Source organism: Eubalaena glacialis, chromosome 2, assembly GCF_028564815.1.
Source record: "Eubalaena glacialis isolate mEubGla1 chromosome 2, mEubGla1.1.hap2.+ XY, whole genome shotgun sequence".
Classification (NCBI taxonomy): Eukaryota; Metazoa; Chordata; class Mammalia; order Artiodactyla; family Balaenidae; genus Eubalaena; species Eubalaena glacialis.
In genome coordinates, this window is record NC_083717.1 from 148,794,684 (window position 1) to 148,866,772 (window position 72,089).

General features: G+C 42.9%; 1 protein-coding gene across 2 annotated transcripts; it reads right to left on the reverse strand.

Annotated features, from left to right (window-relative positions):
* Positions 1 to 28,269: 28,269 nt before the first annotated feature.
* BMP4 (bone morphogenetic protein 4) lies at positions 28,270 to 35,354 on the reverse strand. Of its 2 annotated transcripts, none has more exons than XM_061182577.1 (4): positions 35,293 to 35,354; positions 31,820 to 31,944; positions 30,381 to 30,704; positions 28,270 to 29,393 (listed from the first exon to the last, which is right to left on the reverse strand). In XM_061182577.1, exons 1-4 carry the CDS (start codon positions 35,352 to 35,354, stop codon positions 28,537 to 28,539), a joined length of 1,368 nt encoding a protein of 455 aa, XP_061038560.1. In that variant the 3' UTR covers positions 28,270 to 28,536. The 2 variants fall into 2 exon arrangements, with proteins under 2 accessions (XP_061038560.1, XP_061038559.1); XM_061182576.1 differs by lacking the exon at positions 35,293 to 35,354 and adding an exon at positions 35,083 to 35,277 and having other exon boundaries at positions 30,381 to 30,757.
* Between the last annotated feature and the right edge of the window lie 36,735 nt (positions 35,355 to 72,089).

Below are 72,089 nucleotides of genomic sequence, written 5' to 3' on the forward strand. Positions count from 1 at the left end.
CTTGAATTTACATTGCAAAAAACCAAAATGAAGTTTGTTAACTTCTCCCCAGCAGATGAGTTTCTCCCAGGTCAAGGTGAGAACCAAACAAGAACTAAGCCAGGCCCCCTAGTTAGTGGAAACATCATTTTAAATGATGCAGTGTTTTGTTTTGTTTTTGTTTTTTGGCTGCGTTTGGACGTCGTAGCTGCGCACGGGCTTTCTCTAGTTGCGGCAAGCAGGGGCTACTCTTCGTTGCTGTGCGCGGGCTTCTCATTGCGGTGGCTTCTCTTGCTGCGGAGCACGGGCTCGTGGCATGTGGGCTTCAGTAGTTGTGGCTCACGGGCTTAGTTGCTCCGCGGCATGTGGGAATCTTCCCAGACCAGGGCTCGAACCCATGTCGCCTGCATTGGCAGGCAGATTCTCAACCACTGCGCCACCAGGGAAGCCCCCCCAAATGATTTTAATACAACCAATTTAAGCCTCACAGCAACACCATGAGATAGATACCATTAAAATCCCTACTTTATAGATGTGAACATCAAGGCGCAGAAGTTAAGTAACTCACCCAAGATCCTAAAGCTGGAAAGTGGCACAACAGGGATTCAAATCCAAGTAATCTGGCCCCAGAGTGTTCGCTCCCAGCCGTTATACTACGCTGCCTCTTGCTATGTATGTATAAAAATGATATGGCAAGGTTAATCCAAATAACATTCTCTTTTATAATCCTCACACTTGACAGTTTACATTCATAAGCAATATTTGCACAGATATTTGTTGCCAGATATAGAATCATTTCAAATATCTTGGCCTCAAGGAGTTGGAGGAAGGATTGACCCCCAGACCTCTGTATGACATCTAGAGTCCAAATGGGAGAGAAAAAACACAGTGAGGGAAGGAGGTGGGGGGGCCAGTGAGAGGCTGAAAGACAGGCAGAGGGAGACGCCGGGACATACAGTAACAGCTTAGAGACACAGAGAATTGTGAGAAGTGGATCAGCCAGAGGCCAGAGATAACAACAGCTAGAACAGTTAAGGAGATGTCCACAAGGAAACCTGATACAAACCTAGGAGAAAGTCTAGCACACACGCAAGCGCAATGGAGCAGGGAGAAATGAATGTGCTACTCTGCGCTCTAGATAAAAGAAAGAACCACGAAGGAACTCTAAGCATGAGAGGGAGCCAGGAAGGGAACTAGATTTGAGGACAAATAGCACACTAGTTATTAGAGGGCTATCTAAATAATGTTCCTCCTGTTTGGAAGTAAAGCTCCTGGAGATACATATGCCCAAGTGCATCCATTCACATGAATGCCCTGGCACATCCCCCCAGGTAGCAGCCAGCTCTGTACCTAAGGCATCAACGGAGCAGCAGTTTGCATGCTTCCTAAAGGGTAGAACTCCCCAGGACCAGACCAAGGTCCGAAGGCCTTGGGTGGTAGCAGCAAAAGCAGCAAAAATGAATCTATTGTATTTATTAACAACAGGAATATATTTCTTAGGGTAAGTATGCACTGAATCTATAGGTCAAGATGGGGACAATTGACATCTTCATAGCACTGTTTTTCAATTCATGAACATGATGTATCTCTCTACATTTATTTAGATCACCTTTCATAGTGTTTTGGGGGCTTTCAACATACATATCCTCCACATATTTTGTTGGATTTGTACTTAAATATTTCATGTTTCTGGTGCTATTTTAAATGATACTCATTTTTAAAAACTTATTTCCAATTGTTTATTGTATTTCTATATAGTAGCAATAAACTTTTGTATATTGACCTTGTTCAATCTTGCCAAACTCACTTAGGAATTCTAGTAGAATTTGCTTTTGTGGATTCCTTTGGATTGTCAGCATAGACAGTCAGTTCATCTGCCAAACAGAGTTGTTTCCAATTTTGTCTATTATGAAAATACTCCAACGAATGTCCTTATACATATTTTTTTTGCTCACTTAACCAATCATACACTCAACAGATACATGCATTTTAAATCTTGATGCAATATCTCCAACGCTAATGTATCCCCCAAAGTTCTATCTGCTCTCGGGGCCAGAACCTGGGCAGGTAGCTCGCTATTTTATGAGGAACACCTCTCCTCAATTGCAAGGTGGAATCTGGATATCTGCCTACTCAGAGATAAAACTTTTAAAATCTAGATAGGATCAGCCTGAATCTGTCATCCTGGTTTTTTGGAGAATTCCATGTTCCTCCTTCCCACCCTCACCCGAAGATTTTTACAACTCCCAGAGTGTTGCAGGAAGTGGAGTGTTGAGAGAGAGGACTGGTCAGAGAGGCTCAAGGGTTACATTCTCGAGGTAGCCTCTGACTTCTAGCTCCTGCTTCCAATTATTAATTCAGTCTATGAATCATTTAGATGGCATATGTATGCTGTCTCTCCTATGGAACACATCAACCCAGTCAGCTCAGACCCTTTCTTGACTTTCCAACAAAAGAATAACTTAAAAAATATTCACACAACCCTGTGTATGTATAGGCAGATTTGACTGAAGTTTTGATGAAACGAAGAAGATATGAATTGCAGACATGCAAACAACATACAGTTAAAAATGAGCTCTCCCTGCTCCTAAAAGCCTTCTTGGCCACGACCATGTTTATGGCCAGACCACTCGCACCATAGCACACCAGATTTTGCCCACCTTGCTGGCCCTTTGTCCTTTTCCATTGTCCCACATCTCTCTCTATCATCATCCCATCCCCATCAAATTACTCTCATCAAAATGACCAAAGTGATAGGATAGGGCTGGTTTCATAGTCTTTTTTTTAAGTACTAAAGATTCTTATTCTGATTAGGAAGGTGGGCTTTAACTAGACCTTTCTTCAAAACTGGATTTGAGATACTAATTAGAGTACTATAAACCCTTAGTTAAAAGAAATACACTACCTGTGATTCCTTGGTAACAATGTAATGGTTCTTCCAAAAGACATAAGCTCTATCCCTGTAGGTATTTCTGTTTAATCCCACTTTCACAGGGTTTTCCAAATAGTAGTACATGTTTGAGAAACTGCGCTGCCGTCATAAGGAGCTAACAGCAAAAAGAGTTAAAATTTTTTAAATCTTGCCATCCTTTTTTTGTATCCTCCTGTAGGTTAAAAAGTGGGTGCTTTTATGTTCTGGTCCTTTTTCTCTCTTCTCTTTTTTGATTAGTATAAGGTAAGGTAAGACCTGAAAAAATGCTTCTTGCAATGATAAGGAAGAAGCAGAATTGACTGACTGGGCAGGGGGTGGGGGGAGGACAGAAGGGGGATGGGGAGGAAAGAGGAGAGAAAGGGAGAGAGAATTACAGTAAAAGCCTTAAAGACAGCCTTGTTATCAGACTTAATATTCACAGAGAGATGATTCTTTTTTTTTAATAGTAACACATTTAAAGGGTCATCTTCTTCAAAATGATACAGGCCAGATTTCAGTAGGCTGTTCAAACCATGAATTATAGTGATTAAGCCTGTAACTACTATCAACAATAACAATCAAATTGTTACGGCAACAAATGATTCCCCAGCTGAAAGTAAAAGCTCAGGGCTATAAAATTATTTTCCCTTAAACACTAATCATTCTTTTCCTAAAGTCTTAGTCTCATTTTCCTTGAAACTAAGTTCTTTCCTAAGCTTTGTTTAAAAGCATTTCCACTAATTCCAGTTCCCAGAACCAAAAATGCTTGATTTAATATCGAGTCTTAGTAAAGTTGGAGACAATACAGGAATTGCTTACACCTTTTCACTTTTTTTTCTCCAATATGTTGGATAAGTCAGGTTATCCTGCAAATCGGTGTCTCCATTATAACAAAGGAGAATATCAAGGAAGTTCGTAGTCCCAGAGTTGGATTAAGTTGCATGTCTTATTATAAATTCCTTTCCAATCATCCAGAAACAAAATTGTTGGCCTAACACACGTGCAAAATCTGCTTATTCGGCTCATTCACAATTAAATACAAAAAAAAACCCCAAAACATTGTGATACTTTTTTCATGCAACAGTTTAGATAAATAAGACTGTATGGCAATACCCAGTATAGGCGATGGTGTCAGGGTATGAGCACTCTGACACAGCGTTCACGAGAATACAAAGTGCTGCAGCTTTTTAGAGAACAATTTCAGGATCCATGAGATTTAAAATACACACCCCTAGGGACTTCCCTGGTGGTGCAGTGGTTAAGAAAGACTCCATGCAGCCAATGCAGGGGGCCGGGGTTCGATCCCTGGTCAGGGAACTAGATCCCACATGCATGCTGCAACTAAGACCTGGTGCAACCAAATAAATAAATATATTTAAAATAAAATACACACCCCTAGTCATCCTACTTTCAGAAGCTGACCTACATACATAATAGAAATACATAAACACTTGTGAAAATGTTTTTTTTCCAGTAGTTTTTGTAATGTATCCAATACTAGAAGAATGAATAAATGAACTATGCTAAACATATGCAATGGAATATCATGCAAATATTAAAAGAATGAGGGAGATCTATATGATAAACTGCCTCAGAACTGCCTTAATGTTGTCCGTGATTCTCGGTTAAATTAAAATTCTCAGTATAAAGTTATTCTATTCTTTGTAAAACTAACCAAATAAAACTTGCCTGTAGTCACTCAGTATTAATTGACAGAATTTATATTGCAATTCAGAGACATCTGCCTCTAAAGGTCTTGTCCTTCCAGGGGCCCTACTACCTTCCACTTGTAGCAGTATCACTGCCGCATTTTGTGACAAGTTCACAGAAAGGCTCTGCTTTTAAAAATCCACTCATTTGAAAAGCCAAATCTGCACAATAGATTAATTCAGAAGCAATCGTCTCTAGCACAATAGTTTAGTTCACTTTCAAATGGACTCAAAACAAGGATCCTTTAAAAGGCAAGATTTCCTGGCTCTGTAAAAATAGGACTCCATTTACACAAACTTGAGGGGAATATATCTGTTATGTAAATTGAGGAATGCAGGCAACCTAAGACCTCTGACAGTCCTTTTTCAAAGAGCTCTTGGAACAACCTGTCTAGCCTGTCACGCTCAGTTTGCAGGTACAAAGGAATGACACCATCATCTCTGTCCTCTAGAAGTTGACAATTCATCACATTGAACTAGGTAGGGCAAGTGCACTCACAATTAACATTTAACACTAAATGCTTAAATGTCCTCACCGGAAGCCACACCGGCCAGCAGTTAACTGCTCACTCACCCGCTGGAGCAGAAGCGCTTCCTGGTATATCATGTTTTTGCTTATTCCATCAGGCCTCTTTTGTTCTCTCTAAAAATCATCCCTAAAAAATAAGTTTCCATGAACTGAGTTTTGGGTGGGGGTACCTATGACAGCAATATGAATCACAAAACACGTTAGTTTCAGCTTTAAAGCCATTGAAGGTCAAATGTCAAAGCTCCATTCAATCAACCCTCAAGGCTGTTGCAGAGAGAAGCAGAGGTCCTACTCGGGAGCCAGTGTGTGGCCACTGAATTTGCAGGAGCGACTGCCCAGGTTGCGGCTGGGCACAAAACCTACCCCTCCTCTGTGGCCTTGGGCAAGGCTTTTAACAGCTAGCTTCAGCTTCTTCCCACCTTTAAAACAGATAATCGTCATCTTCCTTTGAGATGTGTATAAATTAATTCGTTGAGGTTTGGAAAGAGTTGTGAAAGCAAAATGACACTCATAAATGCTAACTTTTAGCTGATTTTCTGAATTTCATGGTTTTATTTTGGCATCAAATATACATGACATACACTGAGAAGCAGGAAATATCACCACCTTGTATATGATTATTCTTGCTTAAGTTACAGAAGGACGAACCTCAGGGATTAAAAACAATTCCAAAAGACTTGTAAGTCTTCATGCATTGTTAAGGAAAAAGATCATTATTTGCTAGGCATCTTAATATCCTATAACATAGCCTGTTATTTTTATTAGTCATGCTTCACAAACGTCCACGGAGGTGATAATAGTAGTTTTGTCACCATCTTACCTTAGGAAATAGGCAAAGATTGCACCCATGCCTTGCACAGGCAACTTCCTAAAATTAGAACTCATGGTTTTTAAGTTATCTCTCCTACGAATCTCTCCTGTGAATCACATCTTCTGTACAAAAGAAATTGTCCAAAACATGCATCATAAGCATCTAAAAGAAAAAGCATCTAAAAGAAAAAGGTATATAGTTTTTAGAGATTCTGTCAGAAACAGTCTTCTTGATAGGGATGCCTATAAAGAAAAGACGAAGTTCTGTAAGCTCCAAAGTTCTCCCTCGACGCTTGAAAGTCAGGCTATGTATATATTGGAAATTATGTCTTTAAAAAATGTTTTAACATAGGAGACTTTATGAATCCATGTCACTATTTAATTTGCTGAGAGGTGATTTGTTATCTCCATCCAGAGCTAAGCAAAGACCAGAGCCCTGAATGCCATACTGGGGAGTATGGACCTTATTCTAACGGCCAAGGGAGACCCAGGGTGCTAGGAAAGGAAAGGGTTATGTGAAATACTCAGGCTTACATTTTGGAAAAATCACTCTGGCTTCATGGAAGGATGGTCTGGAAAAGGCAATACTATGTGCAGAGAAATGAATTAGGGGAGCAGAGAGATTGTGAGATTGTGGTGGCTTAAATTCAAACAGAGGCAGTGAAGCTGGAGATATGAAAAAAAAAATCCAAGAGATGTTAAGTAGATAAAATCAGAGGGTGTAAAGAGGCCAGAGGTAGGGAACTGAGAACCCACAAGTAGAGATTGACCTTGGGTGGAAGGGGGAGCATCTTCTCCATCATGATAGGGGAGAAGAACAAATGTGTGTTGGAAAAATGAAGAAGGAACATGCCCCAAACCATCAGGGAATGTCAGTGAAAGGTGAGAGGAAAGTGCTCAGGAGATGGAAGTCAGAAGAAGACAGCCATGGATCCAGATGACCGCAGAGGACCAGGCTTTCAGTGAGTGTGGAAGGAGGAGTGGGGCTTGAGCGGGGACCTGGGCAAGCAGCCTGCACGGGGAGCCCCCAGCAGGAGGAGTCCTGGGGAGCAGGCGGGTCTGAGTTAAAGCAGGAGACAGGAGGATGCTCTGTGAACCAGGGAAGGTATTTGCCATAGAACAAAGCTGTGCTCTGCTAATTCCTCAGTTTCTATCAAAGTTATTCTGAAGTCTAATTCTGATCTCAGATGTGTACTTTCATTTGTTCCTTCCAAGAAAGTGTCATCTATAAATTAAAAGGGCAATGTTTTCTACTCCTACTCACCAAAGGAAATATTAAAATACCTGGCCACGGGGAGCACTCAGGCTGCTATTAAACCAAGGCTGGCAACCTCCACTCCCAGACCCGTGTACTCTGGGATGCTCGGTCCCTGTGCACTGATGACAAGGCATGACGAATAGCCTCCAAAGTCTTCTAATGTCAAACAAAAGAAGACAAATTTCAGAGGTTAGAGCACGTGCATGTGTGTACATACACACACACAGACACACACAGAGAATGGTTTTATTTAGGGCAGAAATGAAACAAAAACACATTTTAAAAGACTAATACTAAGTAAATGTCCTTGCGACAGCATGAACTGCTTTGCATTTCAGTATAAATTAAGATACACAATACATCAATTTCCAGGAAATTTTGTAAAGTGGCATACAGAAAATGAAAATTTAAAGTCCTAATGTTGTTCCTAAACATCACACGTGTCCAAGGATCTGCCGAAGTTCACTAATAAAGGTTGGGAGACAACAGAATGCCAAGGACTCTTTAGAGGAATGTATAGCACTCCATTCCGAAAAAAAAAATAAATTATATGTTTTTTCCATGCCACAAAAGCCACAAAAGGTCATCAATTTAACCAAAATATTCAACTAGAGATTCTGCCAGGCCGCTGGGTCCATTTTGCCAACAAGCCGGGCAGGTGGCTCCTGCAGAAACCCTTCCATCTGAGGACTCTCCCTTAATATTTATCTCCTTTCACTTAATCTCACTAATCCTGATTTCTGTGAGCCAAAACCTGCACAGTCAGAAGATGTTATTTATGGAAAATTTTTTAAAGCTTAGAATGTTAAAGTTTAATATCCAACGTGAAATAGTAATGGTATAAATGTTCTTTACAACTTAAAAAAAAAAAAATTACCTCTCTCCCTTACTTCTAGTGTCCATGTTTGTGTGCTTCTGGAAGACTTTCTATCCCAGGACACATAGTTTATATACATAGGCCAGATACAGAAGCTCAGCCATTGTGCAGGAGAAACTGTGTAGTGCCTTGCGGCCTTGTTTGTTTTTTCTGGCAAGCTGCCCCTGGAGTACCGCTCTAGAGGGAAAATGCATACCTATTACGTACAAAGCAAAGTAACAACCCCTAGAATTTTTCTTTCTCCTTCAATCATTTTTTAATCTTGAAAAGGAAACTCAAGAAAAAGATGACAACGGTGTCCCTCCTCAAAATCAGCTCATTGGCATGAATAAGCCTTTTCTGAGATATGAAAGAAAAATCTAGAGCTTCTCCATTAAAAAAAAAAAAGAAAAAAAAGAAACATTCCATGCAGCCATGTGATTGTAAAAAGGAGGTTTTACTCATGTCTTTTTCTGTGTAGATTTACGAGGGTTTCTGCTGACATGAAGTATGTTCTTTACTGAATTCCTCAAGTGAAGCAAAACCACACATATCTGGTTCTAAAGCAACATTACTGAGTCACTAGTTTACACAGTAGATGTGAAATTGTCATTTGCAAGCTTCCCGCATACCTGTGAAGTGGATTGAACCATAACAACATTCTGGGGAAAGAGAAGATTTTTTAATGCAAAAAAATACATATTTTTTAACCACCAGTCTAAAAATCAGGTTACACCACCTCAAAAACTACTCACAAGTAGGAATATTCCGGCAGAGTGGACACTGGATTAAAAAAAAAAAAGCAGGGAATCTTGGTGACTGCATTTGTCTAATGAATGAACTCTTATAGCTTTTGCAGGATAGACACTTGATGCAATCACGAGTTCCCCCTTAAATTCTAACTAATGGCTACTCTGAAATTACTGACCAATTTTTAATTTTGTTGGCTTTCCTTCTAGCATTCAGATCTGGGGCTCCTCTTGGCCCGGTCTCTTTCTGTTGCCATTGGGTGGAACCAGTCATCAAACTCCTAGCAAGGCTACTTCTGTAATCTTAGCCTCGAGTCCATCTTTCCTTTCCCTCCTACTGTGACACCTGAATTCTGGCTCTCGTTATCTATCTCTCTCAAGTCCACTGCAATCTTCCTAACTGACACTGGGTGCCCAAAGCTCCCACTGGGTATAAAACCAGCTCTGTACTCTCAGAACATTGTTCTTGGATCATGCCTAAAAATTGAGTCTAAACTCCTTGGGTCCTCCATTTGCCCCTCTCTCCTATCAACTTCTCAACCTTCTCCCCTACTACCTGCCCAGCACATACTTTATCTTCAAGTCATTTGCATCACTTGTTGTTCTTTAAGTTTACTCTATCTTTTTCTACCTTTATGTCTTTGTTTCTGTTTTCCCCTCTGACCACCATGCTATTCCCTCTCCCTGAAAACCTCACCATCTGTAAACGGCCAAGATAAGTATCACTTTCTGTGTGAAATTTTCCATGAAAAGCCCAGGATAATCTCTCTCTCTCTTTCTCTTTCTCTCTCTCTCTCTCGCTCGCTCCCAACACCCACTGTACTTTGTTCATGCCTCTACTATGACACTTCTAAAATACTTTCTCGTATTCATTTTTTACACTTGTGTCTTATGCATCTTATTCATGCATTCAATGCATGTACATTGAGATGTAACCAAATTTAAGGCACCCTGTTAAAAGTTGAGAATAACTGCAGAAAATGAGATGCATGTAGTCCCTGCTTTCATGGAGCCTCAGTCTAGCAGAGAGACGGTTTTGGATAAATAGCTGCACAACATGTTACAGAATGAATAACGATGGTGATTAGTACTATTAATTGAGAGTTTCAGGCTACATAATAGGGGCCCTTAACCTGGTGGGGAGCACCAGCTCCTCAGCAAAAGTGATGTTTAGGCTGAGATAGGAGTTTGCAGGAGCTACCCAAACACACAACAGGCCAAGGAAATTACTTGCACAAAGTCCCTAAACCAGAAGGTACCTGATGAAGTCCAGTGAGATGGGACCATAGGAAAAAAAGTGGAAAGAACAAAGTTACTTAGAATGAGGTGCAGTAGAAAAAAGACCGGATGATGAGTTTCACCTAAGCCATTTAATAATTTTAGCCATTTAACTATTTCAAGTGCACTAAGAGCTTATTGAGGACTACAAGTGAAGGTATGATGTAATTAGGTCTGCATTTTTTAAAAAATCACTTTGGAGACAGTGTAAATCATGGAAAAGAGGGGACGTGAGCAGACAGAGAGAGAACAGTAAGAAAGATATTTGAGCCATTTAAGAACCAGCACTTGGACCAAGACACTGTCACTGAAATAGAGAAAAGTGAATATTAGTATCGGGTTGAATCATTTGAAATTGCCTCTTTGTGTAGTAAATGTTTGCTTATCAGTGATCGCTTATTTAGGAGGTAGGCTTGGCATGCCTTGGTGCTTCCTTGGGTCTGGGGGATGAGAGGAAGGAATCAAGGAGAAGGTCCAGTTTTCTGGATTGTACAAAAGACAATGTCACTTACTGAAATGGAAAAGACAGGAGGAGGAGCATATTTGGAGAAACAAATTATGATTTCCATTAAGGACAAGTTTTATGAGAAGCCTCTGAGCCACCCAAGAATGAATGAACTTGTATATACAGTGATCTGGACTCAGAGGCAAGCTCTAGGATCGAGATTTTGATTTGAAAGCCATCAGCATATGGACGCCACAGGAGAAGATGAAATCACCTGGAGAGAGGGAGAAAGAGATACACACAAAGAAACAGAGCCACGGTTCTTAACAAGGGGTGTTATTAGGAATCCCCTGTGGAATTTTCTTTTCTCAAAATACACACACCAGAGGCCCAGCAAATCAGAATATCTGGGGTCTGAATATGTAGAGCTAAAAAAAAACCCCCAAAACCCCAGAACTCCCCAGATGTTTCCCTGATGTACATTCAGGATTAAAATAACCAGAAAAGCGATATGAGAAAAGAGATTCAAAGCTATAGAGGTCTAAGAAAAGCCAACATTTAGATCTGAAAGGATATGGGAGAACTGGCAAAGGAGACTGAAAATAGAGCAGTCAGAAAGTAAAAGAAAACCAGGAGTAGAAAGTGGAAATGAGGAAGTGGTCACACGTGGAAGGGCTCTTAGAGGTGAGATTAAGGCTGGGAGGACTGAAAAGTGACTCCTGAGTTCACGACACAGTGTGACCTCGGCACAAGCGGATTCCATGAAGTGGTGGGTAGAGAATGCAGACAGGAGAGGGCTGAAGGGGGAGTCGGAAGTGGGGAAAGGGCGCTAAGAAGGTGGACAGGGAGAAGAAATTTAGGGCCGGAGTTAGAGGGTGATATGGGGTCAAGCGGGGCATGTGGTTTCCTCTTGACTGTAGACTCTTCATCGGGAACGGGAATTAATTCACTCTGAGACCCCTCTGCTCCGCACACCGTTCTCACGCAGCAAGAAGCATCTGAATTAAAAAGATGCACTTGGTAAAGTGCATCTTTTGCAACTTAGAGGTCTCCTCAGTTAAATTGACTTGACTCAATTACTTTCACTTATTCCAAAGACTGAGTGCGCCCCTATTGTGTGCCAGACAGCTTATGCATCACTGAGGGCACAGAGAAGATGTGGTCCATGTTTACACGCATGTTTATAAGTGGACCTCTGCCCAGTGGGGCCGTATGGCCATAGTGGAGTGGATTCCTGGGGGGGAGGGGATTCCTCAGGGTCTACACTGTAGACACAGTTGAGGGGTCATTTGATTTTACTCGGGCAAGTACCCAAGTCTTGTGAGTGTAACTGTATAGACTATGTTTTCGTGCTACCTACACATTCCTATGAGAACGTCTATGGGAAATCTGGACTCCATTCCTCCTTCTGAAGTTATGCAGGCAGGGTAAGACATCTAAAGCCAGGAATCTACCTCGGGGAACCCAAGGTCGCAGCTCTCAACGCCTTAATGAGTTTTTCAGTCTGCACTGACAGTAGTAATATCCCTTACCACTTTAAAGAGCTAGTTAAAGGCCTTCTTTGCAGCTGGAGAACTTTCTGGCCTCTCTTTTCCTTGGGAAGTCTGCAGGGGTAAAGGCCAGGGCTCCCTGAGAAGTTCTGAACCAGGGGATTAGGCTGTAGTGGGGACCCAGTTGTCTTTTCTCGTAATTCAGAGAGATCTGGAAAGAGGAAGAGCTAGGATCACAAGATCCTCTCCCCAGAAAGGGGGCACACAGCACCTGGTTGGGGTTACCTGGCCACTAGGGGGCTTTAGTTACACACTGGAAGACAGACAGAGTCAGGTGGACAGCCCTTCACCTGTTCTTGAGAATACATTCCTATTTTCTCCACCTAATCAAATCCCCACCAGTTCTTAGAGGTCTCATCATGTTGCTAAAAGATGCCAGTCAAACCCCAGTGTCAAAATGAACGCAGAGCTTTAAAACAGTACTGTAATCAATGATTTATGATTAGCAGCTTCTCCAAGGAACTATGAAAGTAAAATCACAGACAATCCATGAATAAATTTGGAAGATGTGGAGGGACAGCCAGGAGCTGAATCCATTCACTACATTTCAAGAAAGAAAACACAGGGGTACAAGAGACTTAGGAAGTTTGAATGATGATAAAGAGGAATTGAATGGAAGATGCTTTGGTCATCTCTGGGGAATTCGCTACTCCAGGGCATAGTTTGATTTCAGAGACATTTGGAACTAAGACCCTTACTTTATAAATGAGATCCAGGCAAATCTAAGTGCTTATTTTAAAAACATCCTTTCCTAGTTGTTCAAAAGAGAACAAACTTAGGCACTGTCATAAAATGTGCCTGGAAACTATTAATGTATCAATGGTCTTAAATGGAAACATTTCCTGTAAATACACAAGATCCAACACATGCTAGCTAAAAGTAACTTTTTTTTTCCAGGGGATTTCATACTTTTTAACCAAGTAGCTACCATACCTTTGGAAAAATTAAACCCTACATTTACAAATACGCCTTTACATTCCAAACATTTAAAAGCTTTATCTAAAATCTTTAGATACTGCTGGGACTTCCCGGGTGGTGCAGTGGTTAAGAATCCGCCTGCCAATGCAGGGGACACGGGTTGGAGCCCTCGTCCGGGAAGATCCCACATGCCGCGGAGCAACTAAGCCCGTGCGCTACAACTACTGAGCCGCCGTGCCACAACCACTGAAGCCCACAAGCCTAGAGCCCGTGCTCCACAACAAGAGAAGCCACTGCAATGAGAAGCTCACGCACCGCAATGAAGAGTAGCCCCCACTCGCCGCAACTAGAGAAAGCCGGCACGCAGCAACAAAGACCCAACACAGCCAAAAATAAATAATAAATAAATAATTTTTAAAAATAAAAAATAAAATCTTTACATACTGCTAAATAAAAATTACTATATGGACTTCATTTGTCACTGCAAGTTTTAAAGATCCACTCATTTAAGAATATTTTAAGTGAAATAGTTCACCGTCTTCCCATTTGTTAAAACTCTCTGAATTGGGAGTTTTTCTTCCCCCTGTGAAAAGTCTATGAAAAGCCATATACACAAAAACAATAAATGGAACAAAACAGCAGGTTCTTCAGTTGTACAAGATATAGCCCTGATTCAAATCATATTTCTAGTCCAAATACTTTTATGTAATTGAAATTGCAGAACGACTCCACACCTGTGTATAAAAAGGTCTTTGCCAAATCCAGCCCAACTTGGGCTGGTATAATTCCATTTCTTTGGTGTTATATTTAGGTTTCTACCTTAAATGATTTTAAAGTTGGTGCCTACTTTGTTTTTTGGGTTTTTTTTTTACTAATTTGGGCAGCTTAATAAAATTTAAGACCATGCATGTAAAATGTTTAAATGACTTCAAAATACTGCAGAACAGAACAAGACTTTCAATAGGGATTACAGATGAGGTAGGTTTACTTACTGTATTAGTTTTCTAGGGCTGTCATTAAAAAGTACCCCTGACTGGGTGGCTTAAACAGCAGAGATTAATTTTCTAGCAATTCTAGAGACTAGAAGTCAGATCAAGGCATCAGCAGGGTTGGTTACTTCTGAGGCCTCTCCCTGTGTCTTCACATGGCCTTTCCTCTGTACCTGTCCAAATTTCCTGTTCTTATAAGGACATCATTCATATTGGATCAGCTTATCCTAATGACCTTATTTTAGTTTAATTGCTTCTCTAAAGACCCTATCTCCAAATATAGTCGTATTCTCAGGTATTGGGGGTTAGGACTTCAACATATGGATGGGGCGAGATGGGGGGTGGGGAGGAGGAAGGGGAGCACTTGGGGGGGTGTGGAGAAACAATTCAGCCCCTAATGAATATGTGCATACTCCTAATTTAATTGGCCACTATTGGAATACCTCATACTTACTAAAAGAAGTTCAATATACACTGTAAACCCTTTTAATAATATTCTCCATAACATGAATTATGCCTATAAATAACACTAAGGTATTTAAGCAAGCCAACAGTTTAGAGTCAGGTAGTGAAATGGAACCCTTTTTGTAAACACCTTTTCCTTGGGAAGCGTAATTTTGTCCAGATTCTTTAAATTTACTTTTTTCTAATTATAAAAATGATACAAAGTAAATGTTTCTTTGCAAAAGACTAAAGAAAAACTCCCTTGAATCATTAAAAAATCAGTAAAAATCACCCCAAGTCTTACTTCCCAGAGGTTGTCCTTATACTATGCATATGAACATTGTCATAGCGTCTCTCCATGTACACATACACAAAAACACACACAATATTGATGGAATTGTCCTATATAGTTGTTTTCAAAACTGCTTTTATTAAATTATAAAAGAGTATGCTTTGCAATATCTTTCCATGACAGTGGATATAGCTGTGACCCATTCTTTTTAACGGCAACATAGAGTTCCATTACATGTATGCACGGTAATGATTTTGATCCATTGTGTACTGATGGATGTTTAGGTCTCCCATCATTCTCCAATTATTTCCAGTGCTATGATGATTTATATATATATATTTTGGTGCACTTGAGAAATTCCTAGAAGTGAAATTTAAAATTTTGATAATGCAGGATCAAGCTGCATCCAGAAATTGTACCAATATACACCCCATTTATGATGTATAAGTAAGTGCCCATTTTTCCACATTCTTGCAAATACAGAATATCACCAACCTGTACATCTTTACCAGACTGAGAAGTCCATTTGTGAATAACTCATTTGTTTTATTTGCATTTCTTTGATTACTACTGAAACTCTTTGCCTTTTTTACATTGTACACAAAATATTTTTATTTTCATTGCTTTGGCTTAAAAAATGTTACTCCTAAACCATTACAGAAAAATAGGCAATACCAATATGATGAAGTATTCAAGGCATCTGGACATATCTTGCCTACTTACCCTTCCTTTACAGTGAAACTCACCAACGTCATTCATACCATAAACAGTAGTAACCTACCAGCTGATAGTAGAATCCAATTGGCTGATTCATTTCTATCTCCCTGCTATTGCAACCAGGGTATCAAGAAAGGTTGCCAGTTGGCAGTGTAACTGAATGTTAAAGGATCACATGAAGTAGGTCTTGGTTATCGTCAATTCCCAAGCACGTGTAATTTTAAATTAGCAGAGAATGGAGAATACACAGTTTTGAGATAACAGGAAAGACTTTTTAAGAAATAAGTTCTGTGGGAAGAACTAAATGAAGAGGGGGAGAAAAAGAGGAATGGATAAAATAATAATTGTTAGGATTAAAATAATGTAGTTTACTGACTGTGGGCTGGAGGTCTTGGAAAATTATGGAACGGTTAAGAGAATGTTTCTCTTCTTCCTTATGAATTTAGCCAGGGATTGCAAGCTTGAATACCTCTAAGGACCAAACAGGTATTGTAAAATCGGAGAAGAGGCAATGTTTGTCCCACCTTAAAGACATTCAGATTTAGAACTTTTTAAACACAATACTGGTCAAATGATCATGACCATAGACCTAATTCCACCTATGAATTGCCACAGTGACACCTGCTTTATACTCTAGTACAATAATATTGAGAATTGATGTTCGTCCTGGTCCCAAGACATCATCTGAGCTCACATAAAATTCTCCTTACCTCTATTAATGCTTATCTCACCATTGTTTCATTGTTATGGGCTGATTTGTGTCCCCCCAAATTCCTATGTTGAAGCCCTAACCCCCATTACCTCAGAGTGTGACTGTATTTGGAGATAGGTCCTGACTGAGTTTAAATGAGACCATTATGGTGGACCCTAATCCAGTCTGACTGGTGTCCCTATGAAAGGAGGAAATGTGGACACAGAGACACAGGGATGCACGTGCACACAGAGGAAAGACCATGTACAGACACGGGGAGAAGGTGTCCACCTACAAACGAAGGAGAGAGGCCTTGGAGACGAAATCTGCCAACACCTTGATCTTGGACTTCTAGATTCCAGTACTGTGAGAAAATAAATTTGTGTCATTTAAGCCACGCAGTCTGTGGTAATTTGTTATGGCAGCCCTAGCAAACTAATACAGTAATTACATATATACATGTCAGTGTCGCCAAAGAGGCTGGAAGTTCCTCCAGAGCAAAAGCTGAACCTTATCCGGTAGGCCCACTGCGAAGTCCAGGGGTGACACATGGTGGGAATTACTCAACAATTACGTATTGAGTGAATGAGGGAGTGAATTTTCTACAAATCGTACAGACTTTCCAACTTGGAAGCCATGTAAGTTTTTGTGTGTTCTCCTTTGTTGTTAAGAGAGAGAGAGTGAAGCAACTTATTAGTGAACAGGCAGAAACAAAAATCCCAGGGCCCTTCAGGAAGATTCCCTCTCAAGTCGACAGCAACCAGCGGCCAAATGAACGGTGCAAGGGGCCAAATCGGGTCCTTTTCTCTGTTCCGAGAGATCAGCGGCTAGACGAAATGCAGCAGTAACCTTCAGGCCTCCTCACTGTCAGCCCTGACCCGCCCCATACCTGGAGCAGTGTTTTCTCCCACATGCGGTAGGGACCACGTCCCCTCCCTCCCACCATTGTAGTCAACACAAGGTCAAAATCCTCTTGGGGCCCAGGGGAGCCACTGGCCTGGAGTTTAAGCGCCCACCATTCCCCATGGTGAAACTGTTTGAGGACACAGGCCTAAAACTGATGCTGTGGGCCCTGGCCATTGATCTGTAGTTATGCACTTACCTAGACTCCAGGCCGTATTTTCCCAATTTGTTGAGAACTATATCATGCGGGAAAGAATTAAAAGGTTTACTAAGGTCAACACAAACATAATTTATTGCTTCCCCTCAGTCAACCAAGCTCATCTATTTAGGTCTGTGACTAGTTAGCTAAGCTGGTTATAGCACTGTCTGCTCAGGGGCAAGGTCAAAGTATCAGTTTACAAAATCGGTGATTTTCCCTCTGTGGCACAGTCACAGATGACTGCCCTAACAATTCAGTAGTATTTTGGTCCCTTAAGGAACCTGGAGACAAAATCTGTATAGAAAAGCAATGCAAGTCGAGGACACTGATGGAAAACTGCCTCAAAGTCCACGTGGGACACAACAGGTCAGGAACTCCTGAAAGGACACAATTATCAACCTTCAAGGTCTAGTTCAAATTTCGCTGGCTCTATGAAAGCTTATATTGAAGAAAATGTGTGATAACCTTGAGGGCTTCCACGTATTAAAGTTCAATTGGCAGGCTGATTAATTCTTTTTTTCAAAATGCATTTATTATTTTATTTAGGCATCTTGTCAGTCACCTCTTAATTCTTCAGGATGTTTGTTCCACACTTTGTGGTCAAATCCCATTTCAGTTTTTCTTGGTTTGATATTTTCCTTCCTCAGGCTGTTCTGATTTCACCCCTAAAACACCCGCACTGTCTTCATAGGCCTTCCTGGTAACCCGGCCTAATTCCCCATTTGGAGGCATTCCAGGGATACTGCTCAAAATGAAAGAGAGCTTTCATTTTGAAAACTATGAATATTGTGGATTAATGTTCTATTCCATCTGAAATAATGTAATAAAATAAGTTTCTAAATAAAGTATTCTTTGCCTCTTTCCAGATCAATCACTTTATAAATGGACCACAAATTCTTTGTAATGTCTTCATATTTCCCTAGATTAACAAACTAGGTAGAGTTTTCTATTGAAAATGCAATTTAAAGAAGAGACTATTGGCACACATGAGAAAGAAGTATAAAGAGCTATCAAGTTATTCAGATCAAATGTAAACAAAATTAAAAGTCAGCACTAAAATGTTTATTTGTGGTCTGCAATACCTGAGTAAGTTTCCTTATTTTGTAGGTCTGCTACTGAATGTGTTTAGCCTAGTGAAACACTTATAAATAAACTGCTGAGTTAAGCATCTGCTGAGATAAGCACCTGTTACAAGAAAATTACAGTGTAATATTAAGGATATTCTAAGCATCTCCTTTAATTACAAGGAAAGATTATTCTCAAATATTAAAAAAAACCCAATTATTCTAAATTAAATAGCATGATGCCACCTCGATGCCTAATAATATTTATTAAAAACTGGAAATGCTGCTCAGTACTAAGAATTGTGTTAAACCTATGTTCTATACAGTGCCGAGAACATAGGCTGATAAGCTATAAAAGTACGTATCAGTTAGTAATTGATTCTCATGTTATATTTACAATTATAGGTAATCTACTGAATAAAAAAAGTTTCTATACACTACGCCATGTAGGTGAGGCAATGATATTACAAATGTTGTATGTAATTTATTTTAACTTTGCAACTTTAACCATATTTATTTTCTGCCTTCCGTGCTGAAATAATCTTCTTAAAAGAAAGCACACAAAGGATTAACTAGCTACCTTAAAATGATGAACAAATTTCAACTGATAACATTTAAAACATATTTTTATATCATGCTTTAATTTTTTAAGCCAAGATGAAAATTGTGTGAATAATTCAAATATACATTTCTAGCCACTATGTCTCTCTATTCTTTGGTTAAAAAAGAATTATTCCTGGATCAGAAACCACTATATTTTAGAGACTATATCTGCTTATTCTGCATACCATAAAGAAGTGGTATAATGACATATATGAACTGGACAATTCTATTTATTGATGAGAAGGCTGGTGATGTTTTACATATAACAGGCCCAGTCAAATCCCAACTATTCGTCAGTATGCTGGCCAAATATTCACCATATTCCATGACTTATAAGATGAGAAAAGAACTTGCCCAAAACTTACAAAAGAATTTAAATGAATGTTACTTTAAAATCATATTGCTTTCATTGCTGTGAGGAGATGGGACATATACATAGAGACAGAGAACTTCATATAACATCCAATGAAGAACATAGACTGAATCCCATGATCAAGGATGCAGGAAGCAGGGAGACTTTTCATAGTAGCTCATCAGAGGAGGCCTTACTGAGAAGGAGACATAGAGCCGAGAACTGAACAAGAAGAAGGCCAGCCTTGGGGAGCTCTGTCTGGCAGCAGAACTTCTTAGAGGGGACAGCAGACAGCAGAACCCCTGAGGCAGGAATGAACACTTGTTGTGGTTAAACAACAGACAGGAGGCCTGTGGGGCTGGAGTCTAGTTATCAAGGAAAAAAGAGGCCTGAAGTGCCCTCAGAGAGACAGGCAGGGGCCAAATCACGCAAAAGACCACATAGGGTTGAAGATCTGGGACAGAAGGGCGTACTTCGGTCAAATAAATTGACGCATCCCTGGGCTGACCGAAGTTGAGCAGGTTTCTCCCTGCGGGACTTGTCAAAGCCTTTGAAATGTGAATGTTCTTTGTAAATTTCCAAGAAGGTAATACAGTTCCCAGAGCTTCCCAAATACATTTGGTCACGACATTCTTTTCTCATAAAGGAGCTCTTGAGACTATTGTTTCAAGGAAAATGCTTTGGCCAATGCAGTGGCCAAAAGCAGGGGTTGATAATCTGATTTTAGGCCAAATCCAGCAGGCGCTTCTGTACAGTCCCTGAACTAATAATAGCTGACGCATTTTAAAAATAATCTTTAAAAATCAAAAGAATATTTCACAACGTGTGAAAATCATGAAATTCAAATTGCTGTGCCCATAAATAAAGTTTTATTGGGACACATCCCACGTGCTTTTGTTCACTATTCTCCAGGGCTGTGTTTGTGTAACCCAGGCAGAGCTGAGCAGTTGTGCCAGAGACTATGGTCCACAGAGACTAAAATACTTACTATCTGGCCCTTTATGGGAAAAGTCTGCCATTTCTTGTCTAAAGCATCTTTTCAGTTACTTTACTATAAATCTTCATATGAACGTTGGATTATAGCCATAATTTACATATTTTATAGTAAATACTTATTAAGTACTTGTCCTATTCCATACTGTATTTTTTGCCTTTGATATTTATTTTATTACATTTTGTTCTAAATTTTTAAATTGCTGCTTAACAAACTCAGTTTCTTTACGTTTAATATCCTCAATTTCTTTAGTCTGAGTGTGTGTTTTTCAATAGATTGGATAACAAGCACTTCAATTTTCTTATACTTAAAAATAAGTTATGGTTAACTCTTTCATATGCTTAGACATTTCTGAAGTTGGATGTGAAGTTTGGTGTATACATCTATATCATATCACTTTCATGTGATATACATTTAACCACGTAGCATTTCTTAGTGATTCCTGTACCTACTCCTATATTGCTTCTAGTTTCTCAGATGTTAAGCTCTAACAATACTTTAAATATTTCTGAGTTACGTGCTTATTCCACTGACCTCTTTTTCCACTGATAACCTAATTACAAAGGCTTCTTATAACTGTCATAACATTTTTATATCTTCTAAGGCCAGTCAACTATATTACCTTAAAATTGGGGGAAGTATTCTTCCCCATTCATTGATCCATCTGAATATCTTTTAAGTGCCATATAATGTTTAAGGAGATTTTAGTTAGTGTTGCATTAAAACACAGGGATGCAATCAATTCTTTATAAATTCATGCTTATCTTAGTAAACACTTTTCTGTTTAAAATTCTGGGTGTTTATTTTTAACCATGTGCACACAACCTAAATACAGTTTCATTGTGAACTATTCTGGGGAAAACAGAAATGCCTTCCTGACTCTCCCCTACCCTGCCACACTCCCCTCCCCAGAGTCACGCTTCTCTCAGAGAAGCCTAGATACATTGTCAATGGATGGAACACTGCAAAAGAGACCACAGATCATTTGGTCCTGTTTGTCATGTTCTTCCTCCAACAATTCCCTGAGTTTTCTCTTCTTAGTCCCCATGACTTGTCACACAACATCATTGATCTTAGGGAGATATGGCTAGATTTAGTTTCTCCCACAAATGCTCAAAATTTAAGTTTCAACTCAAAATCATAGTTTGGCTTCTAGCAGCAAATCCTTCAAATTTTTGTAATGGCCCCTTTTATTGACAGAGCTTATTAAAGGTCTGGTTTCTTCCCTCAGATCTCTGTGACTAATCTCCCAGTTTGGAAATAATAGACACATTAATAGAAGCACAGTAGATCTCATGCTAACTAGAACCTCGGAGTGTTCAATCTTCAAGAATTCTTAAAAAGTCCTTTAGGGTGATGGGTCTCTAAGGCGGGGCATATTTGGTTAAAATAAATTATGAGCTAGTTCTGGAGAATTGCTAAGTGACAATTAAATAAACAATAACCTACACATGGTGTAGGCCCTCAGAGATGATTTTAATGCATAGTTTAGTTTGGATAGAACAAGCAGGATTGCCAAGCGACAAACATATCAAGATAAATTTGTATAATTCCCGTGCAGAGTGTCTTCAATATATTAAAAATTTCCTCTCTGAGTATTGGGGGGTTTTTATTAAAAATAAAATGCAATGTCTGTAAAGAAGAGGAGGAGAGATGTTGGTGGAGTTTGTCTTCCTGGAGTTTTCACCTGAAAGTCCACACTAAACTGACCCAAACAAACAATGTTAGCAGATCTGTCCTCTCAGCAGCTATATGCTAAATCCTGCATCCCTTCAATCCGGAAAAGCTGGTCAATCTCAAGATAGATAACGAACAAAATAGCCTGAAGTTTTGGAGTTTAGGGGAGGGGAAAGGTTGATCAAACCCACTTATCGCACTCCTGAGTTTTGAAAGACAGTGGGAAAAGTGGCTCTCCTTGTTAGGGGTGCCCACCCCCTCCTTTCCAGCTGAAGGGAATGCTTTGCTATGCAAATAATGAGTCTGATCTCAGAGGAAGTGAAGGACCCAGGATAGTAAAGAAACTCACCTTTTGGAGGTAAATTAACTCTTTTAAGGTACCATTGAACAAATTACCTCTCCATGCTCTGAAAGTTCTTAGTGCCCTAAAACCCCCAAATCACCTGAGATTGGTTTGCTCTGTTGAGGGTGAGGCCTCATAAAGAGTGAGTCCCACGGGGAAAACATCTTTTGTCTGTCCTAGTTAAGGTACATAAAAGAAGCATGTGGAAATCACTCAGCAACTGGACATTTGTGTTTGACCCCAACCAACTGGAATCCGAAGGCTGCAAGTGTCAAGGTCGGTTCCAAGCCTAGTAACCCAACTGAATAGGTTTCAATTTGAGACTTACTCTGTTTAGATAATTCTGCTTCCCTTTCCCATCACCTTCAGTCCCCAAGAAAGCTGGTGTGAGAAGTCAGGGCAAGAAAATGAGGGACACACATTGAGTCCAGTAGGAAATTGTTCAACCAGTGCTTTCAGAGACCTTTAGTATGTCTCTTCTTCTCTGGGTCTTGAAAGAACATATGCTCAAGATGACTAAATCAGGTGGATACAAGTCCTGCAGTATAAAATTTTCTGAGCCGCAGATGTCAGGTAACCCACTTTTCAGGATACTTAAAACATACAAGGAACATTCTGTTTAGTACTTTAGCACAGCATTTAAGTTGAGCCTTAAGAAGTCGGTAAGAACCTTAATGAAATTTGGAAGTGATGCCCATAGCTCTGCTATTATAACTAGGCTGCGTAAAATTACCCAAGGATGACTAAGTTTTATACCCAGCCTGCTTTCACAAAGGTGATCCGTATTAGCATATATGTAGACCATACATTTGAGACATTAAACGTTAAGGTTATAATATTTATCTGAAATTAAGAAAAATGGAATACAAAATAAAAGCTTTATGAAAATTTGTAAGTATATGAGCAAAGAATGAAAAAGAACATAGAAAAACATGAATAGTTTTAAGATGATGAGGTTATAAGTAAATTTGCTGTCTCATAAAAAATTTTTAAACTTCATTTTAATAAAAACTAGAAACAATAGAGGAGGAAAGAGATAGTTGCATCTAAGCGACTGGAATGAGATAGTACAATTGCACATTAAATACTTGAGTCTGAACTTTCTGGAGGTGAAGTTAAGCCTGGGTTAGATAGCTCTCACTGACCAATTAAAGAAGGTTGATAAGTTCTCAAAAGATACACCTTTTTCTACTTTGTAATCCTAGGTGAATTCAAGGGACAATGGGTATAGCCTTAACCATACCTGTTGTTACCCTCAAAAAAGAGCACTTCATTGTTTTTCGCAATAATCTATAGAAGACTAAAGTAAATTGAATTCAATTAGAAATTCTTTCCTTCTCGCTCTCTCTCTCTCTCTCTCATAATGTCCATGTCTTTGGGCTCTTCCCCTGGGTCCTACCTCAATAACAAACTGCTTTGAAAACAAAATGACAAGGATTAAAAAATTAGCATGAGGCTTGAAATGAACATAGTTATACATTATCTCAACTAAATCATGGAGAACTCTGCACAGGATTCAGTCAGTTGCTGACACCAGAGGGACAGAGAAACAATTTCAGGAGTAAATGATAGAGTTCAATGTTTTAATCTCAGTCAGTGTGCTTTGGATCCTTTAGAAAATCATCTGCTGGCCAGGCCTTCAGTTACTAAAACTAAAACTATTGCTAAAGCAATGACAATGAAACTACGCAAACTAGAATCTACTTGCACCTTGGCTTGGGGGTTCAAGGATTTAGGCTGGGGGGCCTTGTTTTTAAACACTTGTTAGAAATCAAGTTATAAAAAGTCGAGAGATCAATGAGATCTTTTCTTCAGGAATGTGTTGAAACCTATGGAAAGCTGGACTTAAGAAATTCTCATTAGCAACGTAACTCAGCAAATGATTGTTCCATCTTGTCTTTTCCTGAAATTTTACGTTTTTGAAATAAGCATTTCTATAGTAATGAACCCTATAGTATTATATTTTCCGAAGTTTGTTTTGAACTACGTAACAGCATTTATATTCAGGGTTTTTAGAGACTATTTTGAAAAGAAAGAAAAGGCAGAAACAATTGGAACTTGCTTCAGTTAATTCCTTAAGTACGGTGACTTATGAATGGTAATTTCTAATGACTTCCTCAGTGAGAAAATATTCTAATTCCTTTTTCTAGGATTGACTAAATGTTAAACACCTTGAATTTTTTATCCTTCAAAATTTCCTGTGGTTTTTAAAAAATATTAGAGCAATCAAAAATTTTTCCTAAAAACAGCCACTTTTCTTCATGAGTGACCACTGCAGTTTTGACCCGTTTATTTATTCTGCCACTAAGTGCTGAAAGCATAGGGAAATGGGACCCTTGCAATACCACCCAGGCCCCATTGCTAACCACTCAACCTACTTCCAGTTAAGTTTTCAAAATTGTGCTAGTCTGTCTCAAATGGTTCACCCAAGTAATTCTGCATCATTTCTAATTTGACAGTCCACCAATTATCCTAAATTCCTCTAGGTAATGCTAACAACCTTCTGATTCTCAGGTAATGTAAGGTCACCAGGGTTGTTTTTGCATTATTCTTTTCATTTTAAAAAGAGAGTGTGTATATGTTACACAATTTGCTCTGTGTTGAAGCAAAGGTGTCATTAAGGACAAACAGTTTGGAGACATGGGCCTGAAGCTTTATTCTCCTAGATTCCCCTTGTAACAGTGACACCATGCTGAGCTCCGGCCTTTGAGTGGCGGGTGACAGTAGCGGCACTGCGACTCCCCTGGTCCAGAGGCCCAGAGGAGGTCAGCTGAGGTGCCGTCAGGTATTAGGGCTTGGCATCTCATTTCTGAAAGAAATCAGCCAACTCCACTCATGCACCCCCTAGGCCTCCTCTATTCCCCTCCCTCCCCCAACAGTTGGGGCAGGCAGGGTGGCAGTTCAGGCGGAGCCCCACTGGGCTCTGTGTCCTAAGGAGGCTCAGAGGGCAGCTGGTGAGCCCTGTCTGCACGTCCGTCCGCCCTCAGCTCTGCTCCCGTCCCGCCCACACCCCGTTCCGTCCCTCCAAGATGCGAGCCCACGGTGAGCTCCCCAATTCCTGCTCTCCACCCCCAAGGAAAACCCCTCAAGATCTCGACCCCTCTTACACGCGTCCACCCAGGTGAGCTTTCTCCCCGGACTCCACGGCCCTGCGCGGCCGCTTGACCCCGTTTCACAGGAACCCTGCGGACCTGCCTTAGGACACGCGTGCGATACTCGGATCCGGCTTCGCCTGAGCACCGGGTCCCCCTGCGATCTGGCGATCTGGCGGGGGAGCCCAGGTGCACCTCCTGGTCCCCGACAGGGAGGACGCCCCCTGGCGCCCCCGCGGCAACCGGGCCGAGAGCTCCGGGAGCAGGCGGGGGCGGAGCCTGTCCGCGAACCTTGACGTCCGGCCAAGGCCGGGTGATCGTCGGGGGCTGCCAGCTCCGCTGCTGCCCTGAGCCCTCTCAGTGTGGCGCTGCCCGGCGGCAAGGGGGTGGTGGAATGAAGCACGGTCAAGACAGAAAACAAAGTCAGCAGGTCACCTGGCAGGTTCAGAGTGAATTATGCAACGAAAGTCGGGGAATGTGTGATGCGTTCCGGGGCCACAAACCGCCCCCCCGCCCCGTAGCTTTTTTTCCTTAAGCTCCTAGGAAGCCGGTTCCAGTTTAAGGGTTGGGCAGGGATTGACTGAGCAGCTCCTCTGATGTGGTTACGACTTTGTTGAATTCCTCAAGAGTGATTCTCCCTCCCCATCTTTCTTTAAGTAATGGGAACATTACTCTGGGCAAAAAAAAAAAAAAAAAAACCACACTGGGATGGGGGCAGACTTGATCCAAAAGCAACGACAAGAATCACCCTACAACTTGCATAAGGTACTTAGTCGAGCATTAGTCCAAAATCTAAAATACTGAAACCTAAATTAGATCATCACATACATTCAATTCCTTATCTTCCCGAACCTCAAGACTATGCCTTCAAACAGAATTCAAAGAGTTAAATCTGGCCATAGCTCGTTGTTTTTCATGCTAACATTTGTGGCATTAGGACTATTTTGTTAACTAGGTATATGCAATTCACAGAATTTCACGGTAAATTCCCCAGACCAAATATTTGGCTGAACAAATAAACAACATTATCCATTCCTGAAAATAAGCCAGTAGAAGGAGGGGGGGAGGTTCGGGGGAGGGTGGTTGCTAGAAAGTGACCTGAGCCAGGCAGCCACTGGGCTCAGGATTTGCCCTCGGATGATTTGTCCAAGTGCTAGAGATCTGCGGGTTCCTCTTCAATGACACGGACATTTCAGAAAGTTGCTGGAAATCGGGCAAAACAAAACGAGGCTGCCTGAGGGGAACCCTTAATGGGCTTCCCCTAAATGATTTATTCGACCTCCTTACCATTAATCAAAGGGGCAGCGACCTGGGGGGCTAGGGGAGGGGGGAAGTAACCCTCTTTGCAGGGAGTTTTGGAGGAACTGTGGAGTCTTGCTGCCTTTGCCTGGGGCTCTGATCTCCTCTCTCCACCTGTGCTCTCCAGGGAGCTGGGGCTTTGGCAACTGCTCCACTTCTATTTTTATTGGTTTCCACTAAGCTGCTCCTTTCAGAGGATTGTAGGACTTCAGCAATTAAAAACAAAAATGAGTCCTGCTTCACCCACCCCACCCCCAAGAGCACATGGAAGTGTGTGTACATGAATGGGGGGCACACTCAGCACCACAATGGCCACCACCACTGCCACTCACCCCTACATCCTCATGAAAAGAATGCACTCCTAAGAGCTCATCCCACAGACTACACGAAGACACTGCTTTTGCCCCAAACCCATCCAAGCCCATGCAGAAGAAAAGCACACACAAGAAATGAGCCCACGCAAGCTAAACTTCCAAGGCGTCATTTACTTGCTGGTGGCAAAAAAAGCAAAGGTCTCTCCTCTGGTCCTCTGAGGCCCTATATCCGTGTCCTTCCAGAAATCCATTTCTCTGCCTCACTGGCAGCCCTGAACTGAGGGAGACTGCTCAAGCACATTAGCATTTTCTGTTTTTAGTTTGGTCAAAAACTGAGCTTTGTCCTTGGAGAAACCCTGGCTCAGAACATCACATCCACCAGGTGTATCACTTTCTGCCCCGCTCCAGGGAAGGGGGGGAGGAGTGGCACAGAGATGCAAGGAGAGTTGGTATTTGACTCGAGAGACTCTATACAGTGGGATGCTTTCACAGTGCCCACTTGGAAATTCTGACCCTTCAGTATCTGACCCCATTCCCACCCCCCAACCCAGCTCAATCTCTTGGAATTTTGAATTCAATGAAAGCCTTCATCTGGGGAATAGGAGACAAGGGGGGAAAAGTCCAGAAACACTGGAGAATTTCTACCATGTGGTGTATCAAAATAGTGGTCACCAAACTTTTTGAAAGTAAGGCAGATTATTTATTTTATTGGATAAAACCCACTTCTCAAAAAAAAAAATTAAAAACCTCAAAAAACTCCTGTTTAAAACACACACACACACGTTAATATGTGAGTGTGCAAATTAGTTTTGGTTTGAAAATACAACATTGGTGCCTGTAATAACTGGAGATACCCTGGGTATCATAAAAGCAGAGGTGGGAAGCATTTCCCTAGAGTTGAGACTCTTACCCATCACACTTTGCTGGGACACACCTCTAACAGGTGAGCAAAAACATAGGATGTACAAAGAGCCCAAAACTGAGTCTTTAATCTGGCCTACTCCTTTCATCCCACTGTTTCTCCAAGGCATGTGTCATCCAGATGGGAGAGGATGCCGCGTCCTTGTCCTTGTTAACATTAAATAGAAATGGAAAACAATTCATCCTGGCAATTACCATCCTCCACCATCAGTTTACTTCCTGTCTTTCCAACTTAACCACCTCCAGTTACCACACTCTGACTTCCACAGCGCCCCCAGCCCCACCTTAACACAAGAAAATCTCATCCAAAAGAGATGGGGCGAAGGGAGAGAAAGGATTTAAGAGAAAAAGAACATAGTTTACCTTTAAAATAATGACTCATTTTATTTTTTTCTTTTAATACGTAGTTATAAATATATTTTGTCAAAATATATGATCAATATGGTCAAAACATTTGCACATAAAGTCATAAATAAGGTCAAGGTGAATGTTTAGATTTTTTTTTCCTTTTTTTTTGTTTTTTTTTTTTTTTAAGATAAAAGTCCAGCTATAAGGAAGCAGTCTGTGTAGTGTGTGGGTGAGTAGTGGCTGGGACGTGTGTGTGTGTGTGTGTGTGTGTGTGTGTGTGTGTCCCCAAGGAAGGCCTGATCTCAGCGGCACCCACATCCCTCTACTACCATCTCCTGATAATTTTTCAGTACCACCTTGTCATACTCATCCAAGTACAGCATGGAGATGGCGCTCAGTTCGGTGGGAACGCAACAGGCTTTGGGGATACTGGAATTGACAGAGTTGACCAGGGTCTGCACAATGGCATGGTTGGTTGAGTTGAGGTGGTCGGCCAGTGGAAAGGGGCAGTCCCCGTGGCAGTAGAAGGCCTGGTAGCCTGGTGGGGCCACAATCCAGTCATTCCAGCCCACATCGCTGAAGTCCACATAGAGCGAGTGGCGCCGGCAGTTCTTATTCTTCTTCCGGGCCCTCTGTGGGTGATGCTTGGGGCTACGCTTGGCCCTCCGGCGTCGGGTCAAGGCATGTCCCCGGCCATCATGGCCAAAGGTGACCAGGAGGGGCCGGAGCTGGGCCCAATCCCCACTCCCTTGAGGTAACGATCGGCTAATCCTGACATGCTGGCCCTGGCGGGTCCGTGTCTGATGGAGGTGGGTCACCTCAATGGCCAGCCCATAATTGGGCTGCTTCTCCCGGGTCCAGCGAAGGACTGCAGGGCTCACATCAAAAGTTTCCCACCGTGTCACATTGTGGTGGACCAGTCTCGTGTCCAGTAGTCGTGTGATGAGGTGCCCGGGCACCACTTCTGCCGGGGGCTTCATAACCTCATAAATGTTTATACGATGAAAGCCCTGCTCCCAGTCAGGGCCCTGGTCCACCTGCTCCCGGAAGAGTCGAAGCTCTGCGGACGAGATCACCTCGTTCTCTGGGATGCTGCTGAGGTTAAAGAGGAAACGAAAAGCAGAGTTTTCGCTGGTCCCTGGGATGTTCTCCAGATGTTCTAGGCACAGTCAGGGAGGAAAAGAAAAAGGGAAAAGAAGAAGAAAAAAAAAAAGCACATGAGCTATTTCAGAGGCTGAAAAATCAAGAAATAGCTAAGAGTTGGGTGATGAGTGATGAACTCTGCTTATATAGTGGAAGCCTATTTGGGGGAAATAAGCATACCGGTTAATCTGAAGGAGCAGATAAATGGCGCAGCTAGCAAACCAGCGAAGCCTAGCTAGCATTCAGCAAGCACCAAAGACAGAATCTCCCAATCTCCTTTATACGTCTAATAATTTCCATGTGTTAACTCCTTACTCCACCACCATCAGACTTCCCTTTTAAAGCCCTCTTGGCTTTGTGTACACAGTTTGCTTTACAAGTGGTTGTAAAGAAAAAGAGGGGCCAACAGAGCAGAGGCAGGAGGGAACATGCACACAACCACCTTCTGCCTCTTCCACTTTCGAGTATGTTACCAAACATTTCCCCAGCGATCTTGGAAACACAGAGCATGCCTTGTTGATCATGTTACAGAGAGGAAAATAAATTCCAACACAGTAATGATGCTGGTGGATTAATAACTCAGATTTACTTTGGAAAAGAAACATCCGCTAGGAAACATTCAGATCGGATTACAAGGCCCCTATTGAATAAACCTGACAAACACACAGCTGTAATATTAAATTCAGTAGGTGCTTTGAAAAAAAGAAGAAAAAAAAAAGGCAGAAACCCTGGCATAAAAGGCTTTGATATAGCAAAAACGCACGGCTGGGGCTAGCCCACGTCTGAGTGGTGTCATTCCCCTTCTCCCCAACCCCTCCCTTCTGTCTCCAAAAAATAAATTCAGCCACAACTCTGAAAACTCCAGAAAGTAAGCAGCTCTGTTCCCCAGCCTCCTGGACTTGGGGCTCGGAGGTAACCTGAACCCCTCGCCCCCAGAGCTTCCACTGTCCCACCAGGCAGCCCTACTGGCCCTCCCCAGCCCAGACTCCGGGCAGGGACTGACCTTCGTGGTGGAAGCTCCTCACGGTGTTGGCCCGACTGGCGGGGCGCTCGGGATACTCCAGACCGATGCTGTGGATCTGCTCCTCCTCCTCCTCCCCAGACTGAAGCCGGTAAAGATCCCGCATGTAATCCGGGACGATCGCGCTCTTGCTAGGCTGCGGGCGGCGGCGCAGCCCGAACATCTGCAGAAGTGTGGCCTCGAAGTCCCGAAGGAGCTCATGACTCTGCCCTGAGCGGCGTCCTCCCGCGTGGCCCTGAATCTCGGCGACTTTTTTCTTCCCCGTCTCAGGTATCAAACTAGCATGGCTCGCGCCTCCTAGCAGGACTTGGCATAATAAAACGACCATCAGCATTCGGTTACCAGGAATCATGGTGTCTCTGGGGAGGGGGAGGAGGTGGAAGGTTAAAGAATAAATAAACACCGATAACTAGAGAGAAATAGAGATGTCTCTGCATACGCACATAGGGCTAGAGCTAGAGGGTCAAGATGTAAAACAGGTCAGAAAGATCAAGTTTGTGTCTTCGCCCTCACACACACCCCTCACCACCAGCTGCAGCCATGCACGGCCTGAAAGTAGGAATTGCCCTGTAATTACTTGGTCTAACTTGTTTACAGTCAAATAACCCCAAATCAGATAGTCTCCATCCTGTTAATCTTTTTTTGTCCCAACTGCTATCTGAGCCATGATCTCAGCTTGGCTTCTTCAAGGATAAACAGTTAACATTGAGAAGGTAAAGAAGGGTGGGGGAGGGAGAATTAAAATGCCATCGCTCTCCTCTCCACTTCAGACCTTCAGCCTCTCTCCCCCTCTCCCTCCACCCCCCTTCTTCCTCCGCCCTCCGAGCCAGAGCCCGACTTCCACCACTTCCAGCTGGTTCGGAGCAGGAGGGAGGGAAAGCAGAGAAGCAGCAGCAGGGTGAAGACACGGGGGAGGCAGGGTCTGGGAGCGGACCGAATGGCTGGAGGGTTTATTTTACTGTGGCTGATGAGTTTGAAATGCCCAGCAAGAAGCATCTGATCTCGCCCTCTCGCTCACTCCCGGGGAAGGGTGTGTGGGAGGGGATGAGTCCAAGAGCGACCTCTGTGAGTTTTGACAAGCAGCGAGGAACTCGCCACAGGGGCACTGGGTGCTCTCCAGTTATGTGGGGAGGGGGGCCCTTAGCCCTCCGCCCCCGGCTGAGGACCTTCCATCTCTTTAGCCCCCTCTCGCTCCCCTTTCTTGCAACGCACGGATCAGAGAGAGCGAGTGGGAGCGAGGAGCACTTTAAATAGAACCGGTGGGCTCGGAGCGCAGCGGCTGCCCGGCCTAGAAGAAAGCGACAGCGCTGCCAGAAAGCAGAGTGTGGAAGGAAGGTCCGACGGGAGGGACACAAGGCGAGCACGGGTGGGGAGGGCAGAGTGAATTCCCGGGAGGAGGGAAGGAAGAGGTGTCTACTCACTGACAGAAAACAAGGCATATAATAACAGTCCATGATTCTTGACAGCCAATCTTGAACAAACTTGCTGGAAATGCTCAGAGGAGCTGCGGCAGTGCGTTGCTCTGGATGGCACTACGGAATGGCTCCTAAAATGAATATTTGAATATAATGAGACTCTGGCGCAGACAGACTCTGTTTTTCTTCCAGCCCCTAGGCGTCACGTGAGCGTAGAGGCCCCGCCCCACGCACGGAGGAGCCCGCCCTCCCCGAGGCGGGCTGTGAAAGGGCCCGCGCGCCCGCCCCCGTCTCCCCACCCCCAATCCCCGCCCGCCCGCCCGCGGCCCCGCCCCCTCCTGGAGAGGCCAGCCTCCGCGCCAGCAGCCCCAAACCTCAAGTGGTCCGGGAGGAGCTCCGGGTGGCGCTCTGCGGAGCCCTCGGCCGGTCCCCGGGTGCAGCGCGCGGAGGACGTGGTCCTCGCCTCTACCTGTAGCCTTCGGTGCGTCGGGCTGGGCCCTCGCGCCAGCGGCCTGAAGCCGAGGATCTGGGGGGCACTGTAACGGCTGCGCCTTTCAGCCCGAACCCAGCTCAAGTGGGGCCGGGATTGGGGGCAGCGGAGTCTCAGCCGCTGAAAGCCACCACTGAGGGTCATTTAAAAAGGAAAGTGCTGAGGGACACACAGACACACGCGCCGCGCGCACCCCACTTCCTCCCCAGGGTCTCCGAGAGGCCAAATATTGCTCCCAGTGACAGCTAGTCACCCCCTGGCGAACGCTTGCGAATGTTCAGAGCAAGTGGGCAGCCACTTTAGCTCCCAGCCAAAAGCTGCGGACCCTGTCACGCGGGGCCGGAGCGGGAGACGTTTAGGCGGTAATCGGTGTGGGAAAGTGGTGAGGGAGCCGCCGCTAGGCTCTTTCCTCCGGTTCCTTTACGGAGAGAAACTCCGCACCTCGGCGATCCCTCGCCAAGCAAAGCAAATCCCCGAAGAAAGTGGTCGGTGGGCCGTTCAAAGCAGAGGGGCGGACGCCGAAGCGCAAAGCTCAGGGCAGACGCGAAAAGAGGCGTCTCCTCAGAAAGGGCGCATCACATTTTTCAGGTCTCAGTGTCGCGGAGGTTTTACAACTCCCGACCCGGCGCAGAAAGGAAATCCCACCGCATTCCCAGGAGTCGAGAAAACCGTGAACAGCTTTCAGCCTGCGCTCGACCTCTGCGTCTGCGTCTCTCTCTTACTCTCTCTCTCTCCCCAGCTTGTCTTTTTTAAACCACTACTCCTCCCCCGCCACTTCCTCCCCCACCCCCTTCCTCCTTTGCACCAGCTGCAGAGTCGCAGCAAATATTTCTTCAAGAATTTCACCAGCCCACAGCTCAAGGAATTACTGGGATGTCCTAACCGAAGATGCTGCACGCGTGGGTCGCTCAGCACGGGGGTCCTTTTCAAAAACCTGACCCACGCAACTCTGAGTCAGCGCGGCCTGCCCCGGGGTCCCGAGTCCCACGACTCCCGCTGCAAAGCGCACGGCACCCGGCCGCCCTTTCCTGAGGCTGTTCCCAGTTCCTGCCTTGGGTCGCTTCAGAGCTCGAGGGCTCAGGTTGCCGACCTCACTCTCCCCCACAAACTTGGTTTTCTTCTTGGGGGCACTCTCGGGAAGGCTTGGAGGAAGAGGAGTAAAGGACCAAGCGCTTAACCCTCCCTCCGGCCGCGGCTGCCCGGCGCCGCCCGGCACCGCGCTAGCCGGGGTGTGGAGGCCGCGGGCGCCCCTGCGCGACGGTCCACGCCCGGCGAGAGCCGCGCCGCTTTTTGAGCGGCTTTGGGTTTTCCCGCTCCCGCGCCACCGCTGGGGCTGACTGCGAAAAGGTTGGGAAGAGCAAAGAGTTTTATTGAGACGCCTAGAACCTTCAAGATGCCCCGTGGGAGGAGCTCCAGAAACGGGCAAAACACACGGAGAAGGGTCGGTCCCCGCGGGCGAAGGGACAGCGGAAGGCGCGGGCGTCCGCAGTCCGCCGACAATCCTCTGACCCTAGGAATCTCCCAGGGTGCGGCGGGAGCGCGCGCTGCGCTAAAACCCAGAGGCCGGGGGAAGAGCGGGTTGTGTTTCACCTTCGGATTCAGAAGGATTCGTCTCTAATCACATTTTTCTCCCCCAGTTTTCTTAATTAAAAAGATAAAAGCCGAAAAGCACTTTCGTCTCCAGAACTCTTTCTTGAGGGGCGGGGATGCAACTCGTCCTTTACTTCCTTGCCCGAGTTTTCGCCCAACGCCGAAGTTTGTTCAGAGGTGGCCTCAGTTTACCAAGTCAATGTCTGGGGGTTTTAACGTCTCATAAAGCCTTCAGCCCACAAAACGCGATCCTCACAAACCGCTATCCTCACAAACCATTCACCAAATGGTGCCCGGGAAGCCTCTAAGGCCGCGGGCGCAGCGCCCGCGGGGAGAGGGCCGCAGGGACCTGCGAATCCCGGGACACTTTCCCGTCGGCTCTGAGCCGGGAGGGCCAGTAAGAGCCACGCGTCCGCCGTGCATCTGGCCAGCAACTCTCCATAGGACACGACACCGCAGGAACCTGCGTTTCCGGGGCGGCTAGCATCCCAGCCGTCGTCCCTACAGACCCTACACCGTGAAATGATAGAGGAGCAGCTCCTTGGATGCTGCAAGTCCACGAGAATAGCTCGTGGAGGAGGCGCGCAGGGCAGCAGCGGTTCGCCAGCTTTCAGGGGCTTTCGCCGGCTGGGGGCCGGGTCGGGTGACACTCCCCTAGACGCAGCCCTCCCGCGGCGCGCACGCTCCAGAAGCAGGAGAACCGCGCTCACCACCACGGAACTAGCCCTGGTTAGGTGTTCTCTCCCCACCTCGACGCCCCTCAGTTCCCTCACTTTCTCCGGACCTCAGAGCCACCTCTCCCCTTTCTCTCCTGGCCCTTCCCGCCGGGAAATCGCAAATGCTAGTCCACGAGCGACGGGTTCGGCTCAAGACCCCACAGTTTTTCCCAACGACCTCCAACTAAAGGCTTCTCGTCTCTGCTCTTCTCCTGCCCCGAACCTACCAAACGTGGAAATCGCCCGGGGCCACCGGACGGAGAAAGTGGTCCGGGTAGAGGCACTTGCATAAATGGAAGTGACTTTCAGCGCAAGCATCCCTACCTCTAGCACCACCACCGGGGGGGTGGGGTGGGGGTGGGGGGGGTGGGAGGGAGCACCTTTTGCCTCAACACAGCCAGAGCCCCCTACTTCTCCCCCCAAGGATGCACCTCAGACTTCCCCCCCGCCCCTCGCCAGGTAGCCTTGCTCACCATAGATCCCTGCAGTAGCAGGCTCGCAAGCAGTAGCTCCTGGGGACCTCCGAACAGCTGCAGCGAACCTGGGCGAGGGCCGAGGACTGGGGCGCAGCAGGCTCGAGACGGCGTGGACGGGAATCCCATCAGGGAGAGAGGCGAGATACTCAGCCCTGATCTGCAGCGGCGTCGCAGGCTCCCGTCCCTCGGCTCTGATGCCAAACTCACCTAGTTTCCGGGCCGAGCTGCGCTCCCCTTTCCTCCCTCCCTCCTCCTCTGCCCTCCCGCATCTTCTTCCTCCTCTTTCTCTCTCTCTCTCTTTCTTTCTTTCCTTCCTCCTCCTCTTCCCCGGCAGCCCCTCCCTTCTTCCCTCCTCCCTCGCTCGCCTCCCTTTCTGGGATGGGAGCCCCGCCCACATCCTCCCATCCCGCCGCCGGGCCTCGCCTCGCCGGCCCTGGTCCCGGAAACCCGGGCAGCGCCCGAGTCAGCAGCTGCTGCCCAGGCTGGGACGCCGCTGCCTCCAGCTCCGGGAAGCGTTCAGGGCTCACCTGGGGACCACGTGCAGAGGTACTAGAATGCATGCATCGACTAGTCGCAGTACCTTCCAAAAATACCCAGGGGAGTCTGGGCTTCTCTGAGTTTAGAGTAGCTACTGCCCAAACCGATGATTAAAACACTGAGTAATCACCATTTACCCGAGTAATTAGAGATAATGAAACACCTCTAAAATCAGGTTATGGAGAAAGGAGCTGTTGGATTGGTTTAAAGGGAGGCCTTCCATAAACTGTTAAAGGATTTCCAAACGTTGAGAAACAGGCTGTGCTCAGAGCTGTGTGCTTAAAAGAGGTACCAGGTACCTCTTTGGCTATTGAAAGATGACTTTCCTTCCAAAGCATTTTTTAAAATGCTTCTTGTGGAAAGCCTTGGTGACCCTCAGAAAGTCAGCCCTAATAAACAGTCTAGTTTCCCCTGCCCCTCCAGACCTCACCCTTTTGAGGACAGAGGTGGCTTGGAGACAGGCTGGGGCAACGTTTTTATAATTGGAAAAGTCTGTTTGTAACTCTTAAGTTCTAAGAACCAACAAGGCAGTTATTTTTGTTATTGTTATTGATTTTTGATGTTGATTTGTGGTGCACCTAGGAATCCTCAACATCAGCAAACTGACATTCTAAGGAGGTAACAACCACGGAAAAAACAACCTTTTTGGCCACAAGGACACAAGACAATATACCCTTTGGTCTGTTTTTAAAGGAAGAAAGAAGATGAGGAGTTGGGCCTTTCCTACAAGACAGTGCTAGTAATCATATTAGCAGGGAGGAGGAATGTGTGGCTTTATAAACCTTCCCAAACAGCAGCTAATTTCACACAGTGCCTCTGACGGAGCAGTTAATAAGATATCAGCATCATCTCTCTGTTTTACAAACACGGAAGGGGAAGGACAGCCACCTTAAAGGGACTTGCCCAGAGCCCTGAAGTAAATCACAGCCTCTGCTCTCGAGTCCTGAGCTACTTCAGCTGCAGGGCAAGGCTGAGGGTCACCGCCCTGAGCTCCAGGTAGCCGGGGGAATACCAAAGGATGGAGCATTTTCTGTGCTGGATTTCTTTCCCTGGGATAGATATTACACTTCACTGTCTCAAGCAGGGCATTTAAGTCTTTGCTTAAAGAGATACTGGTCCAAGGTAGCTCTTCTGTAAAAACTACCTTCACACACCTCCAATATTTATAAAACAGGAATTACTTCCTGTGTGGAACACAGGTTACAAAGGGTGGGAAGTGCTCGAGATCAGAGAAACAACTGTGAGAGCAGAGCCAAGGTCTCCTGCCATCTTTTCCAAGTTAGGCCTGTGAAGTCTTTTAGCCTAATAATACATCAAACAAGGGAGACAAGCTGAATGGCTTTGGGCAAGTCCTTTAATTCTCGTGGGTCTCAGTTTTCTCATCTGCATAATGAAAGAATTAGGCCAGATAATTTCCATGACCCTTTTCAATTTGAAAATGATTTAAATGTTTAATTGAAAGTTTATTATATTAAACATCAACCTTCTTTCATTTAAATCACTGCTGAGCCCACCTCCTCTAAGAACCTCTGATTAAGCAGGACAGGGCAGTACCACCACCCTGAAAGGATGACTGACAATATACCTCCAGCTTCCAACATAATCAAAATTACATTAACTATTAATAATAACACAAAATTAAAACTCCAATCATTACCTAATGTCCACCCTAGGGCACTAGGCAGTGTGCTCCTTCAGTAAGGAATAAGGACAGATTAAATGTTTACCAAGCCCCCTAAATCAATCACTACTGTTTTAATCATTAACAAAATGTGTTCCTTAATATTTAAACTCGAAAGCAACAGTGATATGCTGTGCTTAAAAGCAGGGCTTTATTTCATTTCATTTTATAGCACCAGATAATAGTTTTTTTTCTTTTTTAAAACCCAAATGTTTTTGGATGATACCTATTATCTCATTTTGCTGAAGCCCAGATACTAAAGGGGCCATTGGGCCACCCACGTGTCTGTGAAACTCATAGTCCAGGAGTTTCTAATTAAGCCACCTGACATACCTGGTTGAGACCCTGATATGAATCTTTAGATGTGTGTTGAGAGAACTCAGCTTCAGCTCTCCTGGGACAGCTTTATTTCTAGCCCACATTTTAGATGGGTGCAAACCATCATTATCAACTCCCTTTACTCCTCTTTTTGTTTTTTGTTTGTTTGTTTTTGTTGTTGTTTTTTCCTTTCTCTCATGCCAAAGAACAAATCACTTGTTGGTTAGAGAGCTAAATCGATCACAGCCTAGAGATGAGAGGTGGTGAGGGCAATCAATCCAGTCTTTTCACCATCTCAAGTTTACTTGGGAATCTTGATGTTTTTGTAGAACATAATATGGATGGATCAAATGAAACTGTACCCTTAAAGCATATAGATTAGGAGGAGAAATCCATCATCATTCAAGAGCAACTACTGCTCCTCTGCTGCTACTGCTGAATAAAGGGCATTCGTTTGTTGGGCATTCCCTGGAGAGCATCAGGAAAGAGTAGCTGGACAGTGAGCCCTTAGAACAGCCCTTCTCAGTGTATGTTCTGGGGACCAAAAGCTTCAGAACAAGGCTGCAGGTGCTGATAAGAATGCAGATTTCCTGGCCTGGCTGCCCGAGATCTGGATCCAGAAATCTACATATTTCACAAGGTTCCCTGATGATTCTGAGTACGCTGAAGCTTGAGAACTACTGTTTTAAAAGTCATTTCACTTATATTTTCAGTGCTGATACCACTGAAAGGCTGACACCTAGACATTATTAAACAGGCAAGGAATATGCTTGGCTTGTGCTCTATAAACTGTTAAACGCAGTAATTATAGTATTACTACCTCCAAACACACCTAATAGGTTTTTGCAAGTGAAAAGATTTTTAATCCTATAGGTGTAGTAGTCCTTGCTTCAGGTCCTCGATTAAAAACCACATCAGGTCTTCAAACGTTCTTTGCCGATTGTCTGTTGAAGCTATGGAGGGGTACTTGGAAGAAATTCCCAGCATCATTGCTGACTTTTGAGAAGCACTAAGATAGATAAATTGGAATTGGAATTATAAGGGATCTCTGAAGGCATTTGCTTTTCTCTTATTAATATTTACCATTTGTCTCATATTTGCTGTCTAGCCCTCATGACAACCCTCATAAAATTTCAGCTCTACAGATGAGAATCTGAAATTTAGAGAGGTTGTGTAAGTTGCTCAAGGTCACGAAGCTAGTAGGTGGTGGCCCCAAAATTCAGACCAGCTCAGTTTGTCTTCAGCTCCACATGCTGAGAGCTGGGCCTGCAGAGGGCTGGAAACCCATGGCCATAGTTTCTGACTAAACACGGCTTGCCCTGGAGGCTTTCCCAAGGCCAAGACACCAGCTGCAGCTCCATCCTTGCAGCTTGCTGTTACAGAGAATTTCAGGATATCTTCCCGGTCCTTAGAAGACAGAACAAATTCAAGACCCATTAGCTTATCTCCTCCTGCTCTTATTACATAGCCCACCTTAAGGCAAGACTTATGTGACCTTCCCCGGGAAAAGGCTGTGATCTTGAGTAAGAGGCTGCTTACCTCTGCTGGGTCTGTTTCCTCATTGTAAAATATGAGGATGGACCAGATTCCTCATAGGTCTTTCTCAGGCCCCAAGATCAAGAAACAATATACTATCTATTAGTTAAAATCATGGTCAAATGGCTTAACCTCCAGAGTCTTGGTCTCCTCATTTATAATCTGAGAATAACAATTTCTATTTCATAATGTTCTTATAAGCATTAAATGAGTTAATGTAATAAAATGGCAGGTACATAAGTGCTCAATAAATATTAGCTATTATTATTTTGCAAAGGTGATGATTATATGAGCAAAGTAGGTGAGAAGCCACCCTGGTATTGAGTTTTATTTACAGTTAGTGATAAACTTTTTAAAGGAAAGGGCTGTATCTCACATTGATTTTGTAATCATTGGTACTGCACATATCTCAGGCATTGACCGAATAAAGGCTGTTTACGTGAATCTGCATTCATTGAGTTAACATTCATTATGATTTATCTGTACAGATCTGACCCAGGAACACATCTCTGCCAAGATAACTAATACCTGTCAAAGTAGACATTCATAACCACTGGGAGCAAGGAAATAATAGACTAGATGACATATCCAAAGCATTTTCCATCTCTGATTTTTCTGGTCCCTAACACCTCTCACTTTTAACAATTTTTCTCTATACCTCTTGCTAAAATGTAAACCCATTTCCTTTTCTCTGCTCTGCAGAAGAAATATAAACCTGATTGCGAAGTTTTCCTTCTCCAAACATTTGAGACTGTTGTGAACCCTTGATATACCTCACTCAAAGATAAATAATATTGGATTCTAATATTTTCTCATGAATAAAACAAAATGTAATACTACTTCAGTTCCTTATGCCTTACATTGTTCTCTTGCTACTTTCTGGAATATTTTTTTTTTAATCCTTCAAAACAGACGAAAAATGGACAGAGAACTCTATTGAAGACTCCAAAGAGATCAGATGAAAAGACTGCTTTTATGTCTTAACATGTTTAACATGTGGATGGCAGACAGGGCATGGATATTGAAATTCCTCCCTTTGCAAAGAAGGGTTATGACAAAAAGGATGAGATTGGTACACAATGCAGGATATTTGGCTTCTCTCTGTTTTAGGCTTCCTTTGCTAAAAATATGGTCAGCTGCACTCACCTGATTCTACGGCAGGGATGCTGTTTGGAAATAAATTAGTATGGAATGTAGCAAGAAGGTTAAAACCTTGGAATGTCTTCATTCTCAGCGCACACATCCTTCTCTTTCTCTCCCTGTTGTGCATGAACAGTGTGACCTGGCTAAAATGCAGTGTCACTGTGGGATGAGTTTTGGAGGCAGGAGCAGAGTCCTATATGGACATCAGGCTGTACCAAATGAGTTGTTGTAGTTCCCCAACCAGATGTCACCTGGGCAATACCATCTAACCGTCTCCCCTCACTTCATGCTAACAGCTTTCTATCTAGTCTTTTGCAAGGAAAGTTTTGTCCAAAGAGGTATGTGATCCAAGAAATTGTTATCGTATAAATAAAACTTGGATGTTTTTACAAATAGCTTAAATATATCAAGGTCCTTGGGAGGGGGGGTCCTCTTCAAGAATAAAAGTATATTATTTGTAATCACCTCAGGGATTACACATAGATGTAACAAACACTTTAAAATGCTTGTTGATGTTCACTTTGTGAAAACTCATCAGGTTGTATACATGAGATTTGTGCAGTTTTCTATTCGTGTTGTATTTCAATAAGAGTTTACGAAAAATATTCTTTTGAAATGACTTTTTTACAGTTATTTTCTTTGACTACCATTTGAAGCCTACCAGCAAGAGACAATGTTTCTAGGCACCTCAGGTAACCAAGGGGTTGCACAGGGCAAAGCTAGAAGCACAATCTGTAGTCCTGGTGGCCACAGCAGTGATGAAACCCACCTATGGCTTCAGGGAATCCACTCTGGGGCCTCCCAAAGAAAAGCAGTTGCACCAACCAAGGCCTGGTCTCTGGGGACCAGTGCAACCCAAGGTAGAGGGCAAGGTGCTGCTGCCCACTACATTTTTCTCAAGCTGAGGAGGGCAGGAACAACTGGGCCAGAAGAGAAGCTCCTGGAGGCATCTGCACCTTGTACAGCTCTTCCCCTCCTTCTCGTCTCTGGCTGAGAGGCTCGGACTGGGCATTGCAAAGCATCAGTCTGGGGGGTGGGGATGGGGATGGGGGGAGTCAGGGACCCCAGATGCTTATTTCATAGGATAAAAATGCAGTAAGTCCAAAGGAGAGGTAACATCTTCAGAGAAAGAAATAGGGTCCGTCCCCAGATTCTGGGAGCCCCCGGCTTGGGGGATTGGGCTGGGGACGGGAAAGTAATAGATAAAATGGGGCTCCGAAGGAGCGCCTCTCTTGACCCCTGGCCAAAGCCGAGTCCCAGCTCAGACACAGAGATACGTCTGAAGTGCATGTGACCGGGGTTGCGCCCTTTTCGGGCCCTTGCGTCCCCAGGGCCAGGTTCAGAGATGACACAAACTCAAATTCAAGGAGTCAGAGAAATCGGAGAAGGCCGTTGAGAGGGTGAACTGCGGGAAGGGGCCGAGCCGCCTGTGCGGAGCAACGGGGAGCCCGGCTCTCACCTCCTGCTGCCGGAGGAGGCGGTGCGGACGCCGGCAGTGCCGAGCCAGCCCCGGCGCCTCTCCGCTCCTCTCCGGCCGGCTGCGGGCACCTAGCTCCGGCTCCTCACACACTCACAGCAGGCGCCGGCTTGGGCTGCCACCCTGAGGACCTCGGCGCGCGTCCCAGGCTCGGGAGCCTGCGGGGTGCGCCGGCAGGGACGCCGCAGCAGGCGTCCCGGGGTGTCGGCCCAGCGAGGGTGGAGGCCACCCAGCTCCCCGCACCGCCCGGCCCGCGTTATTTTTAGCTCGGCGGCTACACCTTCCTACCTGCAAGAGCTCGCCCCGCTCTCAGACTCGTTTTGCAGGATTTGTGCCCCAGGTGGCTAATCTGACCCACACGTGAATGAACAGCGAAAGCGCGGGCCACGGGGTGAGCCGCCCGCACGGAACCTCCATCCAGCCGCGCGAGAGGCTCCCGAGACGACGTCGACGTCCCGAGACGTCGTCCCCCTTGTCTTGGAGACTCTGGGCCATTCCTGCAGAAGGAGAGAGGGAGGAAAGACGGGACGGGGGGAAGGAGGAGGGAAGGGAAGGAGGAGGGAAGGGAAGGAGGAAGGTAGGTAGGTAGGTCCTAAGCGCGGTTCCTGAGACAATTTTGCTCCTCCTGCCTGCAGTTCCCCGTGCGCCGGCCCCGCCCTTAGATTTGTTGGGGCACAGGGTACCTGAGTCCGGATTATACTCGCAAAAAATTAAATCTGGATAGTAAATGTTAAGCTAGCCGCCCCCTCCACTACCGGTTCCATCTTATGACAGGTTGTTCAAGCAGCAGAGTCTGGGTTTTCCCATCGGGTAAGGAAAAGAGTTTGTTTCCCCAGGTGTCTGGGCTCAAGGGATCTGCTATTTCTACTTGCCAAGCCCAGCAGCGGTACCTGGAAATTTATGCAACACCGGGGAGGCGAGATTTATAAGGTTAGGAAGAGGAGGAGCAAGGACCTGGCATGGAGAAGGCCAGCAGCAGGTGTGAGGTTGCTGGAAGGGGCTTCAGATAATCTTTGGTGGAGCAGTGGGTCATTGCCAAACAACCTAGGGGGCCCGAGTCTTCCCTGAAGGAGTTAAAAATGAAACGTAGCAAGGTAACTCTGTTACCCAGTACAAAGGGATGTCAGGCTGGCTTTTGAAGCCTTTGCCTCAGAAGTCCGATTTTCATTCTGAATCTTTTTGTTCCCCCTTTGCTTCCTACACATTAAGGTGTCAGTACAGGTAATGGGTAAGTATGTCTTCAGTTTGCACCAAAATGTTCTGTGCCACTCCTGCATCTGACTAGTTCTTTAGCTAGAACCTGAAGAGTTTGGATAGTCTGGTTTTATTTCCCCAGCTTTAGATAGAATCCAGGCGGAAAAAAAAAAAAAGGTGGGGGGGGATAGAAACTGGAGGACTGAAAAACTAAGGGTCTTAAGCGGAATATAAAAGCGAGTGCTGGCTTTCTTTGTTGTATTTAAATTAAATGCTAATCTCTGTAGAGATTCTTAAACCTGCTATGTGGCCTCATTAAGGATCTCTAGATGGATTTTAGAGGATCTGTGAAAACCACAAAATTTATGCATACAATTTTGGGGGTAAGTGTAAAAGTGCGTGTAAGGGAGGATAACTTTATCCAATTTTCAAAGGGATTTGGGACCCAGGAAAGGTTAAAAAACCTCTAGACTATGGTGCCTGCAGTAAATCTTTCTTCTTGGGATAATGTCTCCAAGTTGCACACACACAAACCTTGACTCAGTGGTACATAGCTTTCACACCCAAGAGCAAAATGTTCTTGACTCTAACTTAGCAGAAATGTCTCTCCATTTAGAGCCAACACACACAGGGGAAAGGAGCCTGGCAGGAGAGCAGAAGTGTGACCCGGAACCCAGTTCCCTGCTCTGCCCCATGTTAGCTGGACCCCACCTACCCACTTAAGACTCCCGAGATTCTTAATGTGTAGATCAAACGCTGGAGTGTATGTGAAACTATTTTAACGCCTATGTGAAAACATATGGCTAGTGGCATTTATGAAAATAAATGCTGATGGGTTCCCGCATGCTAGTTATAATTAGATGAACAATTATGTAAATAATTATAATTATGTAAATATTTGCATATTTTCTTCAACCATATACTTATAAGGAAAATCAACATACTTTGGATTCTTGACCATTGTCAGGGACGTTCAAGTTTCATTATCTCATTTAATCCTTGAAACAATTTATGGTTTATATACTATAGTTATTCCCTTCCTACTCCCCCCACCCCCACTTTTTTTTTTTAACATTTGAAGAGAGGCATAGAGAGGCTAAGTAAACTGCTGAAGACTGCCCAGCTAACAAACACCAGATTTTAACTCTGAATGAGGTTCCTGCTTTAGAGAGGGGATATTGGAAAAAGAGCAAAATTTGTTCAGATTTAGGTACATGTAATTCCTATGGTACTTGTGCATTCTGTGCAAAAGTGTAAGAGTTTGAAATAGAGCAGCCACACTTGGGATGTTCAGTCCTCGCATATACTCTTTTTTGGAAAACTGTCTTTAACCCATTCACTTCCTTTTCATTTCCTCCACAGTTCAGGTTCACTAGCATCTTAAAAGAAATTGATACACAGAGTTCCTTATTAGTGGCATCTATGCTTCAACTAATTAAGCAGCCTTAGAAGGGAAAGAACACCTCTGCCCTCCACTCCTGCACCCCTTCCAGTAACCCTTTGCAGTATGAACTATCATTTTTGGCAGCTAATGTATGGCAAAACGGCAACCCCTCAAATGGTTAAATATCTCACTCAAGGTGAATCAGCAAGAACATAGCTTTTTTTTTTTTTTTTTGGTCTATACCATCAAGTCACGGAGCTGATGAAAACAAATAGATTCATTTTGCCGTCCCTGAGTTAATGGTACATTAAAAGAACCACCACGAGCTTTGGTCCACTTTCTTTTAAATACTTTCTTATGTCTTTAGCATTGGTATGTGGGTTTGTTCAACAGTTAATTCTTCTATTTTGTTTCTCTTTAGCATAAAATCCATAATGCCAAACTCTACACTACATAGTTTGTGGAAGCTCCAGAGAGCAGGCAGACATCTGTTCTTGATCTTTATGTTTTAATTATGGCTTGAGAACCAGTATCACAGAAAATGAGTTGCTGGAGGGCAAGGCCCAAAAGCAAAAATGAAAAAATATGGATCATAGTAGGTTCTTTGCTTAAAAAAATTATGAATTATGGTATGTTTCTGTAAAGGACTCAGGTTGCTGGGCTGGAATAATAGATGAAAACATGGTCTTAGTAACATTTTGGTGCTTAAACAAGGGGGAACTGATGAAATGATTTTTAAAAGATCAGTAGTAATTGTAGTATGATTTTTTAAAAAATAGACTTAAAATCAGATAGCCTGGTTTTAGGTACAGATAAAATGAGCCCATACTACATGTGTGAACTTGGATACATGATTTGATTTTTAGAGGCCACCATTTCTTCATGATTATATGGGCTATATGATCTCTAAACTTTAGGTGTCAACAAGATTTTTGTGCAAAGGACCAGACCCAGCAAATACTTTAGGCTTTGTGGGCCACATACTGCCTCTGTCATTATTCTTCCTCTCCTTCCCCCTCCTCCCCCTCTCCTGGACCACCATCCCTGCTTCTCCTCCCTTTCTTCTCTTCCTCCTCCTCCTTCTACAATTGTTTACAGATGTACAAACCATTTGTATTAGTTTGTTAGGGTTGCTGTAACAAAGTATCACAAACTCTGTGGCTTAAACAACAGAAATTTATTCTCTCACAGTTCTGGAGGCAAGAAGTCAGAGATCAAGGTGTCAACAGGGTTGGTTCCTCCTGAGGGCTACGAGGGAAGAACTATTCTATGCCTCTCTCCTAGCTGCTGGTGGTTCGCTGGCAATATTTGGCATTCCTTGGCTTACCGAAGCTTCACCCTGATCTCTGCCTTTATGTTCACATGGCGTTCTTCTGGTGTTTCTGTGTCCCAATTTCTCCTTTCTGTTGGGACACCAGCCATATTGGGTTAGGGGCCCACCCTACTCTAGTATGATCTTAACTAATTATATCTGCAATGACCCTATTTCCAAATAAGGTCACATTCTGACACTGAGGGTTAGGACCTCAACATATGAATTGGGAGGTGGGGCACACAGTTCAGTTCCTAAGACCATTCTTAGCTCATAGACCATATAAAAATAGACCATAGTTTGCTGATCCCTTTAGTAAGGACCCTGTTTGTTCTAAAATCCTATAATTCTCTATTCTCCATGACTTTATGTAACAAACTGTCTCATGATATTCTTTCATTTAACAAATTTTTATTGAGCATCTATGTGTGCTAGGCCCTGTTCTTTTTTTTTTTTTTTTTTTTGCTACATGGCTTTCAGGATCTCAGTTCCCCAGCCAGGGATTGAACCCGGGCCACAGCAGTGAAAGCCCAGAATCCTAACCATTAGGCCACCAGGGAACTCCCTAGGCCCTGTTCTAGATTCTGGCACATAGCACTGAAAAGCTAATAAAAATCCTTGTTTTCCTGGGTCTGATTGTCAAGTAGGAAATGCAGACCACTGACAAAATAAACACAAGCTATAGCATGTTAGATGGCAACAGGTACTAAGAATAAAAATAATGTGGGACTAGAGGGGTGGGATAGGGAGAGTGGGAGGGAGATGCAAGAGGGAGGAGATATGGGGATATATGTATATGTATAGCTGATTCACTTTGTTATAAAGCAGAAACTAACACACCATTGTAAAGCAATTATACTCCAAAAAGATGTTAAAAAAATAAGTAAATAATGTGGGAAAGAGAGATGGTGACGAGGTTGAATTTTAATCGGGTAATCATGGAACGGTTGATAGAAAAGGTAACATTTGAGCAGAGACCTGAAGGAGATAAGGGAGGCAGCAGATGGATATCTGGGGATACCACGTTTTGTCAAAAGGAAGAGCAGCGTAAACTCCAAGGTAGAAGTGGGTCTGGTGTGTGCCGGGAAACACCAAGGAGGCAAGTGTGCTTGAGTGTAGTGAGCTAGCCGGGGAAGATGTGGTCAGAGAAGTGAAGGGCTGAGAGGTTAGATGGCGATGGTCTTGCACCCAAAGTCAGAGCCAGTGTCTAGAGGGAGAGGAGGGAGGGCCTAGGGTGCACAAATTAAGGAGGTGCTCACTCTCAAGGTCCTGGAAGGGCAGGTGGGACCCCGAGAGTGAGTGTCTCCTTAAACTGTGTGCCCTCGGTGCCTCCCTCACCTCACCCTAGTTCCAGCCCTGGAAAGGGCTTTGCCTTTAATTACAAGTGAGTCAGGAAGCCTCTGGAGGGTTTTCAGCAGAGAAGCGGCATGATCAACCTTACAGTTTATCAGGATCACTCTGGCTGCTGTGTTTAGGGCAAGGACAGCATAAAGCAGACCAACTGTCAGACTACTGAACTATCGATAATTTCCAGAGTAAAATGGTGAAAGGGTTCTTACCTGTTAACCTGCCGGAAGTTGTGCCACCCCAAACAGCTATCAGGCAAAGCAGTGGACCTTGGGTCCTTTTCTTTTGGTTCTGACTTAACACTTTTTGGAGGTCACCTACATGCTAGACTAGATGTATGCGAAGTGCTGGGATTCCTATGATGAACAAGAAATGGTCACTGCCTCAATCAATTGTTTTTTTCATTCTTTTCTTCATTCCCTCTTTCCTTAAAATATTTTGAAATTTAAAACAAAAACAAAAACCTTGCCTCAAAGCTTATCTTCTAGGGAATTCACACATACTTTATTGAGGTTTTCTGGTCCAGGCTCTCCATTTCCATTCCATTCAGAGTGGTATATGAATGGTCATGAGCATCAAGGAAGGACTTAGGAAATCAGCCACGATTTATTACGACTTCTCATGGGAATCCTACATCTCCCTCTCAACCATAGGACCAGGAACTTCTAGGTCCAGAAGCTTTGAGATCCTCACACTCAACTCTCTCCTTTTACCGATGAGGAGACTGAGGCCCAGTGACATCAACCTGCAGTTACACACCTACTTAGTGGTAGAGTGGGGCAGGTCATATTTTTTAAAGTTGGCTGAAATAGTGTCTTCCATCCCACACGCTCTTGAATGTGACTTTGACACTCTTCCCACTGAGAGATGGGGGTCTGTATTCCCTCTCCTCGAATCTGGGCATATTAATTTTCTATTGTTGTTGTAACAAAGTACCACAAACACCTTAATGGCTTAAAACAATACAAATCTATTATCTTACAGTTCTGGAGATCAGAATTCCAAAATGGGTCTTACTAGGCTAAAATTAAGGTGTTGGTGAGGCTGCATTCCTTCTGGAGGCTCCAGGGGGAATTTGTTTCCTTGCCTTTTCCAGCTTCTAGAGGCTTCTGGCATTCCTTGGCTCCTGGCCAGCATCACTCTGTCCTCTGCTTCTGCATCACATTTCCTTCTCTGATTCTGACCCTTCTGCCTCCTTGTTTATGAGGACACTTGTGATTACGCTGGGCTCACCCAGATAATCCAGGATAATCTCCCCATCTCAAGGTCCTTAATTTAATCACATCTGCAAAATCCCTTCTGCCAGGTAAGGTAACATAGTCACAGGTTTGGGGATGAGGACACGGACATCTTTAGGGGGTTATTATTCTGCCTGTCACACTGTGTGAGCTCATGACTGCAGCAGAATTGAGCTATCTGCCTTCCAAGACTAGGCCATGAAAGTAATACTGCTTCCAACTGATTGTCTTGGATCACTTGCTTTTAGAACTCAATTGCCATTGTCATGCTGTAAGGTGGCCCAAACAAACCCAAGCAGAGAGGCTACATAGAAAGGCCATGTTGTACAGATGTTCTGGCTGGTAGCCAGCTGTGGCCTCAGCTGACCACTACCCATGTGAATGAAGAGACCTCCAGATGATTCCAGTCCCCAGCTGTTGCATTACCCCCAACTTTCAAGTCCTCCCAACTGAGGCCCCAGACATCACAGAGGAAAGATAAGTACCCACACTATGCCCTGTTCAAATTCCTGATCCACAGAAAATGTGAGAAATAATAAATGATTGTTGTTATCTTAAGTCATTAGGATTTGTTATGCAGCCATAGGTAACTCATACAAAGGGCCATAACCCAGGTCTTCAGTTTCTCAGTCTCAGCACTTTTTCCATGCCAAGTATTACCTCTCAGTCAAGCAAGCAAACCAGTCAGCAAGAATCGTTTATTGAGCACCTATTAGGAGCAATGCTCTTTGGGAAATTTAAAGGCCTATAGAATTTGCTCTTCTTCTTTAGAGAACACTCCCTAATCTGGTGGGAAAGATGTACAGGAAGTATATGTCAGGAATGGAATTAGGAAGCTGGTGCATTAGTCATGGTAAGAGATGGTGAGATCCTGAACCCTGGGCTGAACACTGAAACAGGAGAGAAACTAGAGACTGAGGACTTTTCTGAGGGTTAGCTGACAAGAATTTCCAGGTGAGGGATACGCAGAAAGAGGAGGTAAGGAAGCTTCTATTGCTTCTAGCCATCAATGCAGATAGAAAATCTAGAAGGAAAGTCAGGTTTGAGGAGACTTTATGGTACATAAATTCAGTGTCTGGTCATCAGTGAGGCTATTCCATGTTCTTGAAAGCATTTTCACCATTAAATAATGCTTCCTTCGCAAAGATGGAGCATTTAGAGAACCAACAGGAGTCACCTTAAGAGGTACTACCATCTGTGCAAGGAGCTGGAATTCCTACCATTCATCACCATGAGCATATCTGGTCTTTAGTACCATTTGTCATGCAGGAAAATGCAGTTTTGCATAAACTTAGTGTATTTGTTCATCACAGTAAATCATAGAAGGGTAGGTGCAACAGGTGGTGTTGTCACTATTTTGCTACTAAGAAACATTCAGAATGGGGACGTGGCAGAGCCATTCTCCTTCGCCACGTGTGCTACCTCTGCAACGGAGTTTCTCTGTCTCTGTCTTGGAAAGAGGCAAGCATTTTCCCTTTCATTCTCTAATGAGTTTCAAAGCATTTTCGTGTGGTTCTCAGAGACAAAGCGAACAAGAATTTGCTACCATTTGCTACTTTCACAATGGGCTAGAAAGTTTGCATCTACATAATTATAAATGTAGTATTTGCTGCTCTATTTGGGAAACTCAGATTATGGCCAAGGAATGCTCTATTTTACCAGTGTCCATGACTACGCAAGCAATCCCTCAGTGATCTGACCAGCAGAAACCCTTCTAGGAATTCACTTCAGCCATAAACAGATGATTTCTACTTTTATTTTGTTCTTTGTGTGGGCAGAAGTGCTGTGCTATATGACTCTACTGGAGGTTGGAACAAATACACATGAAACATATTCAACTGGTTGAGAAGGAATTGAAAGACTTCAACTTTGTGGTCTCATATGGGAAATACAGAAAAAATAGGTATAACAATGCTCCAATTTAGTTGTACTAAATAACATTTTTCCTGATTATGAAACTAATACAATTTTATTTTAAACATTTTAGGAAGTGTGTGAAAGGCGCTAAGAAAAAACAAAATTCCCTTCTGAACTTTTTACCCACAGATAACTACTGTCATTAGTTTGCCAAAAATGCTTTTGGACTCTTTTTCTGCAAATATCCACTTAAAAGCTTTTTTAAAAATGGAATTATGCTTGCTCTTACTGATTTGCAAACTGATTTTAAAAACCTAGTCTTTTTACTTAATATATCATGAATATCTTCATATGTCAGATTTTATTCTTGAAGCCAATGTGAGATGTTTTCTGTAGGGTGAATATATTTATTACGTGAACATTTTATAACATATTAACTTCATCTGTGATACATTCATCTTCTCTTTGTGTTTATTAATTCAACAAATATTTATTGCAGACCTACTATAATATAAATAAAATACTGTCACCAGCATTGAGGATACAAAGGATAATAAAACAGATGAAATCATTGCCACCCTGGAGCATATACTGAAAAAGGGAAGGCAAGTGACAGTCAAATAGACAAACATGTAATACAATATTAGATGGTGTTAGAATAGTATTTCTCCTATTGTTTAAGAAAAATGGAAAGAATTACAAAAGTTTTGCATACAGAATTTGATTGGTACAGATTTGTATATTTACCACAAAATATAATTTAATAAAAAGCAGCAGTTTACAATCCTCATCTGTGGTTTGGATTTGAGTGTGTTGTAACTGTACCAGCAGCTTTGGGGAATCATGGGTGTTTCAGTTATTCAGTACTTCCTAATAACCCCAAAACAGAGTGGCTTAAAATAACAATATATTGTGAATTCCCTGGCAGTCCAGTGGCTAGGACTGCACACTTCCACTGCAGGGGGCACAGGTTCAATCCCTGGTTGGGGACAAAGATGCCGCAAGCTGCGAGGTGTGGCCAAAAAAAAAAAAAAGGAAAAAAAGATTAACAATTTATTGTCATCTCTTATAGTTCTGTAAGTTGACTGGGCTCTTGCTTGGGTTTTGTGCAGTTGCAGTCAGATGGTGGATGGGGCTACAGATATCTGGAGACTCAGCTGGGCCGGATGTCCGAGACGGCTTCTTCCCTACATATCTGACACCTCACCTAGATGGCTGGAATTGCTGGGGCGTGGCCAGGGTCTTTTTGTCTCCATGCAGCCTCTCAACATGGATAGCTTGGCTTTTATTACAGCATGGTGGTCTCACAGTAGTTGAACTTTTTACATAGCAGCTGGCTTCCCCAAAAGCACGCTTTCAAAAGAACCCAAGGCAGAGGCTATTAGGCTTATTATGACCTAGTCTTAGAAATCGTAAATGTCACTTCTACCATATTCTATCAGTTACGTAAAGGCTGCCTAGATTCAATGAGGGAGGGGTCTACACCAAAGTATGAATACCAAGAGGCATGGCTCATTGCAAGACCATCTTTGGAGACTAGCTACCAAGATGAGGAAAGCAGCTTAAACAAAACAAAATTGTGTTATACTATGGAAATATCAAAGGTTACTCCACAGAGCTCAGCACACACCAAATGAAGATCCTTCCCCCAAACAATTTCAAACCCACAAACCTACTAATTCTCTGGGTCAGCTAATGCTGGCAGTGGACAGAAATGCAGACAGAGCCATTATTCTGTTCAAAAAGGGTGACTTTCTGAAGCATGGAGTCAGTAAACCTAGGAGTCCCTTTTGGGGGAGAAACAGGACTCCTACCATTGGGAGCCAGAAAGTAGTATTCATTTCTTTTCTCCAGAAGGACCAAAGCATATCTGAATGTCCAATTCCCTATGCTCAGTATACCAGGTAAGCTATCCTTGGGCTACTCTATCACATAGGCTAGCGGCAGCCCTGGCTAAGCTACCAAATACTTGGTTTGGATCTGGTGATAGGCCAGTCTCTGTAAGTGTACCTATTCATTTTGTTTTCATGAGAACCTGTGAAGGACTTCCCTGGTGGCGCAGTGGTTGAGAATCCGCCTGCCAATGCAGGGGACACGGATTCAAGCCCTGGTCCGGGAAGATCCCACATGCTGCAGAGCAACTAAGCCCATGCACCACAACTACTGAGCCTGCGCTCTAGAGCCCGCAAGACACAACTACTGAAGCCCGCGTGCCTAGAGCCTGTTCTCTGCAACAAGAGAAGCCACCGCAATGAGAAACCCGCACACCACAATGAAGAGTAGCCCCCGCTTGCCACAACTAGAGAAAGCCCGTGCGCAGCAACAAAGACCCAACACAGCCAAAAATAAATAAAATTAATTAACTAATTAATTTAAAAAAAAAAGAACCTATGAAGCAGCTGTTGCCCCTGTTTTACATATGAGGAAACTGAGGCACAAAAAGTTTCAACAATTTGCCCCAGGTCACACCGGGATTCACACTCAGGAAGTCTGACTCCAGAGCCCATCCTCTTAATCACTGTACTGCATGGCCTTGAGCAAGTCACTTGACTTCTCTGGGTTGCAGTTTTTTCATATGTAAAGCAGAACTAACACCCCTTCCCTTACAGGCTTGCACTATGAAATGAGTGTCTCCCCAGCTTTGCCACTTAGAAGCTATGTAATCCTGGGCAAATTGCCTAATCTTTCTGGGACTTGGTTTCTTTATTTAATAAATGAATATGTTCTTATGCATGTCCAAGGGACAATGCATATAAAGTGCACTGTCTGGCATAAGGGTTTTAATAATTAATAATTAATTGGTATTAATATTATTGCTTATATTGTCGCCCAACTTCAAAGTTCTTAATTTTAACCTAATACCCTCATAAGACTCCTGCTAAAAGTGCTGTTATTTTGTCTGATTTTTACTGTTCCCTTACTTTCCCACCAAGGAAACAGCTGCACATTTGGGCAAAGGGACATAAAAAGCATTGGTAGATAGTCACATTGCCACCACAGATGTCCTTGCTTTGGCTGAGGACAGAGGACAGCAGCCAATATTCATCGAGGACTGCAGATGTCCTCCTTTAACTTGGATCAGAGGGGCCATTATAGACACAATGTGGGTATTGCAAACTTTTCCGTTCAGAATGGAATATTGCAGAATATGCATGCATTCATCCAACACTTATTGAATACCTACTCTGTGCTGAGTTGCCTTGGAAATACAAAGATGAATGGGACATGCTCCCTGTTCTCTCGGGCTTCAAAATACAGTCAGGGAGATGAAATACATATAATTAACCAGAGTACAGTGTGAGGATTCTAGGTACAGCAGAAATAAAAACAGTGGTTGATCTCAGAAGGAGAAATTTTATCAGAGAGGTTTGGAGGGAGACCAGGAAGACATCTTGGAGGAAGTGGTATTTTATCAGGACTTAAACAAAATGAAAGGCCTTCAATGAACAGAGAGGGGGCAGGGCAAAGATCATTCAAGGCAGAGGAAATGATGTGAAGGCAGATGTGGAGTAAGGTAAGCGAGCCACCTGATTAGAGTAGGTGCGTGTGGCGGGTACGACTGGTTGGCCGGCCCACCTCCATCCACAATCCTGCCTCTCCCAGTCACCTTCCACCATGTGAACCGTTCTGATCATTGAGTCATAAGCAGAAGATTGCTAGGAAAATTATTCACTTTACCCATAAAAACAGGACAGGTTCAATTAACATGCACCTTCCTTCAACTTTTGCCCTTTGCCGTCTCTTCTTTCTCCTACTTGGAATGTAGGTGAGATGCCTAGAACTGCATCCTGAGGTTATGAGGTAATAAGCAAAAGGTCAAAGCCATATGATTGTTATGATGGAACAGAGAAACAGAAGGAGCTTGGGTCCATCATTGAGTACTTGCACTAGCCCTGGACTGCAGACTTATTAATTTCTTATGTGAGAAAAATAGCTCTCTATTTGTTTAAGCCAGCATACATTGAATGTACTTGCTACTTGCATCCAAAGGCATTCCTGATTGGTATAAGAGGCAATTGTGACTAATAGGATATATAGCCAGAAAAATGAGTGGAATCCATATTCTGAAGGGCCACAGAGTCCATTTACAGACTGTTCCTTATTTAGTAGGGAGTGAGGATCCAGTGAAGGTTTGTGAGTATTAATAATATTGAAGCTGTGCTTTAGGAAGATTTATCCAGCAGCAAAACAGAAAGTGCTTGGAGTGAAAGAAATTGTTTAAGAAATAATTCTTATAGTGGCTGTACAAAGTAGGGTCTCCTCATCATAATCTCTGTCACAAATTATTAATATATATGTAAATTTGATACATACAATGAACACTTTCTCAATTTGTGTGAAGCATACTTATATAAAACTTTGCTGTATTATTAATTTGTAACAGACAACCTAAAGAAAATTTCATTTTGCTCTGTGAAGGCAGCTTCAAAACCAGTCCCCCAAACCTCCTTTCCAACCAGACTGTGATCCCCCCCACCCAATTCTTTCATATTTAAAAATTGAATAGCCATCCCTCTATAGTAGGAGAGTAGCAATAGTGAAGGAAGATGAGGCATGTGAGAAGCATTTTACAGGAAGAATTGAAAGGTCTTGGCAACCATTTAGATGTTAGTACCAAGGAGCAGGATGAATGAAGGGTGACTCCAAAATAAGGCCTATATGGCTGGAAGTTTCAGGAGAGAAGTGCACAGAAGGAACAGATTTGAGGGCAGAGCGGTGGGAGGTGATGGGTTCCTCAGGCTGTTGGCTGTTGGGAGTGGACACTTTAAGAACTGTGCACATAAAAGTGGGACTGTGGTTGGAACCTGTGCCCATGAGGGTCTTCCTGGGTGAACTCTACTCCAACCCACTCCCCACCTATGATGGTTAATTTTATGTGTCAACTTGACGGGGCCACAAGGTGCCCAGACATTTGGTCAAACATTAGTCTTAGTTTGTCTGTGAGGGTGTTTCTGGATGAGAAAACATTTGAATTGGTAGAATGAGTAAAGCAGATTGCCCTCCTCAATGTGAGTGGGCCCCATCTAATCAGTCAAGGCCTGAGTAGAACAAAAAGGCTGACCCTCCTGAGAGTAAGAGGGAATTCCTCTTGCCTGAATGTCTTTGAGTTGGACTACTGGTTTTTTTCCCTGCCTTAGGACTCAAACTGAAGTACTGGTTCTTCCTGAGTCTTGAGCCTGCTGATATTCAGACTGAACTACACCATGGGCCCTCCTGGGTCTCCAGTTTTCTGACTGCAGATCTTGGGACTTGTAGCTTCCATAATAGTGTGAGCCATAATTCCTTATAACAAATTCCTTTTTATATTTGGTTCTGTTTCTCTAGAGAACCCTGACTAATACACTTCCCCATCTCTACTTGCTCCATACCCAACCCCCCCACCACCACAACTTTGTCCAGCTGGCCCCTAGTTGGGTTTCTCTATCTCCAGCTTTGGCATCTCTGTCTACTGACTCTTTGCCCATGGCTTGTCATGCTCCACTTCTGTAGCCCCCCACACTACCTCTCAGTCAATCTGTCCCTCCCAGGTTGACCTCCTGGTATTGCAGCTTGGTTTGGGGGCTATAAAGATCAGTAAGACACTCCTGAGGATCTCAGAATTTATTTTACAAACATTTACTGAGTGTCTACTACTTCCCAGGCTGTGTGTAAATGAATACAAATACAATATGATTAAGTCGCAGCCCTCATGACATTTGATAAAAGAGAGAGACAGATAAACTAACGATGGCAAAGCAGCAAGGCGTGCTGGGAGGCAGGCAAAGCAGCAAGGCGTGCTGGGAGGCATGCTTCCAGGACTAAGTGGGGAGTCGGACGGACATCTGGGAAGGCTTCACAGTGGAGAGGACCCATCTGAGTGCCAGGTGGGTGATGGCATCCCAGACAATGGAGACAGCATGTGACCAAGGTGTCACCACACCTAAGGCATTCTGGCATCATGCTGCTATGGCTGTAGTCAGGGAGGAGTGTGTGTAATTAAGTGGATGAATGAAGTTCAAGATGTAATCTACAATTTACTTGCACAATTTACTTAACCTCTCTGAGCCTTCCTTTTCTTTTTTTTTAAAATTAATTTATTTATTTTTATTTATTTTTGGCTGCATGGGGTCTTCGTTGCTACATGTGGGCTTTCCCTAGTTGTGGCAAGCGGGGGCTACTCTTTGTTGTGGTGCGTGGGCTTCTCATTGCAGTGGCTTTTCTTGTTGCGGAGCACGGGCTCTAGGCACGCGGGCTTCCGTAGTTGCAGCACGTGAGCTCAGTAGTTGTGCCACGCAGGCTCTAGAGCGTAGGCTCAGTAGTCGTGGCACACGGGCTTAGTTGCTCCGCGCCATGTGGGATCTTCCCAGACCAGGGCTCAAACCTGTGTCCCCTGCATTGGCAGGCAGATTCTTAACCACTGCGCCACCAGGGAAGTCCCGAGCCTTCCTTTTCTTCTCTAAAAAATGGAGACTATCTCATGGGATCATTTCGAGGACTAAATGAGATAATGAATGTAAAGTGCTTAACACAATGCTAGGCACAGCAAGTGCTCAATAGCTCTTGTTATCTACTAGGTCACAGGCTAAAAGTAGATTGGCGTTTTACAAAGACTGCAGTGCTGTGCGAGAGCAGATTGTATGAGACAGGAAGGCCAGACAGGGGCCAAGTGCAACGGTCTAGGCCAGAGACAGTGTAGTCCAGAGTGGACAGTGGTGGTGGGCTGGAGGGAGATGAACGCATAAATCTTCAGTTAGTCTAAACACCATTTCTTATTAAAAAAAAAAAAGAAGAAAAACTCATATTAAGCTGGCACAGTAATGTGTAATTTAAATGCTGTGAAAAAACAGCAGCAAACAGGCTAGGAAAATGCTTAAGTAGTTTATGAAATTAGTTGTGAAGATGTTGGCATCTCCCTTAATTCTGGAGGGTTGCGAAGCTTCACTGAATGCACTGTTCCATTGGATTCTATGGTGTGGCCATTGTTCAAGGAGGCTGGGTGTCCAATCACACGTAAGTATTTATTGAGTATGTGCAAAGCATTATTAAAAGTGTCATAATCTTTAGTACAATATCCAAATTTGTTCAAAAAGATTGTTCTTGTGCTAAAGAACTCTGGAAAAAAGCCAAAATGATTATAATTTTTAAATTTGAAGATGTAAGAGCAACTAAATTTACAAATGACTCTGTAAATTCAACCACAGATTCTTTAAAAATGGCACAGTACCCAAAATAAAAGAAAAACTCGAATTTTTCTCACAGAATTTGTACAGGTCCACAAACCACCCAATATGGTTTTGTAGTGCTCTGCTGAGATGTTTTGGCAGGAGAAACAAAGACAAACTCTAGAGCTGTCTGTTTACTTCAGGATGGTTTATTCTCATGAACACACACAAATTCAAATGTTTACCAGGGCTTTGCAGAATTAATCTGATGTTGAGTGGTACGTCAAATAAAACCACTGTATAAGCCATGATTACCTTTTATTCAGAACTTACCATGTGTCACATATCATTAAGCTTTACAATTACCCTGAAATATTGGCATTCTCATCCCCATTTAACAGAAGAAAAGACTGAGCGCTCAGAGATTAAGGTTGAGTGGAAAAATGGGGATTAAACCTCGGGTTTGTTGACTCCTGAGCTGTAGTTCTATCCATTTTCACTGGTAGCTTCTTAATCTGTTGGTTGATCTGACTCTTGAAATAGACATATGGTTTCATTTGCTCTTTGGCAAAAAAAGTTTTTCCTAACCTTTTCCCTTCTGGATTATAAAAAAATAAGCACTCATTGCAGAAAATTTGGAGAAAATAGGAACATATAAGGAAGCGTTATATCCATAATTTTGATAATCATTCCTATGTTAGGTTGCCAAGCTGAAACTTCACTGCCCTCGTTTAAAAGGCAATGCCTTTTCTTATAAGTTGACCTAAAAGGGAATGCAGTGGTGGAGTCTTTGTCATTTTTCAGGTATATAGAATGAATAAATAAATGCTGTGGTAAGGAGAGGGTTTCCTTTTTTCTAAACAAGGATAAGAGGTGGAGGAGACAGAACCAGACTCTTGTACATGGCAAGATGGATGTCCTTCTAAAGTCATTGGAGAACAGGCTCACACATTTTAAGGACTCTTGTGTGTGTTACATTCAAGTTTCCACAGGTAGATCCCAATTCACTGCCACAGCTTTCTACCAGTGATTAGGGAGAGTCTGTATATTAGTTTTAAGCCAAGGATCCAACAATTTTCATCTTGTTTCAATGTAAAAGAGGGGAGAGAAAGCCAGGCAGGATATGAAAAGCACAGAAAGAGCAGTTGCCAAGAATGCCCAGTGCCCTAGTACAGCCCGTACTGATTGTACGTACTGATGCTATTTAATTCTGAGATCAACCGTCAGCAGGAGTAGATAGTCACCCTTCCCTCTTTCATCAAGGATCTCATAACATTTACCTTCACTCTAAGATTATGAGGCAGTTCTGCCCTGTTCTCACATTCTACATCAAGGGTTGCAAACTTCTGGCATATTTTGTCTGGCTTAAATAGTATCTTGAAACATCTGCATCAACATTTTAAAGCTGGGAAATTTCACAAAAAATCTTTAATTTTTCACTTCTCTTCTCAAGTCAGAAGATCTGGGAATACTGGGGCTGAATTCTTCCACGGCAATAGCCAGCTGGAGCAGCGGCCCCCTTGAGGCCGGGTGGCCACATCTCCTCTGCTCCCTGTGACGCTGAGGCTGCACGTCAGCCTCTGTTTCTCCTTGCTTTAACACTGCTGTGTTTCTTACAGTAGAGGAACATTTTTTTCTGTGCTTATATCTTTACCTGAGGTGAGGGAGTTAAAAAAAAAAAAAGTCAAGAGTACGTGCCTAGAAAAATCCAGCCTGCTTCACGCATTAGATGTCTGCGTGATTCCTTATATGCTTCTGTGTTTGCTGCTTTTGGCAGGCTCCATCCTTTTTATAGGTTCAAACTGCAAGACTAGTCCTGGGTTCTAACTTCCACTCTGCCCAAACTGGTGCTGTGACCTTGAACAAGTCACTCCCCAGTCGACCTTAATTCCCTCCTCCATAAAGTGAGGCTGTTGGTCTCATCCTTTCAGCGCTGACATTCTGTGTCTCCTCCCTCTGGGCTCTTTTTCATAAACGTTCCCAGGGTTAGGCAGGCAGTTCAGTTCAAGCAGGTGACCCTGACTGAGGAAGGAAAAAGGGCAGCAGAAGGATGGGAAATGAGAAGAGGGGAAAAAAGCAACCCAAGGAGAAACTCAACGCAGAGATGAGCAGAGGGGTGGGAAGGGAAAAGAGGTTCAAAATTTTCTCATTTAAAACACCCAAGAATGAAATAACATGATTGGAATATTTTTATACTTTAAACAAAATCATATTGTTTTAAAAGTAATAAATATTAATTATAGAAATTTGGAAAATTCTAAAAACTAAATAAAGTTAGAAAAAAAATCAACTCTAATTGTACCACTTAAGGTCAAGAGCTGCTTAACTCTGGGTATATGATCTTTCTAACTTTTAAAAAAATTCTTTTTATAGTTGATATTATATAAAAACCTCATTTAATTTGAAAACAAAAAATCATGAAGTAAAATATTCAGAATTGTCTTATCAAAGTTAAAGCTAGATATACTGGTACACTTTTTGTTTAATTTAGTTATTTGTTTTAATAGGCAGCACTTCGAGCAAAATGCAAAACAAAAACAAAAAGCTGAATGAAATCTTTCATTTTCCATTACCTTTTCAATTTACTAGTGTAGTTTAAGGGTTCTGACATCATTACTCTGACATATAGGCTTTATTATAAAAGGGTTTAAAAAGACCAATTTGCAAAGTCTTAATAAAGGAATAACTTTCTGCATTCTGACTTTTAGGTCTTAAGAGCATTTTCCTACAATCTTTTTTTCCTTTTTTTAAAAGAGGGCTTTCCTTTGGCAGGGCTTGGGGTGTCATTTCAGAGGTCAAGCATTCCTTGTGTCTATTATTTCATTTCAATCAAGAGCTATAAACTGTTGGTGACAAAATCCTCTTAAGATTGATTCTACCAGTTTTGGGGACACAGCCTAGAGACGGCTACAATTCAGTTTTAGATGACCTCTTTTTGATGCACAAAGGAAAGGTAAGAAGTTGTGATTTAAAATGCTTGTAAAAGTGAAAGAATAACCTCATTGCTCAGAGAAGCTGGGAAAGAGCCTATCTCTAACTTTTCTTGCCATTAAGTATACTCAGAGAATGAATGCCCCTGATACAAATCCCAGAGGAGGAGAGGCTGCCCCTGCCCAAGCAAGGGTACTTGTTTGCAGGTCATCTTACCTGATTCGCAGAAGATCTCCAATCTTATCAGAATTGAACTACCTGGCTTATTCTATTTCTGCTTTGTTGCTACCCAAGCTGGCCTTTTCCTCCCTTTCTTTCTTTCTTTCTTTCTCTCTCTCTCTCTCTGGCTCGCTCGCTCTCGCTCTCTCGCTCTTTCTTTCTTTCTTTTCTTTCTTTTTTTTTTTTTTTTTTTAACGGAGAATGTCTAAAGCCTGGGGCAAGCTTCTGGGTGTTCTCAAGACTTAAATGCCACTGCTTAAAGAGTTAAAGATCTCCCTGGCTGCCAGTAAAAGGATGATAAGGTAATCACTCATCCATGGGAGATGCTCCCCTTGTCCTTAACCAAAACAAGGTCTGAGAAACATGGAATGTATTCAACAGTTTAGAGAAACTCTACTGTGCAAAGCCAAAGATTACTATTAGATTTTTAAAGTTGAAGAAAGTTCTCATTGTAATAATTTATCTTAGAGAACAAGAGTTTATTTTTCATTTATCAAGAGCTTAACATTTCCTTCTTAGGAAAAAAAGTTTTGAGGGATACACTATACCCAGGAAAACACTCACTGACAACATATTTTTGTTTATCAGTTCAAGCTAAAAACTCCTCTTAGAAATAAATAAATAATGTTTCTAGTGTGAGGGGAATCCCATTGGAACTGGCTGTCCCCAGAGTGGAGGATTTAGCCTCATTTGCATCCCCAGTAATTGCTTTAGCCCTAGGCAAGGGGAAAGTTGCCCCTGAGAGGTGTTTTGAAATAAAAGTAAAAAGGATCTCCACAGTATCCACTCTGCTGCCAAGAGGAATTCCAATCTATACCTCAGTGGAAGCCACTTGAGGCTTAGTATTTGGAAACTCAGAGTAGAGAGCACTGGAGAAAAAGTGATTCAATTGAGTTTACTGAGGGTCATTTTAAAATTTTACTTTAGTCACATTTTTTAGAAAAACAAGAAAAAGAGGAGGAGGAGGGGAAGTAGAGGAAGGAATACCCTTTTTAGTAAATGTGGTCAGAAAGTAAGATACACTCAAAATATTTGCATCCTAATTGAAATAAAAATTTAGCTCTTAAAAAGTCCTAAATTCTACTCTTCTACCAAAGTCCCAAATTATAAGCAGGTTGACTCAAGGTTTGGATGATGGAGTTTTGGTAGAACACGTTCTCTAAATAAAAGATGGTTACTTTATGCAGAATTCTCTTTCAGAATTAGGCATGCTGAATCCCTTTTGATTTTGTGGTGTTTACTCAAATTTTAAATGAAAAACATTTCTAATGAAACTTACTATAGGTGATTGAAATGTTGGTGGGAGGCAAAAAGCCCTGTGCACAAACGTTTGAAAATGAAACACTCCAGCACATAATCCCTTCCTCCGCAGTGCAAGATTTTCAAATAAGTGAAAAAAAAAAAAAAATGCACGTGAGACCGTGCCTAGGAGAAGAAGGTATGTGCATAAGAATCCCTCCCTGCAAAGTGCTGACATTTGACACCACTTTGAACCCTGCACGCAGCTGGTGTTGGGCTCCGAATTCTCTCCCACCTTGTTCTTAGTCGCTCATTCATCCCTCTGGCCAAGTACCCCAGTGCCTTAAGGGCCTCTCCCACCGCAGAGATATATAAGCAGGGCAGAGGCTAAATTGGTATCTTTGCCAGGGTTCGATCCATGTCCAGTAGCAGCCATCGGAAGCCAGTTCATCAATGACTTCCAGAGAGGCCCCTTGCTGAGCAGGTGGAGATTCTCTGTTAGTGTATAACCAGCTTCTATGAGTTTGTAAATAGCCGTAATTAATTAAATCCCAGCCGCAGTGCTGGGGAGAGTTCCTTGCATGAGGGAACAGCACTAACGATGTTGTTGTGGCTTCTGTGGTGCGGTAGCTATGGAAGCATTAGGGTGTGGTAAGAGATTAGGCTGCCGCCAAGCCATTGTACCTTGCCAGATAGAATTATCCTTTGATGTACACTGGGGTCTAAATTGTTTTCTTTCTTTCCTTTGATACATTTAAAATTAAGATTTCATGTTAATCTCCAATTAATTCCAAGATCAAGCTTTTATTTTAGCTCTTTGAATGAGTAATGTTGGAATGCTTTTAGGGAAGTGAAGCCAGAATAAAATATTTTCCACTTACATTAAATACCTTGCGGGCATTGTTATTAGGCACTGCTGTATTAAGTGTGGGATTTTAAATTCAAATGTCATGATTTTAAATCAGAAATCACTTTAAGTCAGAAATGGAGCACGCAGGCCAATAGTGCTCCACATTTAAATGGCTGAACAAAAAAAAAAAGGAGGAAGACTAGAAACTATAAAAGATGAAAGTTCAACTTCTCAAGAAAACAGAGAATCATGAGTTGTGAAATTTAAAATAATTGAATATTAAGTGTGAAAACTCAGTATAGAATAGGTAAGATGTCCACCAGCTGGGAAATGTGAAGACGGAACGAAAAGAAGGAAACCTGTAGTTGACCAGAACTTTTTCTAAACGGCAATTTGCAGAGAAAATCCACCTCCACTTACATAGGGTTTCTTACAGACCCTGACAGAGGGTCAAAGGACAGCTGACCTGGACTGGACCCAGGCATAACTGTGAGGGTAGTTGGGATTAATGAGTCACCTTATTAGACCTTCCAGCCATCTCATCCCAGGTGTTTGCATCTGAGCCCAGAAGGAGGGCAATTCTTTATAGTAAGGAAATAAAGCTCTCTTTGGACAGATTTTGGGGTAAACACAAATGATGCCTGAGATCTGGCAAGCATTTGTCACAAATTTGTAGGACAGTCATAATTAAAAATACTCTCTTTATCTTCATAAATACAGGAACACTTGTCAGACCATGAGTCTGAGATACTGTTTGGGGAAGAGGTGGGAGTTGTCACCATTCCTTATGGAAACAATCTTCTAATTTAGTCTTTCTCCTCTATCTGAAGAAAAGAGTGAACTTGCGTTTTTTAGTCATCATTTTCTGTTTACTATCATTTGTCCTGAAAGTTGGGTGAAAGCAGGTGATATTCTCTTCTCTCTACCACTCCTAACTAGGGGCCTGAGTCCCATGTGAATAACATCTTGGAGGGTGCTTTACCATTATCAGTGGGTAGGACCAGTGGAGTGGGCTGGGGGCACTTATCTGCATCAGTTCTGAGGGGGCCTGCACCTATTTTACTGGTTGCTAAATTTTTTTTTTTGATAAACATTTTCTTTCTTTTTTTTTATTGGGGTATAGTTGTTTTACAATGTTGTGTTAGTTTCTACTGTACAGCAAAGTGAAGTAGAATTCCCTGTGCTATACAGCAGGTTCTCATTAGTTATCTATTTTATACATATTAGTGTATATATGTCAATCCTGATCTCCCAATTCATCCCACACACCCCCCTTTTCCCCCCTTGGTGTCCATACGTTTGTTCTGGTTGCTAACTATTTTTAATATCACCTGATACAAAGACTTCATTTTATGAGACTCCTGGTCACCCAATGAGGGCAGCTGTGGTTCAGTGCAGCACTTTGGGTTTGGCACCATCAAAAGATTCTAGTTTGAGTGCTGGCTCTGCTAAAATAAAACGAGATACTAGGTGTGAACACCTAGAGCAAGAAAGTGGGCTTCTGCTCAATTCAGGTATAACTGTGTATGATGACACATTCTTAAATGCAGTTCATCTTATGATGTAAACTGGAACATCCCAGATAAGGGCAACCAGGCTACAACGGAACTTTTTGAATTTCCAAAGCCACTGAGGTCTCACTGGCCTCACTGATTCAATGCTAAAACGTAGGGTAGACTGATCAGGTCTTGAAAGTATCCACAAGTCTTCAGAAAATCATTACTCAACGTGTGATTCATTATGGGGGGCCTCTTATTGATTTGTCTGCCAAATGCAGATTCTTAGATTCTGCCCCAGACCTGCTGAGCCAGAATTTCTGAAGGTGCAGGGCCCAGGAATTTTCATTTGAAACACTCCACAGGAGATTTTGACAGATGAATGCAAAAGTAAGAACCACTAGTTTAGGGGCCAAGTACTGAGAACCAATCAGCACTGGTGATGGTGTATACAAAACAGAAGCCAGTTTCTGCATACACACACTAATGGTCGCTGCTCAAGTGCTCTACCAATGCAGTTTCTGAACCAATTACCAGTAAAGGAAGTGTGTGTATTTGAGAGAGTTGTGTGTAGCTCACTGTGGGTAGCAATGAGCATGTATGTGCAAGCCCACGTGTTTGTTTACACAGCAGGACAAACACGATGTTTAGGCCAGTCCCTCTGGATTCATGGCAATCCCACTAATTGCATCTGGTTTTCATGACTTTGCTCAGGCTTCCACAGAACAAAGCTAGACATACTCTTGTCAAATTTGACCACTATGAATTTAATGAACTTCTGACCAGGCAGTCACAGTAGAGTCTGTTGAAAAGTTCCTTTAGCTCACATGAATTTGCACAAGTAAAGCTGCACTAGCTGCAGCTTTATGAAGAGCTTCTCAGGGATCTCAGAGCTTGATAGAGACTAAAACTGGACGCCTGGTCCATATTTTGAAAAGGTTTATTTGTGCCCACCTGACCTCAACAGGCTCACATGTGCTTTTGTTACCTTTCAACCACAGGTACTTGTTTGGGTGTGGAATGCCTTTCATGCAAATATTGATACTTCTGAGTGAGATAGTCCGGTTTCTGCATGACAAATGGTAGCAAACTCTGTTTTCTTCTAGCTCACTCTCTTCTCTCCTGGGTAGGCCCAGTCTTTGCATTTCAACTCAGTTCAGTTCAATTTAACAAACATTTATTCAGTACCAGCGAAGTTCCAGGCACTATCCTAGGTGCTATTTGTGTTTGCAGGCTAGGGTGGGGTAGGGGAGGGTCAAAGGAGACAGATGAGCCAGACCACATTGCTGCCCTCAGAGTTCCAACCAAGCACAGACCATGAGACAGCTACACAATTGACTGTACTCTACTCAAAATGTAATGAAGGATAAGCCAGTAGTTTACCCAAAGTTTAGAAAGAGAGAAGGGTTATTCTCTTAGGGAGTTCAGGAAAGTGCCCTTGATCAGGGTCTCAAAGGAGGGTAAACATTTTGAACCTCATATACTTGGGTCTTGAACTATCCCATACATGTTTTAAAGTTTGTGATAGTGCTGGACACATCTAAAGTGAGTTTTTCCTTCATGCTGCTGGTGTGCTGTCCCAGGGGCCCACTGGGGAAGAGTCAAATGAGAAGGCCCACCAAAGATGGCATGGCTAATGAATCTTTAAACCTAGGCCTACATTAATGAAGATATTATAAATGAATGTCAAAATGGTTCTGCTTAAATATGACTGCTGGCCCAGTCCTGCTATTCCCTCCTTGGGCATTCTTAATAATCTAGATTTCTGCCCTAGAAAAGCAAAAACTTCTTAATCAGATGCTGTCAGATCTTTGTGTTTTTAGACACTCAGAAGTGCACAGTCGACAGCCAGGTAGGGAGCACCCACAGTGGGAAGTGGCACATTCATGGGCATTGAGAGTCTCAGCAATCAGACAAAATAGGAGTCAACAGACAAAAAAAGGAATCAGCTTTGCCTCTTGCCAGCTCTGTGCCTGTTTAATCTCTCTGCACCTCAGTTTATACCTCTGAGAAGTGGAGATAATATCTCCCTGAGAGGCTTTTTTGTGAGGGTGGAATAAAGTAATGTTTGTAAAATGTTTAGCATAGTACCTGCCACATGATAAGGAGACCATAGTTACAATTTTTTGATTTGATTATAATGGGGAAATCAAAGTATGGGATACTTTGAGGGTCAAAGGTGAGGAATCAAAAGCAAAGAGCTGAGAACTTTGTTCTCTATTGCAAACTGTGCCATCTCCTTTGACTTTGTTTCCTCATTTGGCCCAGAGAGTTTATTGCATTTATTAAAGCAGAACATTTAGGGGAAGAAAAACTGGGCAGTAGTGCTGAGAACAATACCACAGAGGGCCCAAATGTTCTCCAGGCACTATTCTCCCACCCCAGTGCCCAACCCTCACCCACAAATCCACACTTGCTTTAAGCCTGTGTGCCACAACTACCGAGCTTGCGTGCTGCAGCTACTGAAGCCCGCGTGCCTAGAGCCCGTGCTCCGCAACAAGAGAAGCCACCGCAATGAGAAGCCCACACACCGCAACGAAGAGTAGCACCCGCTCGCCACAACTAGAGAAAGCCCGCGCACAGCAGTGAAGATCCAACGCAGCCAAAACTAAAATAAATAAATTTATATATATAAAAAAAACAAACAAACTATGGGCTCCGTAGTTGTGGCTTACGGGCTCTAGAGCACAGGCTCAGTAGTTGTGGCACAGGGGTTTAGTTGCTCCGTGGCATGTGGGATCTTCCCAGACCAGGGATCAAACCCATTTCCCCTGCACTGGCAGGCGGATTCTTAACCACTGAGCCACCAGGGAAGCTCACATCTCATGGTCTGTCCTTCTCTGAGGGGCCTGAGGGGCTGGCTCCTGCTTCCGTTTCACTGGTGGGCCATTCTCTCAGACCACACCCAGTCCCAGCTTCACACAGATGTGCTTTCCATTCCTTGTGACTTTCTCTTTGACCTATAGATTATGTAGAACCCTGTAGTTTAACTTCCAAACATTTGGGAATTTTCCAGGTATCTTTCTGTTGTTAATTTCCGTTTAATTCTGTTATGGTCTGAGAAGATATTTTGTGCAATTTCTATTCTTTCAGCTTTCTTAAGGTTTGCTTTATAACTTAGGATATGGTCTATGTTGGTGAATGTTCCATGTGCACTTGAGAAGAATATGTATTCCACTGCTGTTGGATGCAGTGGTCTATGAAAGTCAACAAGGTCAAGTTGCTGGATAGTGCCGTTTAGGTCATCTAAACCCTTATTCATTTTCTGCCATATATTTTATCAATTACTGATAGAGGGGTGCTGAAGTCTCCAATTATATTTGTATATTTGTCTATTTATTTAGTCAATTTTTGCCTCATGAATTTTGAAGCTCTACTATTAGATGCATACACATTTAGGATTGTTATGTCTTCTTGGAAAATTGACTCCTTTATCATTACATAATGCCCCTCTTTTTCCCTAATAATCTTTGTTATTCTGAAGACTACTTTGTCTGAAATTAGGGTAGTTACTCCAGCTTGCCTTTAGTTAGTATTTTCAAGTTGTATCTTTTTCCATCCTTTTACTTTTAATCTAAGTCTTTACATTTAAAGTGGGTTTGTACCATATGATCATCTCAATAGATGCAGAGAAAGCTTTCGACAAAATTCAACACCCATTTATGATAAAAACCCTCCAGAAAGTAGGCATAGAGGGAAATTTCCTCAACATAATAAAGGCCATATATGACAAACCCACAGCCAACATCGTCCTCAATGGTGAAAAATTGAAACCATTTCCACTAAGATCAGGAACAAGACAAGGTTGCCCACTCTCACCACTATTCTTCAACATAGTTTTGGAAGTTTTAGCCACAGCAATCAGAGAAGAAAAAGAAATAAAAGGAATCCAAATTGGAAAAGAAGAAGTAAAGCTGTCACTGTTTGCAGATGACATGATACTATACATAGAGAATCCTAAAGATGCTACCAGAAAACTGCTAGAGCTGATCAATGAATTTGGTAAAGTAGCAGGATACAAAATTAATGCACAGAAATCTCTTGCATTCCTATACACTAATGATGAAAATTCTGAAAGTGAAATTAAGAAAACACTCCCATTTACCACTGCAACAAAAAGAATAAAATGTCTAGGAATAAACCTACCTAAGGAGACAAAAGACCTGTATGCAGAAAATTATAAGACACTGATGAAAGAAATTAAAGATGATACAAAGAGATGGAGAGATATACCATGTTCTTGGATTGGAAGAATCAACATTGTGAAAATGACTATACTACCCAAAGCAATCTACAGATTCAATGCAATCCCTATCAAACTACCACTGGCATTTTTCACAGAACTAGAACAAAAAATTTCACAATTTGTATGGAAACACAAAAGACCCCAAATAGCCAAAGCAATCTTGAGAAAGAAAAACGGAGCTGGAGGAATCAGGCTCCCTGACTTCAGACTATACTACAAAGTTACAGTAATCAAGACAGTATGGTACTGGCACAAAAACAGAAATATAGATCAATGGAACAGGATAGAAAGCCCAGAAATAAACCCACGCACATATGGTCACCTTATCTTTGATAAAGGAGGCAAGAATATACAGTGGAGAAGACACAGCCTCTTCAATAAGTGGTGCTGGGGAAACTGGACAGCTACATGTAAAAGAATGAAATTAGAACACTCCCTAACACCATACACAAAAATAAACTCAAAATGGATTAAAGACCTAAATGTAAGGCCAGACACCATCAAACTCTTAGAGGAAATCATAGGCAGAACACTCTATGACATAAATCACAGCAAGATCCTTTTTGACCCACCTCCTAGAGAAATGGGAATAAAAACAAAAATAAACAAATGGGACCTAATGAAACTTAAAAGCTTTTGCACAGCAAAGGAAACCATAAAGAAGACGAAAAGACAACCCTCAGAATGGGAGAAAATATTTGCAAATGAAGCAACTGACAAAGGATTAATCTCCAAAACATACAAGCAACTCATGCAGCTCAATATGCAAAAAACAAACCACCTAATCCAAAAATGGGCAGAAGACCTTAACAGACATTTCTCCAAAGAAGATATACAGATTGCCAACAAACACATGAAAGAATTCTCAACATCATTAATCATTAGAGAAATGCAAATCAAAACTACAATGAGATATCATCTCACACCGGTCAGAATGGCCATCATCAAAAAATCTACAAACAATAAATGCTGGAGAGGGTGTGGAAAAAAGAGAACCCTCTTGCACTGTTGGTGGGAAAGTAAATTGATACAGCCACTATGGAGAACAATATGGAGGTTCCTTAAAAAACTAAAAATAGAATTACCATATGATCCAGCAATCCCACTACTGGGCATATACCCAGTATTATAGAAAACTATAATTCAAAAAGAGTCATGTATCAAAATGTTCATTGCAGCTCTATTTACAATAGCCAGGACATGGAAGCAACCTAAGTGTCCATCAACAGATGAATGGATAAAGAAGATGTGGCACATGTATACAATGGAATATTACTCAGCCATAAACAGGAACGAAACTGAGTTATTTGTAGTGAGGTGAATGGACCTAGAGACTGTCATACAGAGTGAAGTAAGTCAGAAAGAGAAAAACAAATACCGTATGCTAACACATATATATGGAATCTTAAAAAAAAAAAAAGAAAATGGTCAGAAGAACCTAGGGGCAAGACGGGAATAAAGATGCAGACCTACTAGAGAATGGACTTGAGGATATGGGGAGGGGGAAGGGTAAGCTGGGACAAAGTGAGAGAGTGGCATGGACATATATACACTACCAAAATAGATAGCTAGTAGGAAGCAGCCGCATAGCACAGGGAGATCAGCTCGGTGCTTTGTGACCACCTAGAGGGGTGGGATAGGGAGGGTGGGAGGGAGGGAGATGCAAGAGGGAAGAGATATGGGGACATATGTATAAGTGATGTACTTTGTTATAAAGCAGAAACTGACACACCATTGTAAAGCAATTATACTCTAATAAAGATGTTAAAAAAAAAGAATAAATAGAAAATTGAGCAAAGTAAATAAATAAAATGGGTTTGTAATAGACAGTATGTAATTGGGTCTTGCTATTTTAACCAATCTAGCAATCTCTGTCTTTTAACTGATATGTCCAGATCATTCACTTTTAAAGTGATTGTTGGGGGGAATTCCCTGGCAGTCCAGTTGTTAGGACTCCATGCTTTCACTGACAAGGGCCCAGGTTTGATCCCTGGTCAGGGAACTAAGATCCCACAAGCTGCAGCACAGCCAGAAAAAATAAAAATAAAAAAATAAAGTGATTGTTGGTATCACTGGATTGAATTCTACCTTCTTACTGTTTTCTCTTCAGTGGACTAATTCTTGGCTACTATGTCCTCCTTTTCTTCTTTCTCTGGGTTTAATTGAGCATTTTTATGATTCCATTTTATCTCTTATATTGACTTGTTATTTATACCTCTCTCTTTTTTTTTTAGATTTTTTAAGTGATTGACTAGAGTTCTAATGTATATTTCAGTGATAAAAAGTCTGATCATTTTGTATTTCCTAAAGATGGATTGGGAAAGGGCTATGGTTTTGTCTCCTTCTGGGATGAACTTTGAGATATTTTTAGTTAAAATAGCTAGAATTTAAAATGTTGAAGTATGGAATAGCATCTTTATTTGAATAGAATTTTTAAATATGCATTTCATTTGTAACCAATTAACTCACACACTTTTTTTTTAAAAAGAGGAAGATTAAATCTGGATGAACAAAAATACTTTTCTGTATTTTTATGCAATAAAAATTGTACAAAAAGGAAAATGCAATGTAGTTTTAATTGTTCAACTTAATTCTTCTGAAAAAAAAGTAGCCAGAAGTTATTGAATTATGCTCATTGGGAAAATTCTAGAAAATTTTTCCCTTCTAGAGAAGCAGTTCTTATTTTTGTTTTGGGACCAGAACCCCTTTGAGAATCTGATGAAGCACACCCTAGAAAAACGCATATGCTCATCTACACACCAAATTTTGTATATAATTTCAGGGAATTCGCTGACTCCCTTTAGAGTCTCTAGATCCCTGCTCAGGAACACCTGCCCTAGAATAAGTAGTGAATGCTTCCAACAAGTATTTTGAAGTAACCATATATCTTGGTAGGTAGGCCAAACAGCAAAAGTATCAGGTTTGACTTGAGCTTCTTGAGTAGGGCAATAGAAACTCTTATCCTTTGCTTATTGTTTAAGCAGAGCCCCAGCTCCAGGTCACACCTGGGTCTAGCTCTAGATTTGTCACCTACCCAGTCCTGTACCTTAGTGTGACAGCATTGCAACTTCTATGATGGCAAAGGGAGCTCAGACGGTGAAAGACAGCTGGCTAGTCTAAATAGCCAGCATACCCAGAATGTGTTTATCTCCTTTTATGCTAAAGGTAGAATTTTCCCAGGCACAACAAGTGCTTAACTGATGTCTACAGTAACCTAGACAAATTTGTTCATGAGCAAATTTTCACACTAACATCAAAACTATCTTCAGTAGAGAGGGATAAGTTTCAAGCAACACTTGCCTGTATTTTTAAAAGAATAGTCTCCCATTTATTCTTTAAAAAGTCAGAATCAGAAACCATTTTATGGCAATGAATCCCAAAGGACCCACCAACTACTCTTCCCTTATTCTTCTGCCAGGTTCTGAAATCTCCCTCCAACTATGATACCCTGCTGGGTCAATCAAAACAGAGTTACTTGACTCTTTTCTATAAGCAAATAACACCATTGACCGTATTCATTCCTCAACTAATGCAATTGCCATTGTCTAATATTTCATTTTTCTTCTTTTCACGTATTTGTCTCTTTTAATGATTTAATAAAATCCATATCGTCAATATGTTTGTCATCTGTAAAGGAATCCCACTTTCAATTGACATAATGCCATATAGAAGTATTTTTAGGGACTTCCCTGGTGGCACAGTGGTTAAGAATCTGCCTGCCAATGCAGGGGACACAGGTTCCATCCCTGGTCCGGGAAGATCCCACATGCCGCGGAGCAACTAAGTCCATGCACCACAACTACTGAGCCTGCGCTCTAGAGCCCACGTGCCACAACTACTGAAGCCCGCGTGCCTAG

Excerpts from the sequence above, each read along its gene's own strand:
- BMP4 (XM_061182577.1), bottom strand. The coding sequence starts at position 35,354 with ATGCGGGAGGGCAGAGGAGGAGGGAGGGAGGAAAGGGGAGCGCAGCTC. Across the intron at positions 30,705-31,819 it reads ATATGCCTTGTTTTCTGTCA|TCCTGCTAGGAGGCGCGAGC; the intron begins GTGAGTAGACAC and ends TATTATGCCAAG. Across the intron at positions 29,394-30,380 it reads GAGGAGCTTCCACCACGAAG|AACATCTGGAGAACATCCCA; the intron begins GTCAGTCCCTGC and ends GACTGTGCCTAG.